The sequence below is a fragment of the Falco rusticolus genome, chromosome 15 (genome assembly GCF_015220075.1).
Source record: "Falco rusticolus isolate bFalRus1 chromosome 15, bFalRus1.pri, whole genome shotgun sequence".
Classification (NCBI taxonomy): domain Eukaryota; kingdom Metazoa; phylum Chordata; class Aves; order Falconiformes; family Falconidae; genus Falco; species Falco rusticolus.
This window is the reverse complement of record NC_051201.1, coordinates 11,817,709-11,878,656: the sequence shown is the minus strand read 5'-3', so window position 1 is coordinate 11,878,656 and position 60,948 is coordinate 11,817,709. Positions and strand designations below refer to the sequence as shown.

Below are 60,948 nucleotides of genomic sequence, written 5' to 3'. Positions count from 1 at the left end.
CATCGAGGACCAAGGAGGGGAGATTTAAAAACCAAAGAGGCTTTGCCTGTACTCGCAGCTGGAGCTGGAGACTGTGTATAGCCACCTGAACTCTAATGCTTTAGGAAAAGACAAATTCCAAACAAGGTTCACCCTTCATTTTTTTATTTTACATCAGTAACTGCTTGTCATTCCGTGCTTGGTACAAAGGGGCTGGAAAGCACACGTGTTACGAGAAATACTTTGATAAAAGCCTCTGAAGATGAAGCATGGGACAGCATGTTTGCTGTTTGTTTGTTCATTTGTTTGCTTTCCTCTCAAAGATGAGTAATTTTATTTAGATTCAGCTCTTCGGCTTGGAGAGGCACATTTGCTTTCACAGCATTAGCTTGTTCACAGAAAGGCAAAGGCAACGGCTCTGTCCTGGGCTGCCCCGTGCACCGCAGCCCCTGCCCGGGCGGTGGTAGTGCTCTTCAGGAGCCACCAGCTCCAGCCCCGTGGCCGAAGGCTGAGTCAGACCTGCGCTTTCAGCAGCGATTGAGGGTGGCTAATGAAATCTTGTCTGCATATTTTTGGATACATTTTTTGTAAAGATGCTTCCAACTCAAATGTATTATTAAATACCCAGTGACTCATCGGTCCTTCTCGGGTTGGATGAAAGCTCTGAACCGATGTGAGTCTCTTTCCCTGACCATGCTGAGATCAAACTCTCCTGATTTATGTACTAATGCAAACTGAAAACAACCCACTCCTTTATCAAGTTTATGAAAGAGCAGCCAGGCCAGCAGCAGCACCTCTGCCTCATTCTCCTTGTGCTTCCCGTCGGTGCCCCCCCAGCTCCTCTTTCCTACTGAGCATTGTCTGGGATCATCTGGGAGAGGGACTATCTTCCCAGCCTCCATTCTGCGCAGCACGTGGCACACTGTCATGATGATCTCTTGCTACATGTCTCAATGCGGTGGTAACGCAGGTAAGAATAATCCAATACATCTTTTATTGACTTCACATTAAGCTGACTTACAGGTGATACTCTTGTTAATACTTGCATTATCTTGTTTCCCCCCTGAAATTCTCTGGATGCTGTATTATTGCTGGCACTAAAAGAATCGACAGCACAGAGTATTTTTCCGCATTACAGCCTCTAACATTTTATGTTACATAAATATAATAGCATATAATACATAGTCATATATAGTATTGCATTGCTTTTAAAGCTTTGTTTGAACTCCTTTCTTTTGGAAACAACTTGCTTTTCCGTATCGAGTATCAGTATTCTTGGCATGCTTGTGTTGTCAGCTGTCTCAAGGTTTTTCTTTTGTTCATTGGGCTTTAAAATACTGCAATTATGTCCCCTTTGGGCCTGTTGCTTCATCTTTTGGAAAAATTGCACTTAACAGGGTTGAGTGCACTGCTAAATCTCATTTAGCATATGAATTTATCTTTCTAGTTCTGTACATTGATTTCTATGGTTAGAAATCGTGCATGTTAGCAACTAATGTAAAGCCTTTAAAAATAATATATGTGATGTGGGGAGCACAGATGAAGCTGTTCCTAAAAATGAAGTAAGACGTTGCAGAACACGTTTGAGGGACTGGTATGTAATTCAAAGATGAGCTCTACTAAATGATTCTGTTCTAAATTCAGCCTTCTGATTTCAGGCCAAATGTTGGTTGTCTTAAAACATGGCAGTGTAATCAGGGAAAATCTGAGCTAAACCCAGTTAAAAACTATGAGGCAATTGGTCCTTTAATTTTGCTTTTGATTTCCTTAAACAATAGACAAGGAAAGCCTTGGTAGCAGTTACAGGATATTATTATTATTATTATTATTATTATTATTATTACTACTACTACTACTACTATTATTATTGCTACCTTTCTCATTACCATACAGACTTGTCTCAAGAGCTGCAAAGTTTCCATGCTGGCTGATTTCCATACCTTAACTATTTAAACAAACAGAAATAAAACCACACCAAAACTTAGCAGTTCTGAAAGCAATCATTATTGCTGGTGCTAGAATACATTTATTTTTCCCACTAGATAATAAAGTTATTGAAAAAATGAATCTGTTAGAAATTATACTACAGAAGGTAGATTTTGAACTATGAAAAATAAGACTCAGCCATGAGAGCCTTTGACTTTGGGTAAGTGTTCAGGTGCTTCTTAGCCAGGATAAATAGGGGAGGTGTGCTGTGAATTTTGAAAAAAAAAAAAAAAAAAAAAAAAAAAAAAAAAAAAAAGGCGAGCTGAATATATATTATTTTAATTAGAAAACTCTATATATTCATAACGTTATTTAAAATGTGGAATCTCTCTTTACGTGTGTGCATATGTACACACAAACCCACACCTTTTTCTTTAGCTAAATATATATTTTTATCTTTTATGATTAATAGCTTTATACAAAGAGAAGAGTGTAAGTTGTGTTTCTTTTTAGTGTCTACCATCTGAAAGTTTGGAGGGAGATGGCTAGATATTTAAAAATACTTCTGAATAATTAATTGTGTTGGAAAGACATGTTCCTTGAACTCGCTCTTGATTTTGAGTCTATTCTTAAATCTTTGTTGACCGTGTGGTACTTGACAAACCAGGAGGTAATGAATCCTTGAGTTTTGTACCAGGGCCTGTAAGACATAGAAAGATACTTCAAAAATCAAATTCACATGGCTGTTACCAAGGCTACTGAACATGATAGTTTTTGTTTTCAAAAGTTCCAAAAGAATAGCAGTGATTCAAATTATTGCTCAGAGCTGTTCTCGCACTTTGCATTTCCAAAAGATTCTTTGGTGTGAAAGTGGCCATATTGCTGCAGCAGCAAATCTCTATATATTAATTAAATACATGAACTCGATTTTTTTTTCCTAGTGGTTGCCACAAATAAAATATGCAAAACACTTTCTGAAGAGCATCTGATGTGATAATGATTTAGGCCTGTTGCTTGGCTGAGCATGGTTGAAATGGGGAATTTGTCTCGGAAGCCATGTGACAGCACCTGACGCTTCAGCAAAAAGGAGACGTGCCGGGCTTTGTTCCCATGTTTCCCTTGAGTTCCCACTGCTGAGCCTGCTGCAAACCCCTCCACATCTCCGTCCTCCCACCGTTGGCACTGGGATTGTGCCCAGCTCCATGCAGGAGTTCCTGGGCGGTGCAATGGGCTCTGTCCCCATCCAGGGCACAGGAACCCGGCCCCACCTTGGCCAGGATACTTCAAAACTGAGATACTTGAGATTTTCATCAATACTTCTGGGCTTGGGTTTTTTCTGTGACACCTACCGATGCCTGAAGGGTCAAGCAGACTGTTGGTTTTGTGCCTTTTACTCTGAGGTCAGCCCAGGCCGGTTTGTGCTCGGGGCGATGCTGGGGCTCGGGCGCACGCAGCGTGCTCCTGAGGGTGAGCGGAGGGGTAAGCCTTTGCAGCGTGACTTTGACACCTCACATGTCACGTGGGGGTTCACCCCACCCAGGGACAGCCACAGGAATGAGTGTCCCAAGGTCTCCGTGCTTTCTCTTGATTTCTCCACTTTGATTTTGCCTCAGGAGCTGCCCTACTTTTGAAATGCCTAAATTTGTATGTCTCTGATGGACCCTCAGGCTGGCTAAAATCAGTATTCCAGAGCTGTCTCTGTGCTGCTTTCCGCTGCTGAGCAAGTATGCTGCCAGAAAAAAACAACCAGCACCTTATTTTATATTTTATTTATTTTCTTTATTTTTTCCTCTTTTTTCCTTTTTTTTTTTATTTATTTTTTTTAAAGTATTTTTTTTAGGGAAAACCTAAAAGCTACAGATGCCATAAAGTGTATAGCTCATTTTATGGGCTTCACTATTGGAGCTCTAAAAACTTTGTGTGTGTGTTTTGTTTTTTTTTTTCCAGAAAAACTTTTTGCAAAAATCAGCATGTAAACAAGAAGCCACTTCAGCCTCAGCGGCTGCGTCGTTATTTCCTCGTGACTGTCTCACTCGCCGGCCGTGGGGAGTGGGCCGAGGGTACCTCCTCCTCCACAACCTCCCCCTGAGGGTAGACCACAAAACACAGCTTCTGGCCCCAGCATGTCATGGACTCTGCGAAGAGCAAACGTGCGGGTGGTTAATAGGGATGCTCCTTCTAGACAAGCACGCGATGCCAGGCCAGGGCGATGCGATGTGTGGATGGATGTGTGCCTTCCCGGCCGGGGCTGCTCGACCCTGCTCACAGCCAGCTGCCCCCTCCAGCCCTGTTCATCTCCAGCTCCGTGATAAAATAGTGCTGGTGAAGCAGGGGCTGGCTCAGATGGGGTAGCTTTAGGGATGGCCATCCACAGCCGTTCCCCTGCCCCTGGCAGGCTCCCCGCAGCCGGCCAAGACCTGCTGGTCAGAGCAAAGGGCTGCACTGTGCTTGTTTGGAAGGACTCGCCTGGAACACAACAATTAAAAGCCAAATGCAACCCAAACATAAAAGACTTATGTGCAGTTTTAATTTTCCATGAGTGGTAATGTAAGGCTTTCACTGTGCCGTGCAGGGCTTGTGTGGCAGGAGCTGCCGGTGGCACAGCAGGAGGAAAGCGAGGCCGGGAGGAGGCAAAGCTCGCGGCCATTTATTAGCCCTTCCCATTTGTGATAGCTCATTTAGCCTTCATGTGTTTAAAGTTACACCCCTGTGTATCTGCTGCGGGACAGGCTGCCGTGAGTGAGCTGCGTGGATGGGGAGTTGCACAGGAGCACAAAAGGAGGCAAGCGTGCCCAGGGGTGAGCAAAGCAGTTGTCCCAGGGCAAGCGCTGTCTGGCTGCCTTGGCCCGCGGCTGCCTGTGGCCGAGTGGTGCTCGGGCTCACGTGGGCAGTTCCCTGGCTGTTGCAGTGCCAACGTGCCAGAGGTTAAGCAGATTCCCACAGCCCCCAGTACAACCAGTGGCCCTGGGAGCACAGCGAGGCACCGCGGCGCTGGCTTACCTATTAGCCTATTTACACACTTTGGTTTATTTCTCCAGTAGACTCCAAGGAAAAACACTGGCACTCCAGTTAAAATGATAATGAGTCCAACTCCACAGACAACAGGCTCGGAGTATAAGCTGAAGATCAGCAGAAATGCCCAAAACGCCAGGTAAGTGATGGGGATGAGGAGGTTCACCTACCAGGAGAGAGCAGAGCAGAGCATGACTGTGCAGAGCAACAGCAGTGGCTGAGTGGTGGCGGGGGGCTGTGGGGGGCTGCAGGCAGCGCTGCGGCTTCAGGGACCCCCTGTGGGTCATTCCCCCCTTCCCTCTACCACTATTGACCTCTCTGCTTCATCCCAGCCAGTTCACAAGGTGTCTGCCTGTGTAGCCCATTTTTACACTAATAGCACTTTGGGATACAGTTTGGGACCTTAAAACATTGCCACGACATAAAAAAATAAACCGTTATTCAAAACGGGAGGATGGAAGGCTTGGTGTGCCCATCCCACCCTTCGCATGCCATTGCAACCACGAGATTTAGCTTTAACATTGTCACCTTGATAGGTCTGAAGATTTTGGGTTTCTTCCAGCGTAACACAATCAGGCCTATAATTGTCACTCCGTAGCAGAGGTAGTTAATAAATGACACGTAGTTGATTAGCGTGTATGTGTCTCCAACAAGCATGATGATAAGAGTGGCCAAACACTGCAAAGAGAGAAGCGTAGCCTTACTTGAGTCATTGCTAGAAAAGGTAGCTTAAAACCAACAAAAGCAAGAAAAAAAACCAATAAAGCAGTTAAACTCCTTTTGTTTATGGCCCCTAACAGGTGTCTGCTGCCTCCCACCGGGGCTGGGGCTGGATGGGGATTTAGGGATATTTGGGACATGCTGAAGCTGGAGGGTGTTTATAAATACACCGGGTGCAGGCAGGGGTGGCTCTGCCGGCTGCGGCCGGTGCAGGCAGGGCCAGGAGGACTGGCAGAGCTCCCCATCACCCCGCTCCACCTGCTTCTGCCTCATGCCTTAGGAGCTATTGAACCCGACCGTGGGGATTTGTGGGGAAAGGATTTCTCGTGGACTTAACATTGCAGTCAGTGCACTGTGTTGGTGCAGGTGCCCTGTCTATTATAAAGAATAAGAGCTTTGCCCTTTCCTCGTGCCGGCCCATGGCTCATCTGCAGATGACTGGCATCATCAATCTTTTGAGCATTACTTGCGTTTGGAAACTGGCAGATGGATGGTGGAAATTTCCATGCTCGTGCCTGCTCGTTTATACTGTATTTCTGCCTAACTCTGTAAATATAGGAGAGCTAGCTTGGGGGCCGGGGGCTGCTCCTTGGGTCCCCCACCCCTGCCTGTCCCCAGGAGCTGAGCTGAGCCCTGCCTGCACCACGTACTGGTCCTGTGAACCTTGTCTGCAGGTGGCCAGAGCCTGAGGGAAACTAAACATCCGCAACCGCCCAGAGGGCACTCAGCACTTCGGTCCGTGTTGCTCCAGGCTCTCTTTTTGCCTGTGTCCTTTTTCCTTAATTAGCTGTTTCAGTAGCAAAGCTTTCTTGGGAGGGAGGGCCTCTGTGCCAGGAATTAAGCACCACTGCAATCAACTGACCCTTTGGTCCCTCCATGCCCCTGTCCAGAGCCTCATAGGCTTGGCAGGGGGATTTCAACACCTTTAGCAGTCTCACCACAAAATGGATTTAAAATAGGACAGTATTTTACATCAGTGCCATATAAGATGCTCCCTGCTTTGCACTGACAGGCACACGGTATGGCACACACAGGCGACGACCCTCTCTTGCCACCATCGGGTTTGCAGCCACCAGCGGGTTTGCAGTGACGCTGCTTGGAATGGTGAGGCTTCATTCGTAGGTGACATTGATGTATCAGATGTGCTCATGCTGTGGGTGTGATCCCCGAGTGGCAGGAGGCTGCAGAGGGACACGTTGCTCCCCCCGGTTGCCTGGCCACGGCCACAGGGCAGGTGGGAGAGCCAGCCGCTCCCCACGGTCTTGCTAAAGCACCCCGGTCTGTTTATTTTACATTTAGCTTGGCCCCTTGATTTTTTGAAAGGATTAGTAAAAATACAGGTCTTGCCGGTGATGTTAAAAAAGGCCTTTCTCCATGTAAAAGAAAGCTTTCTCTGTGCAAAGAGCTAGGTGTGATTCATTGGAAGAGAAAAAGGGACCTGATGTATTAATTAGCTTCGCTGAAAGGTCTGACCTAGTTTGCTATTGTAGCTGCCTGCACTGTATTATTTTTATATTTCTATTTGTTAAGAAATTAATATTTCCTAGCAGCATTTGCTATACCCTGAGCTGCATTAAAACACCTTCAAATGATGAATTGATATGCGGCGTTGGTTCTGTGCTTTGCACTGTAAATCCAGGGGAATGGTTTGAGTGGAGCTGAGGGGCTGGCGTACGCCTGATGGACCGGCCAGCTTGGGTCAGGCAACCCGCTCGTGTCAGGGCTGTTTCACAGTGGAACAGCCCCGAACTCAGCGTGTTATTTCAGCCGATGTATTTTTAAGGGCAAAGGAGTTCTGCTGCTATGGCACGAGCAGAGCACAGCTGCCCGGAGGGAGCCAGCACGGTCCAGCTGCCCACGGCAGGGTAGGCTGAGGCCAGTGCACCCCCAAACCCTGCACCAGCAACATGTGGGATGTCTGTGATGGGGCACGAAGCCCTGGGGATGCTGTAAAGCCTCAGCTAGATGTGTGTTTTGTCATAAAAATGGAATGCACAGGAGGCTTATTTGGTGAAATCTAGTCTGGCTGTGCTGTGCCAGCATTGCTGTTCAGGCCGGGAGAGGTGTTTAAGTGTGCACCGTCCCAGCGCATCTGGGGTCAGACCGATGCTGTTTTGATATCAATGGCAAATCTGCAGCTTTCAAGCTGAGATTTCAAGCAAGTGCCCTTTGGGGATTTCCCTTGCTCAGGCCAAGCAGCTGGGGACGGCAGCTCCAGGAGTAATTTTCCTCTTCAACATGTTCTATGCTCCCGTAAAACCCATCACCTATTCCAGCTTCACTACTGGTAAAAGTGTATGGAGCTCTCTGTTTCAAGTAATACCTTCTGTAACTCATTAGTATCGTGGAAATTTATGCTGTATAAGTGAGAGAAATCTTTCTGCGGGAGCACACCAGCCACCTGGCCAGTCCCAAACCCTCCCGACGCTTGGCCCGTTGACTTCTGACCTTTGCAGTAATGTTAGGAGCACTTTGTCCTCTCCCTGGGACCTGCCGTGTCTCTGGCTTTGGTGGTGGGATCTAAACCAGCCCTGCCCGAGTGGGATTAGCAGTGACCATGGGAATTTCCAAATGCTTGTGGGAAGTAGGCAAAATCAGTCAAAAGAGCTTGTTTTTTCTTGAATGAAGTATCCCTATTTCAAAAGCCAGTCTCTATCTCTGCTGTGAGTACGACAAGAGGTTATGGGTTTAAATTGCAGCTCAAGTTAGGTACAAGGGAAACCCTCCAGGCATCAGGGGTGGTTGGGAGCAGGAGCGGTTATTTCCGAGGCCGAAGGCTGCTCCTCTCCAGGGCTGTTGGAGCTGCTCAGCCAGCACCCACCAGCAGCGTTCCAGGCTGACTCGCTTCTCCTCCTCTGGGGTAAAATGGCCTCTCAAGGACTTTTCCAGCTCTTCTCTCTGTGATTTAGTATTTCTAAAAGCAGGTTACAGGGTGACTGAGCAGAGACGGTAAAACTTACACAGACGAGCAGGGCAGGGATGGGTGTGCAGTGCTTGACGTGGATCATGGCAAGCAAACTCGGCAAATGGCCTTCTCGGGCACCAGAGAAACATAACCTGGAAATAAGAATAGTAAGGCTGAATCCGCTGGGTGTACAACAGCCTCTTCAATATCTAGCCATATAACATCTCTAATCTCAATTGCCCTCATCGGACTTGCTGTGGAAGGGAGCTGTAGCTTATGGGTGCTGGACTGCCACTGAGGGGTTGGCTAGAGGCTACCTGCGTGACCTGGTGCGAGTTATTTAAACCAGACCCTTCGGTATACGAGGCCTTTAATGGCTGGAGTCATCTGTGAAATGACCTGCTCTGAGATGCTGAATTACCTCGGTGGAGGAGGAGGACCAGAATCTGTCCAGTCCCTGTCTGCTGGCCAGCATTCCCTCCTTACCCAGGGTGGGACGAATGCTGTGGAGGTATTGTGGTGCTCAGCCGTACACAGCCAAGGCATAACCCCCCTCACAGATAATATTTCCAGTGTCAAAAGGGGGTTGGATAAGGTTTAACGTGCCTGAAGATTTCGCTTTTAAGTGCATAACCTGTTACATATGCACTCAGATTTGTTGCGTCTCATTATTCTCATGAAAGTGCTGAGATAAATAACTTTCCCAAGGTACTTAAGACTTGAGTAATTCCCTCAAAAAAATTTATAACTTTTTAATTAAGTTCAGAGAGGTCAATTCATAGAAATAGACTTTATAGACTACAATATAATGGACTTTACAGATCCTGGCCCCACTGTCAGCAGTATGCATGCAAAGCATCTTGCCTGAAAAGAGTTATTCCAGCAGGGGAATGGAAATGTCTGTAACTGGGAACAGCACCAGGCCCTAAAACTCTTCTTTGAGTGAGGCAGTTTAGCTTGTAGCTACTGGAACTTTATTGCTGTAAAGTCGTGTTTGGCTCTTACTGTGAGTTATTCCACATCTGCAGACACTTTCGGTGTTTTGCAAGATATTCCACGACTCCGTATTACATTTGCTGATTCAAAACAGAGCAATTCATAACCGAATGTATCCAACACACCCAACAAAACGACCTCATGCTCTACAACATCCAAAACGTCTAGCCAGCATTTCTTTAGCAAATTAAATTAAAACAGCCCCTCCCCAAATTAGATAACGTTCATAAAATTGTACTCCATCTAACCTTGATGAGGTAAAAAGGTATCCATTTATTCCTCCAAATGTAGATAGGGCCACTGAGACTGGCATAACCCAGGAAAAATAGCCCAGTAACTTTTCACCAAATGTCTAAAGCAACAGAAGGCAGAGAAACTGAAATACACTGCAAAGCACAGAACCGAAATCAAAGTGTATTTTAGACATCCAGGGAATGGTTTACTTACTACCGCCACAGCGTTGGAGGACAAGAGCTCTTGGGGTGACATGGCAGTGAAATATGCAATGTTGGTGAACGTATACACAAATGTCACCAATGGGATGGATATGAATATGGCACGAGGTAGGTTCCTAATAAAAGAATTAGGAGGGTAGATAAGAAATTACAGTCATGCACAGCGAGACCAGAACAACCGTGTACGGCCCGGGGTGGGGTGGGGTGTCACCCAGCTGGGTGGGCTCAGCAGCAGTTTCTGTGGAGGGGAGCAGCGCTTCCACTGGCCCTCTGGCCAGCTGCAGGTCGGAGAAGGCTAAAAGTGCTACAAGATGCCACGTCTGCAGGGGAGTCCCTGGGACACAAACGCCACGTGCTCCGTGTGGGCTGTTGATTGGGATTGAGGCAGCATGTTGCTAAAAACCCCAATAGCCGTTTCTCAAAAGCCCTATGTACAGGCACCAGTGGTGGAATAAAATGCCTTGTTTTGCTTTACCTTCACCTGCTCTGAAAAGGAATGGGATCTTGTCATTCAGGTGGCTGCCTTGGCCCGTCCCATGCTGTAAACCTGCTCTGGTCATAAAACACCATGGCAACTTACAGCAGTACAGATGGACTTGACTCCCATCCAGAGATCCTCTTAGTGGTGGACACCAGAACTGTTCTCTAGCTAGCACAATCATGCATTTTTCTCTGTGTGTCAGATTTGGAAAAAAGTTCTGAAAAAAAATGTATTTAACCTTTGTGATTTTGAAAAGGTTTAGCAAAAATGGGAAGTGTTTCTGATTATCCAATTATTTTTTTATATTTTAGTTTCCCCTCAGAGACTGCAAAAATAGTAATAATCAAAAAGGCCATTCACTATTTTTTTTTTTTCTTTATTTCTCAACTAAGGCCATGTTTGCCTTATTTAAGTCCTAACTTTGCATTGTTCAGCTTTGAGATTATGGTGGTCCATTAAAATATTAGTGCTTTATTAAGGGAACACGTTTCTTTCATCCTGCCAAGATCTCTGGGCATGCACTTTGCCACTCATTAGTGTGAAGGCATGTGCAGAGCCTCTCGTAGGGCTGCAGCTTTAATTCATTCCCATTCAGGCTGTGTAATAGCTTAAATGTCTCCTTGTTTAATTGCTGTGTGCATTGGATGCACAGAAATAACTAATGCTCCAAGAGCTCCTCTTGGCATTTGCCATTCCACTTCATCAGCTCAGAAATGTTGAAACATTTGACCTTTGATTTGCTAAACTAAAATTCGCTTTCCCTCCAGTTTTCCCAGCCTGCTCACAACAAATCACTTCCAAGTCCCTTCCCGTACCCAGGACCAGCAGCGACCCGACGCTGGTTGCCCTGGTGGGCAGGGGCGGGGAGCGCTGCCTTCATCATGCAACGACTTCCTCATCTTCTCTTTCAGGTGTCTGTGGAAGACCCCCTTTGGGTGAAAAAGCAAAACAACTTCCAGCATAATTCAACGCTTCTCCTATAGAATTGATTGTCCCTATAGATACTTGTGTGGCATCTCATCAATTGTTAACTTTCTGCTATAGAAGCACTGTATGACTGAGTAGTGCCATGAAGAGACTAATTTGTCTATAGGCTGGTTTGATTCACTTAATGCCTTGTGCAATATGTTTTTAATGTCAGTGTTCCTTTAACTTGCCTGTTATCTGTTCTAAACAAACAACCTCTCCCTCCTTTAGGAAGACTGGCCCCACAGACATGGAAATACATTGCTGCAGCTTCTTAAATGAGTAATATTACCAGATGGCTCCAATGTCTCAGCACTTCAAGAAAATGCGGATGGCATGGAAATGGATACTTGCCTGCAGGGATCAACCAGTTCTTCTGTTACATAGTTCAAGAAGTTCCAGCCACTGAACGCAAATGACCCTTGAAGAAAAGCTAACGCTAAATGCCCCACGGATGGAGTCATCCAAAAATCGAATGCGTTGCTTGGTGTCAGCTCTTTGTAGTTTCCTGCACAGAGAGTGCAAGCAAGAGGTTAAGCCACCCCTACCTAACAGACGCAGGAAAATAGGTAAACTTTTTTTATTCTTTATTCCTTATTGGATTTGGGACTTCATGCTCTTCGTGTCACCATGGGCTGGCATTGCGCTTGCAGTGCTTTCTGCAGGGTGGTGTCCCGGAGAGGCAGCTCAGGCTGTATGCATGGGCATCCCTCACTGCCGTCTGTGCCGTGGCACCGGTGTCACTGCTGGGACCTGGGGGACCCTCCCCAACCTGAACTGTCTGAGGGTGGCTCGTTGGCAGGGTAAATTCCTACCTGTTCTTAATGCAGTTTTCTTTTACAAGAGTTTGGTGGTGGTTAGTAGAAATACTGAAAAATAAAATGTCTGTGAGGCTGGAAGATTTGTCAGTATTGTGGGACTGTTACCACTGAGAAAATTTCTGCTCTCAGTAAATGTCATATTTCATCTTCCTTTACCTGACTCATCATATACACAATAAAAACATTGTGAGCCTTTTGTGTTTTCTGCTTTCCATCAAGTTGGTGAATCAATGAGACTTTTTTTGGCCTATTTTTAATCATATAAGGGACTTTTTGTAGGCAATTGGTCTAGTGCCTAAAATGAAGCAGGTGTCTTCCTGCCCTGGGCAAGGCATCACTTACTCATTTCACACCCAGAGCACATCAAATTTAAGGTACAACAGATCAAAAAATTTCAAGCAGATTAAGAAATTTCAGTTACTATTCTGAAACATCCTCAGCTGCCCTCCTTTATTCTATCAAAACCGACAAGGCAGGCCGGAGAGGAACTTGTTTAAGGGGATGCAGCTGATTTCTCCGCTGTGCCCTCCTTTCCACAGCTGTGTGAATACACAGCCCCGCAGCTCGGCTAAACCCAGCACTCCTTCATGCTTGTTTGTAAGGAGGAAACAGTGCTATCAGTGGGAAAAATCAAGACTATCAGCAGTACCATACCCTTGTTAGAGCTGTCTCACAGAGTACCTTTAAAGATCTGTATGAAGCCCACAATAATGATAAGGGTCAGAGCTAAGAGTTTTCCTGCTGTAAATATATCCTGAATGCGTGTTGCCCATCGAACGCTGGAGCTGTTCACCCAGGTCAGGAGGACTGGAGAGCAAAAGACTGAATTCAGTGAAATGAAATCATGCGTATTGCAGAACACACAGTCAAAGCATTGAAAAACACAGACCGACGTGCACATTCCTGCAGGGAACTCTAGCATGGCTGGGAGCGAGGGTGAGGAGGACTGTTGCCTTTCCCTAGGAGACTACCAGCTGCAGGGGAATCCCTGGCAGCCAACAGCCTTCCCCCCTCGGGCACTGCTGGTCGGGGCTCCCCCAGCAATAATAACTGTGTCCCAGTAGTGCTACATGTGTGGGGATTGCTGCTTCCTCGAGGACGTCGCGAATGCCTTCAGTCCCCATAGCTCTCGTTTGCTTTTGCTGGCTCCGTAAGTTATTAATGCAGAGCCGGTGGCGTGCTGCGCTTCCTACACGCTCACATTTGTGAATGTAAAAGACTGGAAAGGTCTGTGGTGGTGGTGGGTAACGTGCTGGTGGGTCGCCTGTGTCGTGTGCCTGTGGCTCTGCAGGGAGCGCAGCGCTGCCCCATCCCACCAGTTCACCTGCCACCACTTTCCCTGGGACCTGCAGGGATTTGGGTGCTGCGCCCCGCTCCAGCCCACTCTGCCGGCTGCGGGCAAGTGGGAAGGGACTGAGTATCCCTCACAGACACAGTGCCTGTCCTGAGACCTCCCCGCTTGCCTTTCGGGTTGTGGCCGTGAGCCAAGCCTGGTTGGAGTAGCCCCTCGAGTGGTCCCATGTAAAACCGAGGCAAGCTTTGTGTGCGCACAAGGAGCAAATACTCACGTAAACACACCATGGAGAGGATCCTGGAGGCATTATAGGGGGGGATACAGTTAGGGAAGACAGGCTGCAGGACATAGTTTGAGAAGGTCAGCGCGATGACGGCCAGACTGGTTGGGTACATGATAAGCACTGCGCTCCACAGCAGTAGAAACCTGAAAAGCCAAGAAAAAGCACAAGAAAGCAGCGCTGGGGGTGTGCTGGAGGACGTACCGCACGCTCAGCTGTGCAGTGCTCTGGGATGGCTCCCAAGGCATTGAGCACCTCTGTCCTGGTCACACCTGACAGTAACCTACTTGTGCCTCTCCTCATCCCTTTTCCCATGTTCCCAGCACACTCTGGATTTTAAATTAAACATTTTTAAGCAAAGCACAGTTTAGGGACATATGGAAGAGTGAGGATTATGCCCGGTGGGCATGCTTTGATTTAGCTCTGTATGTCACAGTGAAAGCATCTCTGTTGCTCCTGGGTTGGTACCTTACCACAGCAGACAGCAGTCCCTACGTTGAAGGCATCTCTGAGGGGTTTCAGCAGGGCAACCAGCTCTGGGCCAGCTGTGCTCTTGGGGCTGCTACTGGCTCCCTGCTGGTCACTGGGGGGTTTCTTGTCACCTTTTGGGTTGGCTCTGCACCCGGGGCCAGGGCAGCTCAGTGCTGCAGCCTTCTGTGATGGCTCAGCTGGCTGCCTGCCTCCAGCTGCCACTGGAGGTGATTGCCACAAATGAGGTACCTTTGCAAATACAAACTGCGAGATGTTTTGATTTCTCACTCTGGGAAAAGGGAAAAAAATACTTATCTTACAAAAGCTGCAGTGGATCTGGTTAGTGTTGTAAAATACTTGAAGCATTATTTTCATAGCAAGAAGTAGTCATTGCAAGAAAGTGAAATCCTTCTTGCCATGTGCATGCACACACAGATACATGCACACACATTCATTCATTCATATACATGCACAAATGTAACATGCAGGGATGCACAGCACAAATGAGGATTGGAAATGGATGTTTCCAAGTAAGACCGTATAATTTCTATATTATGTGGGTTGCTCTCTTAAAAGCTGCTCCCTCCCAGCATGCTGCCTGCTGCCAGCCCCTTAAATCCAGCACCAGCTAGGGAAGCCCCTCCCGGTGCTGGTAACCAGGAGGGAGGGAGTGCTGCTTGCTGGGTGCTCCTTGGGACCAGGTGGTGAGTGTCTCTCAGTCCTATCCTCCACACCTTGTTTCTGAGAAGTATGGGGCAATCTGACACTTCCTTTTTCCTATTAACAACCAGAGAGTTATTTTGGTAAATTGGCATGATGCAAGAGCTGGTTCCCAAATAGCGCTGTTGTTTTTGACTCGGGCATTTTCTTCCCTTCTCTTTATTTTGTTGTGTGCCTTTTTTCCCCGATTTCTAACGCTTTTTGTTGTGGTCCACAGCAGTTTCCCCCAGTAATCACTTCGTGCTATTTGGTGCTGTGGGTGGCACACCCGGTTTGGGGCAGCTGTGCAGACTCTGCCTGCTGGGTGAGTTAACCCAGCTGGTCCCCGCTGAAGACTAAATCTGACTTACAGACTGCAACGATGAGATGATTTTCTGACAGGGTTAGGAGGCTGGGGGTGCACAGTGAGGTCAAGTTCAACACCCATTGCCCCTGTGGGAGCCCCAGCTGTGTCGGCCAGCAGTGCTGCTGCCAGGTGGCAGGGCTCAGCGGGGCCATGGGGTTTGGTGCAGAGCCCACCAGCCCTTCCCGGTCACATTCATCTTAGCCGGTACGATTTATGGAGGCTGACCACTGTGCTCAGGTAAAAACGTTCCGTGGGGAGAATGACTCTGAAAACAGTATTTCTGGCAAAACTGGCCCTTGCTTCTATGTTGTGGTGTGGAGCGTGTTACAGTCGGTGTTGGGTAGGATGCAGTTTAATGAGAATGTGAATAATTTAATAGATTTCTGACAGTCAATTTGTTTCACGCTGGATTGAAATACACACAGGACTGATAACGCCAATTAAAGTAAATGCAAAATTTTCGCAGAGGGTGACAAAGTTGCACTGTCAAATGGTAAGTTCAAACGAGATGGCATTAAAAGAAGAAGGAAGCTTGCTAAGATGTAGACCCACTTTTATCTTGCTTTTCCAGGTAAGTTTTAACCAAAGCCTGGCTCTGAGAAAAAGATGTCCATGCTGGTCACTCGGATCACATTCATGTCCCTGAACTGCTGGGGTCGGGGCTGCACTGTTGAGCACTTGCTTTGCTCTCGCAGTGCTGCCGGCAGCTGCTGGGGCAGGATCGGGAGCCAGAGGATGAACAGGGATGGCTGTTCTGGAGCTCAGTTTCTCATGGGGGAAGTGGTGTTTGCTGTGGCTGGCAGGCAGGAATTAATCCTAACGTGATTACCCAATGCTCTGAGTCTTCTAGGAAGTCTTTGCTTTTAAAGCACCTCCTTTTATCATCTGTTGTGTAGGAAGAGTTAAGAGCACAATTTCCTTAGCAAAGAACAACCGTTCCAGATCAGCTATAATTAATTTAGGCGACACAGGGCTGAAATCTCCTGCAGACATCACGGAGTTAGATGCCCTCGCTATGGCAGTGCACAGTTTGACAAGTCGCAGTGGAGCAGGAGGGCTGGGGGTGCGCTGGCTGCCCCAAGCAGTGGAGGGAATGTCACCAGCGCTGGGAGCCCAACGTCCAGCCTGAAGCAGGGAGATGCCATTGTGGCACCCCTGGAGTTACTTTGCCCTGCTCTTCAAATGGACAGCAGGGGAATTACTGCCCCGAGGGCTGAGCTGTGGCACTGAGGGTGCCAGGAGCTGAACCCTATTTGATCATCTTTCACAGTTACTCAGTAATTTACAGCGCTGCAAGAGCCTGAGAAGTTAAATCTTCTCTTGTTGCTGACTAAGAATCCATCAGACCTTTAGAAACAGGCTTGAGACAGCTGAATGTAGATAAAAAAGGAAGATCTAGCTGCTCTTGTGATTCCCCCCCTCCCTTAGGTTATGTCTTGTCTTCTTTTCTGAACACTGGAGTTTGCATGGGAGATCTGAGCTCCTGCATATGCTGATGGCGAAGAGGCTGGTAAAATAACCTCCCAGCCTGTATTCTGAGCAAACCATGCTGGTGTGTAACAGGTGTCAATAGCTGCTAGCTGGATGGCCTCTGCTGGTGGGGTTTTTCTGTTGCTGAGTCTGATCCAAAGTCCATTGAAGTTAATGTCTATCCTCCCATCGATGTGCATGTGCATTAGATTCCACATCCCCCCCCCTCCCCCCCCCGCCCGCCTTCATGTTAGAAACATGCTGGAATAAGTGACAGTCTGTGGTGGCACATGCTGCTTTTGGGAAGGTGTGGATTCATGTGGAAGTGCTGGTCATCCTGGGGCCAAAACTGAGATTTTTGCGGATACCTTTGCATACTAATTTCCTCACCTGTGGAAAGAAATGAACAGCATGGTTTGATCTGGGTCTCTAATAGTCTAATGGTCTTGGTGAAATTGGTTCTCAAACATGTATTTGGGGTGTGCCTGTACTCCCAAGAGGCTCTCACGTTGGATATAAAATATCATGGAGTCAAAGCAGCCTGTGAAAATAGAAAATTAGAGTGTACCCTACTTTTGTCATTAACAAAAGAAAACAGTTTGAAATAGATGCTGCAGTACAGATCACCTTATCCCAGGAAAAGCTGAGCTGGTTTAAGAAAGTTGGAGCTAGTTTGAATGTTGTTAATGTTATCCTACCTTGCTGAAACAATTGCTGCCTTTGGAACCTCAGATTATTGTAGCAACAACAAAAAGGAAACATTCAAGTACATTTGAAGCATGTTTTACTTGCAGTTTGGAGTGACACTTATCAAAGCTTTGGCTTCATGCTCTCTGCTGATTTCAATACTATAGATTTTTAGTAAGGATGTATGTCCGGTCATCAGTCACTGCTGGTGAAGCAGCTGTGTTGCAACATTATTGCTGAACATTCCAAAAGAAGTTGTATTTATCAGAAATAAACTAGTGGGCTGAATGTATTGCCTTCTGCAAGAATAAGTATTAAGCCTATTATTTATTATTTTGGCCAATGTTGTTTTTATGACCTGTACAGACATGCAAGCCCATATGCGTGTGAGATGAGCTGTGCTCGGACGGCTCCAGCAGCACGGGATGTGATGCATTCCAACAGTTAGTGTACTCTATACAAATGCTATTTAAAACCAAGCTGATTTCTAAATGAGGATGAAAGCAGGAGGTCTGCTCTCTTAGTACCAGACCAGAGTGCAGTGCCACAGGAGCCCTGCCTGGCCGGAGCTGCCAGGCAGTGTCCCTTCTGCAGGGTCATCTGCTGAGTTTTGCCATCACCGCTGCCCTCAGCAGCATCGCATGCACTGCCCTGCAGCTGTCCTCAGCCTTGGAGCGGGGCCGCTGCTCTGCAGCCAGAGCTTCTGCCAGCTCAGGACACAGCCCTGTCCTGCCTCTCTCTTTTATTCCATCCACCTTCTTACAGCACACCTAGCAGTGTTACAATTTATTATTTTTTATTTATTTACGCAACCAACTACCAATACTGCTAGACACAGAAGCTGGGGCACGTAGTGCTCCAGTGGCTGTTATGAACAAATAGTACTTCTCTGTTCCTATGCAGGAAAACATAATAAACAGGGAGGATTTGGGGGCTAGGGAAAAGGTAACAGAAGTGAAGAGGAGATCTCATGGCCTGGATGGGTACAGCACGTGCTCCTGTAATAAACCTCTTCATATGAACAGACCAAAGCATCCAGATTTGCCATCGGGAAAATTCTTTGGCAGGTGCGCTAAAGCCTTGTGTGCTGAATTTGATGTTCTTTGCTGTAGAAGGATTAAATCAGAAGAGAAAACTGAATTTTTGGAGGAGCAGTGTTCTTTTCCTCAGGGGAGGCGCAGTGCCAGCTCCTGCCAGGCCCCTTTCAGCTCAGAGCCCCACGTGCCAGGGGCCAGCAGGGGAATGGGAACTTCCAAAGGGGAAAACTGAAGGTGCTTGCGAGGGTTCCCTAAAGCTGCAGGCTCAGCGAAGTGCAGCAGGGTGCATTCCCAGCCTGGATTTACTGGAAAACATGACTGAGCCCCCCTTTTTACACCAAAACCTACCCAGAGACTTCTTGCCTAAGGCAACCCTTTGTCATACTTAGAACACTGTTTATTTCCTTTGTGAGAAAATGTGAAGTCTCTTTGCAAAGCAAGAATAGGAGCAGTGCTTCCCTTTAGGTGACAAGGTTGCTTTTTTGATATTGCCTGTACATCGCAAGCCCGGACACCAAACAAGCTGCTGCCAGCGCAGGGAGCTCCCTGCCTGGGGGGTGGGAGCGCTGTGTGTGCCCCGGTAAGTGGTGGGCAGCGATCAGTCAATGGGCGCGTGGTTTGCTGCAGCGACCGCGTAGCCCGGTGCTGCTGATGCCGTGCGAATTCCCTGAACACAGCAGAGTGAGCTGAGGAACAGCTAAAGCCGGGTTTAGTTGTACTTGATTTCTAATTACTTTCTTTCTCTCCCCTAGAAAGCATAATTCTTTTGGTTTTGTGAAACTGGCGGTTTCTGGCCTCCCTCACAGTGATATTCCTGAGATAGCACTTGTGACTGCTTGTGCAGTTTTATGCTTTTTCATTTTCATGGTCTGTGCTTGCAGACCCTCTTCCCAGGACTAGGCGATGGGGGAAGCTGCTGCCTGCCTGCCGCAGCACCCCAGGAGGGCAGGGGCTTTGCTGTGCGGCTCCTGCCCCCGTAAGAGAGCAAACCTCGGTGAAGACAAGTGGAGATTTTGGTTAACCAAGCCAATGCTGTTGTCACCTCAATCCGTGCTACCACGCCAGTGTAATTCTCTATGCAAAGTGGGACAGTGTTCAGAGGAGCAGTTCCTCTGACTGAAGAAACAGGGACTTCCATGAGAACTAGTACAAGCAACGGCTTAATTCTGACAAGCATCAGAAAACGACCTTGTCACCTAGTGTGCATTCAGATGCTGGCTGTGCCCTGTGCCTGGGTGGCACGAAGCTGAGGCAGGCAGGAGCAAGAGGACAGCCCATGGGACAGGGTGACAGCCTGTCCATGTTACACCTGTGCTGGTTGACTCTAGCTCAGCAGCCAGCTCAACTGCTATGAGCTCCTTTTCCACCTCAAATGAGAAGGAATATGCTTTTCTTTTTTTTTTTTCCTCCTTCTTGTTCTAATTTGTAGTTATGGTGCCTATTTTTCACAAATAAAACAGCAACATGTGGCATGGCCTCTTTACTTGCAAATGAGTGAGCTGGCCAGAAAGTCTCATTGCTTCTCTAGTAAGCTGTGAGTACAGACTGAAGGTTTAATTTTTCTTGTAGAATACACAAAAAAGTACATAGTCAAATAGAAATTATGACCTCTTCTCACTTGTCCCTTCCTCCCTTAGCCACACTACTCTGTTAGTGGTATTTGCAAAGAGAAATCACTCCCAGAGCTAGCATTTCCCCCTCCTTGTATTTACAATGCTTGTTACTCTGTGCAGTTGCAGTAAACGAAGCAGTGCTGCAAGCAGCTTTGGTTTACAGTAAGTAGCTCCAGCCCGGCTGCCCTGACAGGTGAAGCTCCTCAGTGCAAGGTACTGATCAGGGCTGGCACACGGGAATGTTACTTGGACACAGCATCGTTTGCAGCATTGTTCTTTCCTGCCACAGACCCCACTGAGTCAGAGGGGGAAGGGAAAGCAGCCGTCGCCTTCTCTCGGAAGGCAGCACCGGGAGCTCTGCGTAGGGGCGATTTGGTATTTCTAATGAGAACAGAAAGAATGATTTTGCAAAAGCATTTTATTGACAAATGTTCCCTGTCTCTTCCAAGTCAGGTATCTTTTTCACACAAAATACTTCATGTGAATGTGTTTTCAAATTACTTTATAGAGATAGGGTACTTACCCAGCTAACCCACCAAAAATCTCTGTGACGTAGGAATAATCCCCTCCCGACTTGGGGATAGTGACTCCCAGTTCAGCGTAACATAGCGAGCCAAGGGCAGCCACCCCGCCGCCAAGCACCCAAATAATGAGAGCGAGTCCCACCGAGCCGGCGTGCTCCAAAACTCCTTTTGGCGAAATAAAGATCCCAGAACCGATGATATTACCTGGAAAGGACAAAAGGTTTGCAGTGAGGTAAAAGTGGGAAACATACTTTTTCTTTTCTTTTTTTAATTAAAAAACCTAGGCAAACTCACCCACAGACCCCACCCAACCCCTCTCTTCCAGGTTTTGCATGATTGTGTTTTATCTGATCATGCCCTGGGCAAAGCCTTGCCACTTTCTTGCAGCCCAGGATGGTAAGCCCATGCTCAGCTCTGCTGAGACACGGTGAGACTCAGGAAAGCATCTGCGTTCGCAGCTAGTGGTTTTGTGGTGTGAGCTCACACAGCTTGCATGACTGTCTCCTGTGACCTGCCGTGCCCAAGTATTTCATCAAAAGGACTTCTCAGAAGCAACTTTGTAATGAAGATTTTTCATCTCCTCCTGCGAGGAATCTAAACAAGTTAAGGCCCATCTTCAAGGGGGCTGGGAGGTCAAAAAAGATGATGTAGAATTAGCTGTAATGTGGGGGCCAAGGGGTACTCTTGCCACCAGGGGAGATCATTGATTGTGCTTCAAAAAATCATCTCAAAGTCTGAAATATAGAAACCCATTAACATTTTATATTTGCAATAACTGTGCCACTTAGTCATCACCCATAGATTTTAAAGGGAGATTGTGGGGTGACTGAAATATTGGACAATGAGGACTTTGTCCTGCTAATTTTGTTTGTTTAGCACGTGAGCCAAGGCAGTTCTGGGTGTAGAAAGGGTGCAGCTGGGATGGACAGCCACCAGGACCAAAAGCACTTTCTATGGATTAAAAAAAAAAAAAAAAAATCCAATGAGGGATGTAGATGTTATCAGAACTAGATCATACCAGAATAACAGTAAAATTAAATATAACTATCTCTTAGCTGAACTGGCACAGGGAGCCCTAAGCACTGCTACAGCATCAATCACGGCAGCTTGTGCTGAAGGAACAGGCTTTGATGCCGCTGAGTGGCACAGTATCATTCACAGCGCTAATAGATTTGTTCCAGGTCTTCCCTACTGGGAAGCTACATGGCTGGAGTGGAGTGGTGAAATCCTTCAAGAAGATAGATGAGGAGTTAACATATTGCTAAAGCATACTTAATACTTGATAAAATTTATGGGGCTTTTTGATCACGGTTTCTCCTGCTGGCTGAAGTGTTCAACATATTTAAAACAAACAAGCTTTTCTGGAAGACTGCTTGTGTCCTGTTCAAGAACTGTAACAAATCTTGAATTTAAGCTGAAAAGAAAATACCTGCCTTAGGAGTTTAAAAACTGTCTTGACAGTCTTTGGTACTGCTGTGCGCTGCAGTTGGAACAGTTATGCTCATGCATATGGAAGACGGCCTTAAGTTAGAAAGGACCCTTAAAAATGATCCACTACCTGCCAGCATAGATACCTGTGTATCTCTATTTTTTGCAGATCAATATACCTCAAAATACTGCAATTTTGGGAGGAGGTATTAGCCAGTGGTATTTTGGGGAGCATGCTGAACTTCGGACATACTGCTTCTCACCACAATAGAACTGTAGGGTTTAATTGCCTCTTTGGGATGGGACAATATTCCTCTTCGTCAACCCCAGTACTGAACAAACAGGAATCGTCTGAAGACAGAATAACATGTACATGCATCTCCTGGCTCCCCTCATTCCGTCTTCTCCTGCTCAGTGCTCTCTTGCACCTTAGCTCAGGTTTGCCGTTTTTGGCAGCAAACAGCAGATGCGTTACCCATCCTTTAGCAAGCTCTTGGCAAGAGCTTCCACCCCCGTGCTTTGTGTCACCTTTTCATTCCATGAGTACATGGAGAAAGGATAAAATCCGAACACAGCATGGCATCCCCTGAACTGGTAACAGATGAGCGATGTAGCAGATCTCCAAGCTGATGTGCAACATCACGGGGTGGTGCCTCTGCAGAGGTAGGCTGTGTGGGGCTGATGGGGTGACCCCCGAGCACCGCTGCGGCTTTTGCACTGGCGAGGGGGTGAGCTGCCTGCACCGGGCTTCCTGCACCTGCGCAGCCGCTTCGCTGTGATGGGCAGAACCGCCGGTGGGCTGGAAAGGGTGGTGAAATGGGGAGATAAGCAGCAGCAGCACCGTGGGAAGCAGTGTGATGGGGCCATGCTGTGATGGACCCGAGGAAGAGAGAGACTAGTCCCGGTGAGGCGTAACTGCAGAGATAAGGTGGTGGCGGCCGTCTGGCGCGGCAGTGATAAAGTGCAGTCTAAATGCACAGACAGGTAGTTGATGATGTTTTTTAAATGCTTGCACTTGGCAGCGTCAAAGCCCCGAATCTCTGTGCTTCGGGTTTCTGCCTGTAGGAAAGGGCATTGCTCATCCCCAGCTGCCCGGGTGATGGGCATCAAGGGGCAGCGGGACTTACTCAGACCCGGACTGCTGTAGGGAGGAGGTGTCCGTGGCGCTGCACGGCTTGGAGCGATGCCCTCCTGTTACGGCAAGGCTGCCATACGTGCCAGTGTGCGCTGAGCTGGAAAGAGCCAGTACTTTGTTTAAGGGGAATGCTTTCTGGGTGCAGCTACCTGACAGAGCAGGACAAGAAGGAACCAGCAGCCTTCTGGATGGTTATTTCACACAAACATTCACAGATTATTTTTGTTAAATTAAGTAGTTAATCATATTTTCAAAAATCTGATGTCCTTCATGAACGAATATACGATAACACAAAATTCTCTTCCAAACTCATTATGGATTTCCTATTATTTTGCTCTTGCAACATGTGCAAAAGCCCTACCAGCAGGAGTGGAAGTGCTACACCCCTTCCGACAACAAAATGTTCTGATGGAAACCTGCCATGAATGTGGTAAATGTGTCTGGGAAGTGCCTTTGCTTCACTTGGCGTAGGGCATGTTTAAAAATAGATATGGTGGAGATGCTGAAATGATCCAGGAGAATGAGATGTCAGAAACTGCCTGACGAGAAGCAGAGTTTTCAGGAGGTCTCATGTTCCTTAGTGAAAGTTCTTAGGCCAGAAGTCTTAGCAGTAAGGCAGGCACTTCACCTACAAAAAAGTATTTCAAAGCAAGCCTCTGTCAGCAGGAACTAGAGGGAATTTGGTGAGCAGCCCTGGGGCAAGAAAGGAATTGGCTGTGCAGTTCAGGGAGACTGTCATTCCTGTGCTCGCTGTCCCGAGGATAATTTCAGCTTTACTAGTGCTGCTACTCCTGACACTCACTGCACTTATTTTTTCTTTTAAGATGTGAAGAGCTGGAGAAAACTAATGAATTCTTGTAAATCGGCCACTTTCTGTGCTCCTCTGTGGCCTCTACTACAGTTTCTTGCTACAAAATTACCCCTTTGAACCAAAAGGAGACTAATGTTTGCATTTTGTATGTACATGCCACAGACATCTCTTAGGACTATAATACAGAATAGGCTGTCTAGAAATATATATATATATATATATATATATATATATATGTATTCCTGTTGGTAATATTGCAGCCTTACCCCTGCCTGGCAGGTATGAGCCAGTTACTGGAAGCTGTAAACAACAAACCAGTACTAAGTGATCACAGTAAAAGGCACCTCATCTAAAAATGCTAAATTTGAAGCTTCCTCCAGATCAAGCCTAAGGAAGTACTGATGCAGTCGCACGGCACAGTGGCTTGGGTAAGGCAGATACACACTTGTGTTGTGGTGCCGTGCACCCCAAGCCCACCACAAATGCTCGATGCCTTATGCCAGCCACAAAAGTGGAGGACAGAGAGAGGTGGAGACACAGGAAACAAGGCAAGTGAAGTGGTCCAAGCAGGGGAGAGTGGGATGATGAGCCTGAGTTTGTCTGTCTGCTGGCCCAAGCCTGCTCCCTTGGCATATTAAAATGTTTATGCCAGTAATTAAAAAAAAAAAAAAAAAAAAAAAATGTTTCTCAGCACACCAATGAGCCTTGGAAAGATAACCTGCAAAAATACTTACCTCTGGAACAAAATTCTCTTTCCACTCCAGTCAGTTGAGAGTTTGTGAAAGACATATTTGAGAGACTAGAATTTGACGAATTCTGTGAATTTATTTATTTATTTGCTTATTCACAATAACAATGGTCTGCGATGGGGCAAGGGGAAAGGTAGACTTCATAGCTATGCCCGCTTAATGTTAGAGAAAAACATTTTTGTTCTTAACTTGGAGAAACTGGCTCATAAAATTGTTCAAGAGCTGCTCGTTGGTGTGAAAAGGTGACCCTGGCAAGGACTGCCAGAGCCAGCAAGACCTTGGGCGATCTGCTCCCACACTCCCTAAGACCCCGGGTGCTCCCGCTGAGCTGCACAGCACTGCTGGATGTGTTACTTGACCGGAGAGGTGAAAAGACACAGCCATTTCTTTCTTTTTTTTTTTTTCAAATTCTTTTCTCCTCACCCACCCCTGTTTTTCTAGGATGTAGAAATCACTCTCAATAAATTAAAAAAAAAATTAAATACAACGACACTGAATGAGATCTTAGAAGTTATATATTGCAGGCTATTTTACCTGCCTTCTGTGTTTTGTAATTATTTTTTTTTAAGGCTTCATGGCTTAGATTTTGAGAATTTTCTAAAATAACTCACGAGGGTTAGGAACATAATTTTTTAACAAAAGCTGAGGCAGCCTTTTGTTAAATGTAATGGAGTAATACCACTTCAAGAGTTATTGTGAAAGGGGGAAAAAAGGCAACAAACACCTAGATATAAAAGATGACAAAATAACATGCTGTATATGGGAAAGTGCATACTGCGGCAACTGACTATGGTGAGACAATAGGATGCAGGTAATAAAAGAAAAAAATCCTGTAATATAGGAATTCATGTTTTTTAAAAAAAATTTTAAACACTGAACAAATCTTTTCCCAGCTGTACTCTGCATGCAGTGCTATAACCTGCTGCTGGGGAGTTTTATCCAAGACGAGCTGCGCTGTCCTCTGGGAGCCTGCCCTGGTTTCCCAATGCTTACAGCCCAAACGGCCGGGGCGGCTGTGACCCAGCGCGCTTGCGGTGCCACCGACCCGCTGGAGGTTGGACAAACCCACAACAGCTCTTGTAACACGGCAGCAAACAGGGTGTGAAGCGAGCCCAGCCTCTCCTATCAGCCACGCTCCATCCCCACGGACTCTGCGGCAGCGGGTCCCACAGCAGGGTTTTGCCTAAGAGGATGCCAGAACCCCCGTCCTTTCCAATTTCCGGTCCTTCATCTAATTACGTTTGGGATCTTTCGTGTTTGTAGTTTTTGGCGCTCAGACCTGGCCCTGGGATGGGTTTCCCAGAGCAGTCGCTCACACACGGTGTGCGGTTTTGTGCATAGGTCAGCACCTCGTGTAGAGCTAAACCATTCGGGCAGCGTGGTACCGACCCGCTGGTCAGGGCATGAGGCTTTGCCCAGAAATCCAGGGTTTCCAGTTCGCCTCTGGCTTTTGAACTGTGAGAGGGCGTTTGGGGTCAGGTTTTGACATTTTTCAATGTAACTACGGGAGCTGAAGCTCGTATTTTAAACAAAAGCTGAATTCTCATTACAAAACCCTATGAATTGCACTTTGAAGGAAAACACTAAATATCACCGCGCTTGTGAGAAAATAAAGTGACCTGGTAATAATTTGCGTATTCACTTAGCGTGCAAAATCCTTAGGGCATCTTTTATTTATCTGCAGCACAAAATCCACACGGACTGTAAAAATAATGGATCTTGCCGCCTGCTGAAAGTATTTAGTTCTTCAGGAATGGCCTTACTGACTGTATTTAAGAGAACATATTTCTGATAAAACTAAGCAATTTCCTGTGTGGTTAGCAAAGAAAAATATCACTCATGCCTTTTTACTGCTTGTGCATTTCTTTAAAGATCTGTTGCACGTCTGAAATTCTGAATGGGTCTGTAATATGAACTAGAAATTTGTCTAAGCAGCTCTTAGCCTTACAAAGTGAAATATTAACAACAAAGAAATTCTGCACCTTTTTTTTTGTTTTTGTTTTGACCACAGTCAGGTAAATCACTTTGTGACTAGATGTTCAGTGAAGGATTACAGCGGGCAACATTCCTAAAGAACTGTTGGTGAGCAAAAATCCTGCCAGGCTCTTGCTTTCATTAAGTGCTGTTTATTATCCTCAGAAGATGGTACTCCGAAGCTCAAAGCGGGTCACGTAGCACGGGGTGACACGTTGCAGGTAAAGATGGGGGGAGATGAGATGTTTGAAGGCAGGCAGCGCTGGCAGAGGGAAAGCCTGTGTTACCTGGGTGTCCTGCTTCCTTCAGCACCATTGCAGAGGTGCGTCCCACGTTTATTGAATCAGAGTAGGAACAGTAAGACAGAAGTCAAACGCAGTAGTCTGTATCGTCAAGGATTGTATCCCTAACTGTATATTGGGTGTTCGCTGCTACAGTCGTAACAGATGGTCTGAGTATGTCTCTGAGAATCTCAGCTACGAAAGGCAAGTCCAGCATCCTTTCTTAGTGCCGATGTGGGGAATGTAAGCCATTACTTGCCGCTTTTTTATGAAGCTGTAGAAAACGAGATTGTTGGTGGTTTTGTTTTTGTTTTTTGTTGTTTGTTTTTTTTTTTAAATGATGCGTTGGGGATACCAGCTTGGTTTGTTACAGCTTTCTTTTGCTATACTGGTATACTGTATCCTCAACAGCAGATAACAGACAGTTTTCACTGATAGCTGTGAACAGAAGAATAATCAAAAGTCTGCCCATCCTCTCAGGACTCCCACATGTCAGTAGACATTGTTCAGGCCAACAGGATGACAGTCCGTGTCACTGCTCAAAACAGCTCTCTTATAAACAAATGCTGGAGTTTTGCATACTGCCTGGGAATTGATAAATAAATAAATAAATCTTAATTGAATGTGAAATATCTCAAAAATCTCAAAAATGAAAGATTTGAGATTACTGTTTAACAACAACAAAAAAGCTTAGTCAAAAGGAACCGTGCTTTACAATTTGTTTACATCTAAATTAAATATGAGGTGGATTGCATCAATAATCTGAATCATATAGGTTGGAAAAGATGTTTGAGACCATCAAGTCCAACCATTAAATGGCGATGATGTAACTCATTGTGGATATTTATTTATATATTTATTTAGCAGAAAACTGCTAAACTGAGGGGCCTCCAGTCCAGCTAATTGTCAGTTACTAATTTGCTCTCAGGAGTTAAGCACTCCTAATTGAGGAAATTAGTGACTGATTTTGATTGCCACTGCCTGTTGGTGAGCCCAGGGCATGACACACCTACAAAACCAGCCAAGAAGTCCCATGCATAGCTCATCGCTTTGGTGCTAACCAGAAAACTTGTGGCAGCACAGGCAGTCCCAAGGGCTCTATTTATTTACAATAAATAAACTTGTCACCTTCTGCCCTAGCTGACCTCCGGCTCTGCCCTGAGCCATGCACCCACAGCGCCAGCAACGTGACGGCTGCTTGCACAAAAGCAATGCCGTGCACTTAATGGGATGGATGGGCACAAAGTGCTGCTCAGCCTTTGCCCGGCTCCTCTCCAGCTTATTAACAGAAGTGTAGCATTTAATACAACAGATTAGAAGTGCACACACACACACACACCCCCAAATACAAAGAGAAAATGATGTTCTGAATCGACAAAGCAGTCAGGCCAAAAAATTACTAAACTATAGGGACTCTGCTGAATTAAAACCAGCAAACTCTCTAAGTGAGTTTTCTTAAGTTCTAGTCAAGCATGAATTTAGGCTGTGTGGCAGTGTTTTAGATATTTCACGCAATGGCCTTGAATTTCTTTGCTTTTAAATAGCATTCAGAAAACTTTTAATGAAGAAAGGATGAGGAATAAAAGAATCTATAGAGCTTGGCATTAAAATAATAGCCATTTAACTTCATATGTGAGTAAAAAATGAAAGTACTGTACCAGTGGAAAATGAATTATGGCTCTTCAGCTAATAAGCTTGCAAAAGTAAAACTGAGAAATGGCTATAAAAGTAACAGTGATAATTTAATGTCTATGGGGATTGGTGTTTAACAAAATTCTTAAAATCTGACTTCAGTTCAAATATTTATGTTAAAATTCCTAGCAAGTAAGAACATGACCAGTCATTATAAACTGCAGTTCCAGCATTCCAAGCGGATTTTGCTGGGTTAAGAATTTATAATCTGATTACGCTACACCCAGCTTTTACGTAGCCTGATTTTAAAAATCTTTAGATACTGACAAAAGTAATTTCTGTAACTTGTCATAGATTTATAAAGAAGATATTTGCCTTTTGAGCACTAAAACACAGGTGTAGTTCATGAGGACTTGAAGAACCAAGTTTTTCTAACAAGGTTTGGGCAGAACAGAAAACTGAGTAAAGGAAATATTTCAGGTGTAACCTCACCGATGCTACCTGCTGTGGTAGCACGGAGGGTGTGATAGTTTTAGTACCAGGGTTCGGTTTTGCTATTGCATGCGGTGCTATGGAGATTTGCCAGTCATTTTAATATTTTTATATTTATATTTCAATATTTATATAGTAAAATGTAGTACCTACACATTACAATGAGCCGCAGCATCCCCAGAAGGATGCTTGCCGTTTATCGTATTGCCTTTTCCCGGGTGGAATAGTTACTAAGCCAGGCTCAAATGCCTGCGCAACTGCCTCACTCGAGGAAAACAAACCCAACGGCGTTACGGACCGGCAGGAGCCGGGGGCGGGCAGCCCCTGCCGGGCCCGCGGGGTGGCGCCCCCTGCGGGGCACGGCAGGGCACGGCACGGCGCGGCTCGGCCCCCGCTCAGTGGCCGGGCCAGGCGGAGCCGAGCAGCGCCGCCCGCTGGGACCCGCCGGGGACCCAACGCGCCTCGGCCGTGGCTGAGCGGGAGCTGCGGGGCGCAGTCTGCTCTCCCCCTGCCCCTGGGGGCTTTGCCGCTTTCCCCGGTGCCACCGGCATCCGCCTGTTGGCAAGACGATGGCGTGTAGCTTTCCCTGACAGACAAGCACCTCTGCTTTCTTGTCTTCGGTGTTTTAAGAAAGTGTAAGACCGATTACCCTGCAAAGGGCACCGATGAGCGGAACTAGCAAACCGATACTACTTGTACGTGACGGCTGCTTTCAGGGGTGCTAGACAGCTGGGCTGCAATTAAATGAATTTAATTGCAGCTGGGCTGCAATTAATGAAAGATTCACCATCTGGAGAAGAGCAATCAAACCAAATTTGTGAGAACTGCTATCCTCAGTCTTCCCCGGGCCTTTAATATACCTGGAGCTATTTGAATAGCTCTTTAAAAGTAGTAAGCTGCACTTTTAGCTCTGGCTTAAGGCGTAAACTGTTGGTTTGGAATCACTTTCCACCAGCAGCGGAAAGCAGCGCTGCAAAACCTGCACGGTGCATTTACGGGGCTGCAGTACCCTGCTGTTCGGCTGAAGCCTGCTGTGGCAAATACAAGGCTGAACATGCTCAGACCATTGGGAGCCCAGCCTCCACCAAGGCACCCAACAGCTTAAAACCAGAGAACGTGCCCGTTTAAAATTCCTGCCTTTCTGAAAGGGGATGCTCTTTTACCTTCTTTTTTGTAAAATTAGTAATAATATGTCAATTGCTTTTCTTCTCCAGCAGAAGGCTCACCAAGAGAAATTTCATCAAGAAAACTTTTAAGCCACTGGTTTGCTAACATGATCATCACAAAATAACCCGCTGGTTGAATAGCATTCAAAGGAGGTTAAGATAGCAGGTGCTGACTGTACTTGTAGGAAGAGCACACTGGTATGGTAAAGACCTCTAGGCTGTGGGATATTATCACCATAGTGCTTAGAGTCAAATGCAAATGCTTCCTTAACCAAAACCAGCACTGGGAACTCTGATCCCATTCTGTGGCTTGCAAGCATCACGCTCTCCTGAGCACACACGTGGGCATATACTGGGTACGACAGATTAATTGACAAATCTGCGCGTTCGGAATTGCAGAGCCCAGCTGGGCACCTGGAAGGAGACATGGCTGTCCCCACCCGTCATTGCTGGTCCTCACCTGTGGAATGCCTCTCCACGCTAGAGGCCAAACATTTAGATGATGTCTGCAGAGGCCAGACTGGCACTAAGGTCGATAAAAGTCCAGGAGATGCTGGGGATCAGGCCTTTTAGGAACATGTAAATAATAAAGGAGAAGACGGACGTCTGCTGGTGCGTGGTTTTATTCTGTTTTATTTGCGTAATGCTGCTGCAATGTGTTTATATCAAAGGAGAAGTTAAAGCCTGTATGATAGGATTTTTGTTGTTGTTCTAAATTGAGAACTCCTTTTATTCTGCTAATCCTTTCACCGGCTGCAGGCTCTGTCTGCTCTTTTCAGGCACACAGTCCGCTGCTTTATTTCCTGCTCCTCTGTTCTGACTCTTGTACTTGGTCTGATTTCTCTACTTCCTTAACTTCTGACTTGTTCTCCTCTTCTCTTGCCAGTGTTGGGATACGTGGGCTGCATTTCATTAGCATGGAGTGCAAACCTCAGCCTTCCGTGCCTTTCACTATACGCTGCAACTATAAGGCAGAAATATTCGGAAAAGCCTTCTTCTCCTAGGGCCTAGATGGCATTTTCCTTGGAATATTCTCCAAGGAGTAACACTGAGCGAGCTCCAGCACAATGCCACACTGAAAGCAGCCAGTGCGGCAGTAGGGCTGTGTTCGGGCAGGGATTGCTACCAGCCACCTTTGCTGAGCTTCACATTGCACCTTCCTTTTCCTGCCTTCCCTGACATCAGGGACCTCGAGCAGGGTTTACGGCAGGGCAGTGCTGTCAGGTGAAGATGAAAGGGTCCCAACAGAGAGGTGTGAAGCAGTCCTTTCTGGTGGTTCCCACTGCATCACCAGTGGCAGTGGTGCAGGAGGCTGTGTGGAACAGGGGCTCCAACCACCCCCTTGGCTGTGGCCCTTTGGCATATAAAGGGGCTGCTGTGACCCTCGAAGCACAGCACTCCTGGGGTGGTAGAGAAGGCTTCAACCTTTCCACTAGTTTTCAAAGAGAAACTGAAATCCCAGCCTACCTTGCTGCTGCCAGAGGGACGTGGAGGAGACCCCTCTAATGCTCCTAAAATGCCTAGGCTGCCCTGGTTAGTGCAGCACTGCACATTGCTCTCTATAAATAGTGCAACTTTATGCTGTATTAGCCCTTGTTATCTGTCCAGCATCTGTTTTTTGTGCTCTCTGGACCGTAATATCCTGACTTGGAATTTTACCTCTGAACAGCAGAAATGTGTCATTAAATCCCCTGATGGAGAAATTGGCAGTTCCTAATGCCCTGCTCTGCATGCACGCAGGAGGAGGTGAGGGTCTTCTCTAAGACACTGCATGACTGATTATGACCAGACAAATCCTGATTTTAAGGAAAGCAACTGATAGCAGAGCAAGGTTCCCCCTGTAGTGATTTAAGAGGCAGATGCCAGCCCACGCAGCTGATTTAGTGTTTGTCCCTTGGCTGAGAAATCCCACAGGTGACAGCTGTGCCTCTGGGATGGCTCTCATGGTGCCCTCTGCACCTACAATGATTTTCATTATTTATCAAGAAGGAAAGCAATTACAAAATGCTGCTGTCAAGCTCACCAACTGAGCTTTAGCAACAGCCAAGGAGTTCAGCTGTGTTGGGGAGTGCTGTGGGTCAGACAAGGACAGGACAACAGACGCAGCTTTTTGCCAGCCCAGGCTCTTCAGCTGTACTCATGCCAATGGCAGGGACCCTCGCACCATCTTTGAAGCATAATTTGTTTTGTGGAAAATGCTGTGGTGTTTTTTTTTTTTATTTTCTTTTTTTTTCTCCCCCTAGCTCTATTCTTGCTTCCTGTGACTGAGCACAGCAAACATTACTTGAAGAGTCTGGAAAATTTAGCAGCAACTTGCCCAGTGGGAAAGCCTCTTCCTGTCCGTTCCTGAAAGCTGTCAGTCCTCATGGTAGTATCACCACTTGCCTAATTAGAAAGATGAAATAAAATAGCAGTATGCAATTCCAGAAGTTATGCAGTACGCTACTACAGGTGCACAGAAAGATCTTTTTTGTTAGCTGAGTCTAGGCTCTAGCAGAAGAACCCAGCCTGGAAGCTGGCATCACCTCTCTGACCCCCACCCTGTTCCGCAGCCACTGCGGCACCTCCCTGCTTACCTTGCACAGCATCACTCTGCAGTTTTTTGCTGGGAAAAATGTTCCTCCTTGCAAACTAAAAGCTTCGTTTGGATGCGTTGGTGACCTTTCAACCCTCAGCTGTGACTACCAAGAACCCATGTGTGTTCCATGTTTGCCCCAGGGCTGTGCAACAGCAAAGGGACACAGGGACAAAGACTCATGGGGCAGCATTACAGGAGTGAGCAGGTCTGGAGAAAAGACACAGCTTGAACTGATCTGCTTGACTGTAAATAAGGTGAAATTAATTTCTTAATTAAGGAGCATTAATTCCTGCTCTTGCCTCTGATCTTCTCTCAGATTATTGGAGTTTATGCCTTCTGCTCTGACCCCACAAAGATGGGTCCTGCAAAAATGTGCTCAAACTTAGGTCAGTTGGTGGATTTTTGGACCATGCTTCTGTAGATTCTGCAAACCTGTGACATTATAACCTGAAGGGGTATAATGGGAATTTAAGTATGTTAAACTTTTAAGGTAAAGCTCTGTCTTCAATATTGTTCTGAACAGTAAAGGGGTTAAACACAGTGCCTTCCTGAATTGAAATTCCAGGCAATAAATATTTAAAACAAAGCAATATGAAAATAGCAGTAACAAGCTAACCAAATACACTAACTGCTGTGTTACAGCTCGGGTTACATGATTGGAAGAAAGACTGATAAAGAATTGCCTGGGATCTTACACAAACCTTAGTTTGGATGCAGATGTAAACAAGACATGAGCTCTTCAGTAAAGTTTGTTGTTCTTGCAGGTTTCATACCTCCTTGATCAGAAATCATTCCAGCTCTCAAGCTTACGTTCTTTTGGTTGTAAATCTCTGTTAGCAAATTCTGGTGTAGTTAATTTTACCTCTATCAGTATGGTATCATTACATCTCCGAATGGCTTTCTGTCTTGTTTTAGCGAAGAATACAAAGATAGGCTTATGTTTCACTATGGTCAATGAACAAGTGGAATTTTAAAGCAAAAAAAAAAAAAAAAAAAAAGGTATTTATGCTTCCTGGGCTGTGCACAACTATTACATAACAATATTTTATTTAAAGCTTGCACTTAATTTTAAGTGCACTTTGGTAACTAGCTCAGCCTGAGTTTAAATGAGATTTACAAATACCTATGAGCTTAGTATATGCTTCTTAAAATTCTGTGTTGTGTTCCAGTTAGAATACCAGTGCTGACTTATATCTTGACTTTGAAATATTTTATTTATTTTTAAATAATACATTTTGATAATTTTACCAACAAGAACTAGAAACTTCTTGATTTCCAAAACAAATGGCAGCTTTTCTTGAAGCTCTTAAATAACTATGAGCTGGGAATTTAAGGAAAATGCCAGACCTGTTGTTACACGATCTCAAGAGTTAGCAGTATTACGGTGTAGTTTTCTTTTGTGCATATGAGTCCTGTATTACCAAATACCACAACTAGGTCTTGAAATTAAGTATCTTCAGAATTAGTATACTTCATGTTACTCACTGACGTCTTGATATATCGGGTCTGTCTAAGCAGTTGACCACCTGTAGAAAAACTTAGTCAAAAAAAGTCACTCCTTCCCTCTGGATGGAAAAACTTATTTACAGAATGTTTTGAGTATGCAGAAACATGGCATTAAATTAGCTAATCCTGCAAAATACAGATTAATAGAGACCTTAACAACCCTGCCATCACAATGTGTAGGACCCTGGTTAAAATGTGCTGTTATAGTTCTGGCACAGACTGGAGATGTTTGATTTGTCTTGTGTTTCTTCCTTCCTAGTTTCCTAAAGAGATAGACCTCTGCTTGAAGTAGGTCCTCTAGAATTGCCACTTTCCAGAAATTTTGTAATTGTTTTGTTTTTTTTAGTTCTGGTGCTTTTGAGTAGCTAAATCTCAGCCAAGAAGTCCTCAGACCATTTCAGAAGGCCACAAAGGGAAATGTAGGGATTTCAATAGATGGTGTATTCATTCAGAGACTTCAGGGAAGTTCTGCGAGTTGGTGGCTGGAAGTGAATTTGCTCCTTTTGGCCCTTGTGTGCCACTTTCCCCATCTCTAAAAGTGAGAGGACAATCCCTACCTGCTGCAAAGGGCAGCTGGGTTGCTGGAGCAGCTCCTGTATCCTGACCATGTTTGGTCAACAAATGTCTTCATTGTTAGATTTGTGGTAAAAGGAGTGCACGAGACTGGCCCTATAACTTTAATTAATGGGAACAAATTAACACTTGTCACCATTGCTCTCTGCTGTGAGGTGCAACCTGAACATAGTATGGTCCGTTCTGACCCAACTTCACTGCAGTATGACTGCCAGCCTCGCTCAGGTATGTGGGTAATAAAGGATTAATGTGCTTTGTACCTAGCTGATTTGATTTAATTTAGGCCCTGATCCTATGAGCAAATGAAGTCCTCTACTCTCCTTGACCTCAGCAGGGAGTGGGGGGACTAGGGACCTGTTAAGAAAAGTGTCTTTAATCTTCCATTGGAGCCTCAGTGCACGAAGGGAAGCTATTCCTTCTGCACACACTTGTAAAATGTACAGGATTTGAGTAGCTTTTGTAATAGTCTGCTTAAATCTTAATGCGTTGCTAGGGAACTGGCTGTGTCCACGACCAAGAAACATGTAGACGTTGTGTCCTACTGGTCTCTGGCAGAGTTTACCGTAAGAAATGGCTTTATTGCAACAAGATCTACTAGCAGTAGTACAGAAAAGCAGTTCGTCAGCTTTTTTTTAATTACAAATATTTTAATTCTATCATACAAATAGAAATCCCTTCCAAGCCGAAGGCTAGGCATGTGAGGACACCACCCAGAATCAAATACTTTCCCCCCTTATTCTTTAAAATATTGATTCAGCTATTTTTTAATTTACTTGAGTCTAAGTACAGTGTTTGGAAGCTTAACACGCTTGGATACTTTCTGCTCTCTTGTACTAACTAATGCTATTACTATTTTAAAGACACAACAAGAGCTGATTATTTGTGTTTCCAAAGTGTATGTCTTTTCAGGTTTTCAGACCATATTTAAGAGCCTCAGAAATGGTGAAACGTTTGTGTTTATGGAGTCCTAAACTGCCATTTCTGATATGGTTTCATCTCCCTTTCATGGACATCAGAACTGTCTGCATTGTTTTAAATGAATGATAAAACAAGGCTTGAAATTAGCAAAGAAATAAGCCTGCTATCAAACCAGGACAAAATCTAGGCAGAGAAAAAAAAAAAAAGTCATGGGGAAATGGAAATGAAATATAGTCTGAGATTACTTCCCTAAAAACAAGCAAGCAAACCCTGTTCTATCAAGCTCTCAGGAGAGCTGCTGAAGAATTTTGAAATAATCCAGGGAAGGAACTCAACCCCTCATTTTCATTCTTCTCGGTCCATTCCTTGCAACTCCCTAAGAAAAACTGATCCCTTGGGTGTTTTCTACAAAGGGATGAATTTTTATGATATAAAAGCACATAGCTTAAAGCTGTAAGTCCTCATATTCCTTGGCAGTCATTATCTTCAGGTTTACGGAGAAGCACATATTGATCCTTTCCAACACATGGGTTGGCAGGGAGGCAAGGCACACTCACTCTTCTGGATTCATCAGCCTTCCTCGTGGGACCTGAGCAGAAGCGATCTCACAGCACAATATGAGGCTGTTAAAAACCCATTGTATGTGACACACACTAATAGTTTTTTTTCTCCTTGTCTCATGGTGGTTGCACAAAGTAACAGCAAAAAGATGGAAGACACTTAGGAACTACAACAGACTAGCCAACTAACGATGCTTTTTCTTGTCAGACCTATAGCTTATTACATCATGCACATGTATTCAAGTGCAATGACCTTTTCGCAAAACTGTTTGAGTTCTAGAGAAGGCGTTGCAGTAATCAGAGCTCAACTTCTGTCCTCCACTGTCTGAATGCAACTCTATACTCAGAGAGCAACTCTTTCTAGCCTGACTGCTCGCCTCTGTGTGATTATCTGACCCAGAGTTAATGTAACATAATTAACAAGTCTTGTTGTCCAGTGATGATTGTCAGTGATTGTTGTCCAGTAATTATATCATAATTAACATGAGTTGTCCAGTGTCACAGGTGAAGTAGAGGTTTTGTGATGGGCAGCCTTGTGACATTCATTGTCATAGATCAAATAATATTGTGGATTTTAGTTCTCTGGCCCAGTGTATTCCGTAGAATGAGATTCTTCCTTAATTTGATTTTTCCAGGCTTTTGTGACTCCACATAAGGTCTTTATATTGTTCAAACATAATTTCTGCCGTATATTAAATTAAGATGTTTGGCCAGATCTAGATTATGTGGCTTCATGTAGCTGATGAAAGAGCTATTGTTTTATTCACAGAAAAACTGCTACTCATCCAGATCACTGACCTGTTTCTTGGTGTTAGAAGTAACCTCTCTGAAGTTGCACTGATTTTTAATGCTATGTTTTACACTATTGATCCTGAAGCCCATGTTCGAAGTGTGATTATAACAGTATTCAAGGAACCGATAAAAATTTCAACTTAATTTTCAGATACAGAAAGATTTTATTTTTCTGTAAGTTTTGGTACTGTGCTAAAGAAAGTGGTAAATGAATCGGAGCAATTCAGCTGTGGGGGTTATTCCATTACTCAATGATACAGAAATTCCTCAAGCTTAAACATCACCAATATATTCCCCTCCACCTTTCTTTCTCTGAGATCCAGTGGAATTTGTCTCTCTTGTCTGAAAGAGATGATGAACCATGTCCAGAAGCAAGAATTTAATTGGCTCAACCCCAATAGACTGGGCCATTCATTACCCTGAAATCAGAAAAACTATCTACAAGTTCCTGAAGATGGGAGAAATTTGTAGGAAACCACTCCTCTAAATCTTGCTTTTTAGCCCTGACTTGTAGAGGCCAGTGCCAGAAGAATACATCAGGAGAATAAACTAATACTGCATAAGGAGATTTTGTGGAGGCTGGCATGTGAAGAAATGTATTTACCATTATATATGGCTTTCCCCTCCAGGAGAACAGGGCTTGCATATTTCCTATGCTTCCTCACAATACAGGGAAGGATACAGGCATTTAAAAAGGAATTAGGATGCTGAGATGCTCGGTCTATGCTGGATTGCTGGCTCCCTGCTCTTCGCTGTGGAACATCTGCTAAAGAACTCATTGGGAGACTTCTGGGTTTTTCAGGACCAGCAGAAAAAACAATACTGTTAGGATGTTTTATATTTGGGGCACTTCGGTACTGACAAATGCCTTCTCATTTCATCATGCTGCAACCAAGATGACAAAAAAAGTGTGGCAGCTATTAGAAACTCCCCCCCACAGCCCAACAAAAAACGGGGTCTTGAAAGGAAAAGTTTGGCACACAAAAAGCTCTCAACACAAAAAAGCTAAATCTCTACCAAACCATTTCTGCTTGTTGTGAGCCTGCCAAAGCAGAACAGACTTTCTCAACAGAAAAGGCTACATTATGCTAGAAGGAAATGAGCTGCAAGGCACAGGAAAAGGGAACGCGAGTGGAGATTTATGGCACTGCTGAAAGCAGGCACTGTACTGCCAGATGAGGAGTAAGACACTACCAAAGGATGCTACCTTTGTTTTTTCATCTATCAAGGAAGAAGAGTTTCTGTTGCAGGGTATCTAAACTACTGGCATGCATTGCAGAAAGCCCATCACTTCAGCCTTCTGATCAGTCATTGCATCCCAATCAGAATTTTCTACTTTTGCAGAAGGTAAGAAGGAAAAGAACCCCCACCAATTAGCAAAACCCACCCAAACCAAAACCACTGGTCAACAAATACCTGGTAGTTAATAACCTGGAAACAGAATTATGTTACAGATGTTGATAGTTTTGCTAAGTATCACTGACTTTATAAAGTACAAATTGAGGTTTTTTGCAAAGATCTTCTTTATGCCCTATTACTGTTTCTGAAGATCATATGGGAACAATTTGTTCATGTTGACATTTTTTACTTTGTTTTTTTTGCTGCTGTTTTGGCTTTTGTTCTTGTACATGAGGGACTTCACATGCTGAATTCGCCTGGATACAGACTGCAGCAGAAAGGCACATCTGTGGACAAACAAAACCATTTTCTATGTCCAGAAAGACTCAATTAAGAAAAATATGACATTAAGGCCTTTTTTTTTTTTTTTTTTTTTTTTTCCTGCCAGGAATTTCTAATTAGAGTTCCTTTTTGCTGCCCTCCGTAAATTCAGCCTCAGAGGTAAGCTGCTAGCCCAGAGAAGCTGCAGGAACTCCCTGGATTTTTACCAAGCTTAATTTGAACTTTGCCATGGTTTTTACTTGCAAGTGTTATTTTCAGCTGCCTAAACTCAGATGAAAGGCTACCCCAAACAATTCTGATAGACAATTGTATGTTGGAACAGCCTTGAGGAACATGAGAACATGGCATCACCCCTAAAACATATCACACCATATATGTAACTTGCACGATGCATTTTGGATGGGCATCCCTAGGTTTCTTCCCTTCAAAATGTAGGGTCTGATCTTCCTCAGTAGTTATGTGCCTCTTTTTCATACTAGGTATCATGCCAAATTATGGACACCTATCAGTTTTTAATGTACATATGGAACCTGGACATGTAACTTTCAGTAGTTTTGAATCTGAGCCTAAGCCTCTAGACCCTATGGGGAAAAAAAACCTCCAAAAGTGCCTCAAAGGTGTCTTTGTGGTTTCCCACTAGTAAGGAAGATGTGCCATTTATCTTGAACAAAAGTTGACTGCTGCCTTTATTTAACCATCATTTGCATTTATAAGAAGACAAAATGTTGAATTACATTTCTCTACAGTCCAGAGCTAGATCCTGAACTATTGCCCTGAAAAAACCCCGATCATGCATGTGTAAATACTTTTGTGTGTTATGACAGCAAGTGCCATATGGAACTGAATGCTCAAAATATTAGTTAACAAGGAGGGTAACAGAGATAGGGAAGACTCTTTTTAGAAACACTTTTTTTTTTTTTGAGAGAGAGAGAGCGAGCTGCTGAAGTAATCTGTATTACTCTCACAAGTCAGTGAACAAAAGTGTGTCCTGAAACTTCAGCTAGCTATAACAGTGAAATGCTCTCACACAGATTCAGAGAGGGAGAAGATTCTTGCTGCAACACCACTGTTTTCTGTGACCCTGGCCAGGATCACAGAAATCAGAAGAAATCACCTAGAGATGCGGGTGTTTTCTTTCCATCTTCCTCATATATCTTTCTGCTGCAGTCTTGTAACTTGGGTACTACACAAGTGAAGTCCATTGGGCCTGACTAGACATGATCTCCTAATGATTTGATACATTACTTGACAAAGAGATGGATCTGATCGGTGCCAGGTGATTCCATGACCAATAACCAGTCTCCTTAAGCAACAGTGTCATATGAAATCAGACAGGATTCATCAAGCAGCTGGCATTAATACCTAGCTATTTCTACCTAGCTATTTCCACTTAAGTTCTTGTATGTTATGGAAAATATGAGTACGAACACTATTCTCAGTTCCATCTGTTTTCCTTCCCCAGTGTTATACTAGCAGCTTGCAGAATCCTGTAATAGGTTTCTGTCTTTAAAGACTGTCTGTGGGATTTAGGGCGTGTTAGAATGGCGAGAAGCATAACAGCAAGGAGAGAGCAAACGGACATGCAGGAAGGCTGGTAAATAGTTTTCTGTTAATGGCAAGGAGGAAAAATCACCTCCAGTGCGATTATACTTCTGAACTCAGTGCTATCTCAGAGCGCTGCCCTGGAAATGATATTTATGGAAATGAGAACTTCCCTGTAGATGCATATGCAATTTTTAGTAAATAAGTACAATGCCAGGCAGATATAATGACAACCAAGGAAACTTATTTGGTTATTCCCTTGATGGTTTATCATGATGTAGACAGCAATTTGCACTACATACCGTGAAAACCCTGACATAAGGAAGTGTGTCCAATGTAATGGGGCTTTTCAGCTTCTACGCATTCCGCTGAGACCATCCATAAGGTGTCTGACTGACATCAGCTATGGAAGAAAGCAAGTATGTGCTGTTTTCTGGGCGATATGGAGAAGATAAATTCCAGAAAGCTACTTTCAGAAATAGCAATAACTGAACATACTGCTCGTTGGTCTGCTGAACAGAGTTTTGGTATTATCACTGGACTTGAACTGGGAACCAATTTATAAGGTTTCTCAGACCCAGCTTGTCTGTGAGTAGAATAAGCACTCCAAGCATTTTTTAAGCAATGCCAAGTCAGCTGATGCAGATAATTTGACCACCTGTGCTAAATAAGATAAGTTGTATTTACTTTTAGCTGACATATTTCATTGTGGCTCAATTTGTAGGTCTTGTAATGGGTATTACATAGCCTGACGTAAAATCATTCAGTGTATACAACAGATTTTACCACGATGTGAGTAAGACTCTATGGCTACTTTCATGCAGTTTTACAAGCCACATAAACAAATATTTTAAGAGGTGTTTAACTGTTTCTTTTATATAAAGCTACTTGAGCTGTATTAAACAGTTAAACATCTCTTGCCAAATGTCTTATACATGCATTTTATGTATACAGGTAAATGTATACTTCTAATGTAAGAATGGTGAATTTTGTTCCTCAGATCAAAAGAACCAGGCTGGCACCAGACGTTAATCAGGCTGCTGTTTCGAATTCTTGTACTTTTCTAAAGAACACTGGAATGTGGTAGAAACTACACAGAGCCAAGTCATGGAGCTTCTTACTCAGTTTTTCATCTACACAGGTACAACTCTCATTGAAGGCACTGAATAAGAGTTTCTTCTCTATATGGCTCATATGCCTTTGCTCATAGAAAAGATACACGTGCAATAATCTTAATTATATGTGTAGCTCCACAAATGAGATACAAAGCCAGCTATGTAGAAAGTGCATAAAATAACTGTCGAATTAAATACAGCATAGATTTTGGTGTCTGCAAAATAAATTCTTAATCAGGTTTAAAGCAATCATATTGTATCTGTAAGTTATTACCTACTAGATAATAAAGCACATATGTTGCTACTTTTTAAGCTGTATCACTTCATCTGAGTATTGGCAAGCTTAATTTGCAGTGTATTGAGTACATTAGAAGATTATTGATAGCTGGAGCCCGTGAGAGATTTGTTTTTGCTGTACATAACCACATTTGAGACAGAGTGGTTTGGGTACTCCTACAGCAAGTCTCTGGCACTTCCCAAAATTCTGTGGCAGAGATGAATTGCCAGGAAGATTTATTACTGCTACTGAACACTGTCTTCAGTTTCACAGTCATTAAGTAGCAGTCCCTTTTTAGCATCAAAATGTTTTTTTGTATTTACATTAGGATACTCCAAAGAGGTGTCTTCTGCCTCTTCATGAAACAACCTTTGGAAACGGCTTTCTTCTCTGACTAGGCTTGTTTGTACGCAAATTTAAAAAAGTTAAATAATGAAGTAATGAGGGATAGGCTTAAGTGTTGTGAAAGCTAGGTTGCCGGGAGAAATCAGGAAACTGTCCTACGGGGTGGATATTGGACAGGTATATTAGATTGCTAATTTGATGTACTTTGTTCTGCTATTTTTTCTGCTGTTTTTTATTTGATGAACTGCTATTTCTTAGGGCAAAGCCTTTCAAGCCTCTACCAAGAGAGGATAAAAATTTGAAAGGATGAGTTTTGTGATCATATTAAGATGGCATAGCAATTTATTATGTTGACAAGTATCTCGGTTGTAAAATTAGTAAGAAAATAGTCCTGTAATTCAGAACATGGAAAGAAGATGGGAAAGGAACACTTGCTTTACAGGGAATTAGCACAGGCTACGGGAGCTGCAGGGCGGCTGGCAGGATGAGGGCTGCCTCCTCCTCCTGTACCAGTCACTGCGCCCCAAACTAGTGAGCACCTTGCGTTCACCGGGCAGGCTGAGCACCTCCTTAGCTCTAACAGCCAGAAGCCTGTAAAGTTCAAGCTGGATGAAGTCGTATATCTGCATCTAGAGGTCATTTTTATTTCCTCAGATGCAACTGTGAAATTTCAGGGACTATGAAATACTGAGAGACCCTGACATTACTGGAATACTTGTCAAATATACCGGATAATGGTGCCCCACCTCCAAGCCTTCTCTTTCACCTCATTTCATTGTGCTAAGGAGCACTCAGAAAACAACCTGATTCCATCCCCCGAGTTGCAAATCATAAAATGCTTTATTTTAACCAAGCAGAATTAGTGTATAGAAGGCAACCGTGAGCTTATTAATCACATATTTATAGGCTCATATTTACAGTATTTTCCAAATACTCTGTCGAGTAGGAAACATCCTCTTTCTGTTACTAATTACTGTAAGATTATAATTGTCTATATCCATCCTGCAGCTGATTATTGTAGAGCAGGTCAGCTAAAACAGAGCATTTGGTGTATCACTGCATCAAACTTCTATTTGATAATGCAAAAAATATCCTCTTGCATTTTCTGTACCTGCAGCACTTTTATACGCTATTTGAATAAAGATAACCTACAAAAACATTTAAAGAAAAGTAAAGTGCATAATCTTTTTTTAGCTCCATGCAGCGCAAGAAAGGTTTTTTTCAAAGGCATTTTCTTTTTTCTTGGTGTTCTCAAGCAATATGACTTTGCCATGGGATGCATCAGAGTTTGATGTCTAAACCCTTGAAGAGAAAAGTGTTTCCCTTCCCCACTCAGAAATAGGAAAACTGTTACGATGGCTAACATGAAAGTCCTGGTCTGTCATCAGTTCAAAAGGCTATGACACTGGCTGCACCCATTTTTCCCCGACATCCAAGAATTTGGAAAGTCTTCCCAGTGTTAAATTTTATCATATAGAAAAATTGTGAGCTAATTGGTTGTCTAATACGAATTCAGATCAAGCAGTTTAGTTTTTTTGCTAGAAGAGATTCCTCTTATTTAACTCCAGTAATGGTTTGCAAGCCAATCTGGTGTAATGCAATTTACAGTGTCCTCTGATTCTAGGCTGTCAAGTTTTATGTAGTGACATGTACAAAGCTATACTATACTCTTACTATCTCTTTGTCACTGGGGACTCTGTGATATATAATGTAATTTCACACACCTACACACAAATCAGACCCCAAAATAGGATCCTAGGGTTGTTTTTCCAACTTCTTTTATCAAAATACAGGGGAATTTGCAGCAGAAATTTTAGGCTTTATTTGGCAATGCAGATAACCACCTCTAATACTTAAATCTCTTGACAGTACTAGACTTAATCATAAATATCAATATTTTTCCCTACTCAAATGTCTTTGGTAGATGAGAGGCTGTTTCACAAGATTTTGTGTAAGCATTATTATACAGGTATTGTGCTTGCAACATGTTGCAAATGAGTCAGGTTGATGAAAGGTTGACTGAGAAGGGATCTGGGAGAGCAGAGTAGCAGTCTTGAGATACAATTACCCAATTATCTAATACCAGCACTAGCAAATGACATAGATGCCATAAATTTTCCCTATGGCCAGCAGCAACTCAGGTGATACCTAACCCTGGAGGTGCCTTACAGCACAGTATCTTGCCAAATACTCACAAGTACCCCACTCTCATGCAAGGTCATCTGTGCTCCACCGAGATCCACGAACCAGATTTTCCCCCTTAAATACGCCAAAAGGATTCAACTGCAGTTATAGCTGCCCCTTACATTTAGTATTTCAGTATGGGAACGGAATGAAATATCTTCCTTTTGTATAACAGCCTTGCTCACGATGCAAGAGATCCTGTTCAATGGCACTGAAATTTCTCTCTTGTGTTTTTGGTTTTGTGGGGTTTTTTTGCAAGATCCTATCCACTTAAATGGGGCATAAAGGAATACAGGGCTAACAGCGAACAGCGTAAGATTGTAGTAGGATAGTATGATAACCTATAGGAAGTATGCAGTAAAGTCTTCTTCCTCAAGCATGGGGACATCACTCACGCAGATGCAACGGGCTATCCCCGCCAACTCTGCTACCACACAGCATGCTGCTGCCGCTGCTCCTGCCGTGCCCACCATGCCCACTGCCACCTCCCCGTGCCCCAGGCCTGGCCCCAGCTGTCACTGCGAGCCATTCCAGCACCTCACCATTCCAGCACCTCACGGTGGGGAAGGTGGGGGCTGGGCCTCCCCCCGGGGTTCTGAGACTCACTGAGTTTGTACAGGCTGCTTGTATTTGGCTAGGACACATTTCCCTCCCTGGACTTGCCCCAGCTCCCGTAGACTGAACACCACACTGGGCCAGAGCCCGCTGCGGGAAGGTGCTGAGCACAGCCTTGCCCTCATTTCTCAGTTTTGACTGTTACGGGATAAGCAGGCTCAGCCCCACTGGCTGGCAGCTCAGAAACACAAACCAGAGGGTCTGTTGGAAAAGGCACCGACCGGCAGCAGCTCTGCCAGCTCCCGGCAGGTGCGGGAAGCGGGACAGTGCCCTGCTGCTGGTGCCATGCTGCTGGTGCGTGTGCTGCCGGTGCCCTGCTACCGGTTCCCGCGCTGCCGTGGTGCCCTGCTGCCGGTGCCCTGCTGCCAGCATCCGTGCTGCCGTGCTGCTGTGTTGCCTTGCTGCCGGTGCCCTGCTGCCCTGCTGCCGGTGCCCTGCTGCCAGCTCCCGCCGCCCCGGGCCGTTCGGTGGCTTTCTGCAAGCCCAAGCTGCCAAGCTGCAAGCCAATCTCAGCTAAAAGAATCAACTTTTGGTTTAGCCTTAGCAATAAAAGGGCACGAGCCCGAACAGCGCGAAAGGCCATCAGGGGACCGCTTTAGCAAATCTCCCGATGCTGCGTTCAGCCCAGCGGCTGCGCGGGGGGGCTTTACCCGTGTTTTGTTGCCCCCCCCAAGCAGGACCGTGCCCCACAGGCACGTCCCGACCACCGCCCCCCGCGCCCCGCCAGCCGGGACGCGTCGTCCCGTGCCACATCTCCCGGTAGCGGTACCGGACGATGGGCTGGCGCCCCGGTACACCTGCCCGCGGGTGCCGTGCCTCGCCACACCGCCGCTCCTCGCCGGCCGGCGGGCCCCGAGCCCCCGCCTCAGCGCGGGGCTCAGCCGAGCGGGACGGGCTGGCAGCGCTGCCCGTGGGCGAGCAGCGGCGAGACGCGCTGTCCCGCGGGGGCACCGGGCGGCGGCCCTTACCGATGATGATGGCACAGGCGCTGACCAGCCCGATCTCCTTCTTCAGCGCCACCCGCTCGGGGCCGCCGGGCGCGCCGCGCTGCTCCCCGCCGGCCATCGCTGCCCGCGCCGCTCTGCCCCGCCGCACGCCGCCTCGCGCATGCGCCGCCCCCGGCCGGGGGCGTGGAGGGGGGGCGTGTGTCCGCGCGGTGGGCGCGCGCCGGCGGCGGGAAGGCGCTGAGGGCTGTCGCCGCCTCTCTGAGACGAGGCACCTGCGGGCAGCGGGCGGACGGTCTCCCGGCCCCCGCTCTGGGGTCCCTCTCAGGGTGGCAGCGCCCGAGAGGGCTACGACAGTCACCTCTGAGAAACCTGTAAACGTGTCCCCCGAAGTGCGGGGGGAAACAGCCGCAGTAACGCCGGCGTTTGGCTTGGTAAGTGCCAAGGTCAAACCACCGCTTTGGTTATTTGGCTTGTGGGACAGCGGGGTTCGCCCCTGCGCCCAGGTAGCCCGGCGTGCCCGCAGCTCCTCTGGGATGACTTTGGTGACCAACCAACCTAACTCCTGCCCCGCCCCCCCCCCCCCGTAAATCTTTTCAGTGGTGGCCCGCCTATTGTGCTTTATAACTTATGGTAGTGCAGTAATTTATAGGAAAAAAACATTTTATTGCTTGTAATCGGTATTCACAATATGCGGCCAGCCAAGCGTAGTTAAAATCAACAAGGTGATGCCCAAGTACTGACTGCTTGGTTTCTGCCTTTTCTTGTAAATTTCTCCCCCTTCCCCCTTTGTTTCAAACCTCTCTGAAAGGAGTGGAAACCCCCCAGTCTGTCTGTGCACCAGTTGGTGCTGAGGTGCTTGCGGCTGAGGGCATCCCCCCCCCCCCCCCTCCTCCCCTGCCCCCCAGCCCTCCCAGCGCCTTGCTGCAGCTGGAGTCATCTGTTGTCAAGGTTAAGGAAATAATAAATATTTCCTTTCCTCACACGGGATGGAGCACAAATATTGGGATCCTGCATTGCAGCAAGAACATAGGAATAACAAGGTAAATGTAAGGAAATAATGTCATAGTAACTCACAGAACTTTTGCTCTGAACAAACTGCCTTTGTAAGAGTGGCAAGGGATGATGTGTCCTTTACTCTCGGGTGAAATCAGAAAGTTAAATCATAGCTTGGGAACCTGAGCTCTTCCCTCAAGCTGTAACAGCCAAGGGTTTATTGATGGAAATCCCTGGTTCATTCCTTGTTCACAAGTCAAGATGAACACCTTCCTGAGAGCAGTTCTGCAGAGAGGTTCCCCCATGTGGGTGACCTATTCTGAAAGTGCATAGGTCAGAAACTTTTCATAGGAAGATTACATGGTATCTGGGAGGTGCAGGAAGAGGAGATGGTGTGCATCAGTGGGGCAACCAGCACGGTAATGGTATTTGGATGTGGTGTGGTGGTATCAATGAGAGAAGGAAGGTCTGGTTCTTCACCTCAGTGAGGGAAGGTGAGAAGTTTCTGTGGTGATGTCAGTCTCATATTCTTTGGCTTTAGAGTGAAAAGTATGACCTGAAGACTGGAACGTCACTTGAAGAAATCAGTGGACTATTCTTACAAAGCTGGTAATTGTAAGTGATTTTACTTTATAAAGCTGCTTTATATTGCTGCTGTTATAGAAAGGCTTATTGATTTTCAGAGGCTGAGACTTGTTTCCTAAACTGATCTATCACTCTGTGGAATTGTTGTTTCTAAATGAGCTGCCTCACTACTTCTAAAATGTCCTTTTGTTGAATTACTAAGTACTTTTTATAAGAAAGCATTTTACAAGAAGAGTCACTTTCTGAACTATGTAAACTGTACTATTATTCTGCTTTTAAAGACGGGGAAACGTGAAGGCTAGAAATTAAGTTTGAGATGTTCAAAAGTAACCTGATGCTTTAAGTGTTTCTTCTACATGATTTAAATGATTGCTTCAGAGCTATGTTTTCCACTGGTAGCAACTCAAGTAATTTCTAGTAGCTCTGAAAGTCTCTGCATGCTAGTCTTACATGGGCATTATGATTTACTCTGTGAAAGTTGTCTGTGACAGCCTATTTCTTTTGTAAAAGCTGAAAAATAGATTGAATTTCATCCAAAAAGTACAAAAATCAAGAAATATGGGAACAAATGGTGTTGCTAACTGTGTTACTAACTGTATTGCTGAGTTCTAAGAACCTAATGAAGTTTAGGATCAATTAAGCTTTACAGAACAACCACACAATCTGTTAAATGAATGACCACTTAGAAGGGTAATGCTGTACTTGGTTTCTTTCGCTGTGGTAGGAATGTTGGTTTGCTCTGGAATATGTGTGTAATCTTTGTGGCATTGTGTGGAAGATAAAAATCCCAGTCAGCCCTCTTATGCTGATTAGTGAGGAACAGTGCATGCTGACTGTGGGATGAGGAAAAAGAATACTAGAATTCAGGTAACTCTAATAAGCTGGTTCAACTCAACTGTGCAGTAGCTGCAGGAATTTTGTTTATTTTTTTTAACATTCTGGCCAGTTTAGGAGGCTTTGCCAGGGCAAATGCAAAGTATCCGTACATTTGTGCACTGCCTGCTGATATAAATACTTTGTTCTCTAATTGTTCCTCCTTGCTGAAAGCCATGAGGCACAACTGGGTGACTTTACCAATATGTTTTCAAGTATTTTGCTGGTAATAAGAGAGGAAAAACTCAACAGAAAAGCACCAGAAAACTCTCCTTAGGAAAGGGAGCCAACAAACCATTAAAACTAAGAGTGGCAGAGGAACCTTTAAGAGCATTCAGTCTTTCTATCCAGTTCCATGTCAGGTGCATTTTGAACAAGGCTGAAACAACAGAGCTGGCACAGGAGAAAAATGGGGTGAAATCTCAGCCTTGTCCTAACAAAACCTTTTGCAGCAGAGAAGTTAATGAACTGGCACATCTGATTTTGTCTCAGCAAGGCCAGGATGTTGTCTATTACACCTTAGAGTTTCAGCACCTGATCCTGTTTTGTAAGTTTCATCCTTGAGGGGCAGCATCTGTGCCTTTGCCTTTGTGTGGGGCTGTTCCCAGGAGGAATAGACAGCCTTTGCAGCTGGGCAGCTGTGCTTCCCTGGGCCACGATAAAGGCATCTGATAGGGGAGACACAACCGTTGGCTGCTCACCCAAGTTAGGGATTTTACAAATGTCCATTTGAAAGGACCTGTACCCTTGCACTGGGAGATGAAGATACAGGTATGTGATTGCCTTTTTCTTAAGATGTATAGCATTATTTTGGTAGGTGCTTATCTGTGGTATCTCTGCCAGAATATACTTTGTAGGCAGGCAATAAGCTTGTAAGCAGTTTAGCCTAGTTACCAGGTAGTGTGGGTGATAAACAGGGTGGGAAAATAGGGTTGGGTGCAGCTGTGTTGGTGATGGAGGAGGATGGTGACTGTATAGCAGCAGTGCAGTCTCTCACTGCCGCATGAGACTGAGTACATGGTGTAAGGGATAATGGTCATGGGCAAGGGGATACAGCCAGGAAATCTGTGCTGGTAACTTGGTTTAGGACTGTAGTTGTGGACCCCGGTAGAGTAATTCTTTTTTTTCATTTGTCCTTGGAAAGAGGGTAAATTCTTCTCGTAAATCCATATAAAGAACATTGATTTATTGATTCTTTTCACAGTGTGTACATAATAAATGACTTTGCCTTTCAAAGTTTTAAGTGTTTTACTATTGCTGAAGGAGTAAGCAGGTGGCTGTTTACATGAGCTTTTGATATGCTCACATCCATAGCAAAACACAGGAGTGTAAAATAGCATTGGGCCAGAAACCTGTTGGAAAAGACAGCAGTGACAAAGGTTGCCCACATTAACTGCCAAAAATGCTGCTTTCCACCCCCCCACCTCCCCCTTTTTTTCTTTTTAGGCTGAGTGCCTGCCTGCTTCACTGTGTTTTTTGCATGAGGGTGAAAAGAGGACTTTTGTCTTTCTGTGGTAGTGGTGGTTGCTTATTTAAGTTGTATATTCTGTCCTATTGTTAATATAGTTCCAAAATGAGCAAGTCAGAGGGCATGTACATTCTAATTAGTAGTTATCTGAGACAGCTTTCAGAGCAAAGACTTCTTTTAGGTTGTTTTGGATCTGAACATACTGTATCTACTTGAATGACGAAATGTTAGTAAGCAAAAAAGCCAAAGTTCTTTGTAGGAAGGCAATTGCTGCATAGCAACTGCACAGAGAGGATGCAATGAAGCTTGCATGGGTTCTCTTCTGTTGCTATTTTTGTCCTCATTTTCTCTGTGTTCTGAAATGTACAGAAATTACTGAAGTTGTTGGAGCCAGTTATTTCATTCATTGCTACTTATGCTCTAAAAAAAAAAAACCCACAAAAAACAAGCAGTGCAGTTTGGAGTTTCTATTTGGGAAGAAATAATAAAGGGAATTTAATATGCCATTTATGAAGGGATGCTGTGACTGAGTTTTCAAATTAATATGGTCTTTAATGTGTGTGAAGTCTACAGGAACAGAGCAAGGTTAAAGAAATATAAAGACTCTCTATGAAAGTAGATGTTTTTTCCAGTCTTACTCCATTTTTGTATCCATCTAAAAAAATTTCTATCATCTTAAAAAATAACCAACCCTACGAACCCAAAACATACTATAGTTGTTAAAGCATAATTCAACTTTGAATGTAATGGGGTTACCACAAACAACAACTGGGAAATAGTTACTTGGAAGGATAAAATATTTTGTAGTGTATCTTTAAATAAAAGAGTAGGCTGACTGGTTTAGCAAAAGGAAATTTGGGAGTAATAAGATTGTAAAGTAATTCTTAACTGCTAATAAACTTGAGAGTAAGGTTTTGCCATGTTGATTAGTGTCTGTGGAAAGCCTGTTATATCCATACAAAATATGGGAGACTCTGGTCTGAAATGTCCTTCTGGATGTGCCCTGCGCCAAGTCCATGCTTGACCGATTTAGCCAGCGGACTTGAGACTGTGGGACTACTGTTATCCTATGCTTTGTCATCTTTCTGTAGTAGGACAGAAACTTGCAGGGCATTAGGGTTAAGAGCAAGAATACAAGCAGGAAGAAGGCCCATTTACTGGGAGGTGACATCAGTGGGAGGGAACCATCTGACGCCTTTCTACTTTATGTGAATGAGTCCCAACAGGCAACCCTAGATGTAGCCAGGTGCAGGTGGATCAGTTACTTGTTGAAAGCATCCCATTCTCCATCACCTTGCTCTAGCACGTTCAACCTCTATCACATTCAGCCTCTATATGATTAAGGTGGAAAAAACATGGTGTTCTTTTTATTTCTGGTAATATGATATTGCACCTCTGTGTTTTCAGAAAGCTGTAGTTGAGGAAGCTGCATTAGTATGTGACTCCCCAGTACCTAAACAAGAGAATGGGGGACGTACATTTGAAAAGGGAAGGCAGAATCTATTCCTTTAGTCCAATAAAGGAGGAAATAGTCCAGAGTGGCTTTTTTTGGCTAGCTACTCTTCTCTGCAATAATGGCAACAGGGAAGAGATTCTTCCAAGTGTGGAGCAGTTCTAGAATAGGTCAAAGAAGGTAATTAGCTTGTGCAAACTAGCTAAACATCTGAACCAGGTAAAAGTAATTTCTGATTAAATATTACACCAATAACTTAATTTATGTTTCTATCATCCTCCTTCATTATTTAAAAATCTTATTCACACAAATATAATTTATAAACAATGTTCTTTAATGTTTGTACCTTGCCAAATGGTAATGTGAGAGCTGAATGTGTGAACCAGTGTCTAGCAACAGGTATGAAGATCCTTCATGGCCTCCACTGCCTTACCTTAGCAAAGCACTGCTCTCCAGAACAATTTAAACATGGTGTGCCAAGGGGTAAGTGGAGTTGTTCCTCACTGATCCATAAGAGTTAGTGTGGGTGCTGGGAACACAAGGCTATACACAGAAATGCAGCAACCATCTTTAACCAAAAACGTTCTGTGACATGCAGTAAAGCAGTGGGAATACAATAAAACATTCGATTGTCTCTTCCTCTTACTTCAAGTTTTTGGGAAGACTCGCTTTCATGTCATTAAGGGGCGGGAATGTAACCAAGAGCTGGAGTTAGTAGATCTTCAGGCTTACAACATTGGCTTCTGAGTGGGCTGCATTTTAAGAGTATGTTCCATGCTTGCTGAGTGGGGACCTGGATGAGAAAATTGGAAAAGCAGGCTGAGAACCAGGTCTTCTGCGAAGCTTTCTGATCTAAGTTATTTCAGACAATGAAGTCTGTCTTCTGAATTCTGTAATGTGTTGCATTCATTAGGCATTGGGAAGAGCCTTAGTAGGTAAGGCTGACTGTTCGGGCTGACTGGTGCCACTCTTTCATGGCCCTCTGCAAGATCTGGGAGCTTTAATCCCACGATTTAGGAAGGTCAGGAGATGCTTCAGGCAGCATCACTGTGTTTTGAGCTCCTCTAGAAGGAATGTGGGTCTTGTACACAGCAGAAGCTTGCCTAGTGTCAATAACTCCCTCCACAGCCTCTATAAAGGACGGTATTTTGCCAATGTACAGAGAAGTCAGGGCCAGATACTTCACTGCACTTACAGCTCCCTTTAAACAGCAGGCTTTTATCTGTAGGTTCTGGTCACCAGAATTTTAGCTGTCTTTTAGATAAATTATTCATCAGGTATGAACTGTTGGACATAGAGTTTTTACAGATAGGTAAATTTCCCATTATAGGAAGTGGGCCATTGTATGTTCAAATTGTATCACCTCTTCAAAGATGTTTCATGACAGCTCATAAGTAGATGAGTGTTAAGTCGATTATGTAAAGAGCTATCTGCAGGTTGTTGATGAGTGAGGTTTCTGGAGCCAGGGTTATTAAAAGAACCTAGTTTCAGTTAATCACTGGAACAATTGGTGTGTTATCACCACTGTAACAACTAAAAAGCTTTTCTTAAATCACCACTCTAAACCTTTGTTGTGATTAACATAATTCTATTTTTTCTTCTTCAGTGCTCACTGGGAAACTGTCTCTTATTTTTTCTATACTATGCTTTGGTTTATCAGTTTGCTAGAACACTTATTTTACTTTCCTTGCTTATAGATTACGAACACCCCTGTTTTATTAAATTTTTTTCTCCTCAAAGGACGGGCTTTCAAAACCCTGTTCTTATTGCTGTCATCAGGACTGTATTCAACTTCTGCAGATGGTGACTTATGTTGGACATAATATTGAAGTTAATGCATTACAAGTGCTAACTGGTTTAGAATAGCACCTCTATTTCTTACAAGGGACATTTCTCCCAGCTTGGGAATTTTTTTTTGTGTGTGACACTGTTGTGCTGTTGACCTAGGCTTTTAGCTTGAGGTTCACCATAACCTGTTTCACATCCTTTTCAGAATCCCTCTGCATTGCTGCCTACCCCATCCTTCCCTATTCTGCATCTCTGTGCTAGATCCCTTCTTTCTTCTTGCACCGCTTGTTCAGCTGAATATCAGCGTTCTGACTTTACCAGTCAGCTGAGATCATCCTGAATTTTATTCCTCAGTTTTGCATTTGCAATTGCTTTCAGCTTGGTGTACCCATGAATCCTTAGTCTCTGGTCACTCAAAATGAATAATATTGATCCCTGGATAGATTCCAGGGGACCCATCCTGAGATTTCTTTCTGTTTTGTCAGTGCATTGTGAATAATTACCTCAAAAGGAACAGTTGTTTTGTTTGGGGTTTTTTGAGACAGTTACACAGGTAACATTACAGTTGTTACTTGGGTCTTATTTTGTGTTATCTTGCTTAATATCATGACACTTTGGTCAGAGTTAAAAGCTCTAGTTTAAAGAAAATTAGTTCAAATCTACCACTTCCTTTTTTTTCTACTGAAACAAGTTCCCTATCGGACACGAAAACCACGACTGGAATCATCCCTCGTTTCTGTGACCACTTGTCATCCTCCGAAAAGCTCGGTAGGTGGCACTCTGTACCTGTAGCTCAGTATTTAAAGTAACGCCATCACAATTGTCTCCTGTGCCGATTATTTTAAGTACTTATTTCTCAAAGTTTGGCTTCTAATCTTAAGATTGAAGTTACCATAGTAGGAAAAGTATTTTTGAGGTGGCTTTGGGTTCACGTTGTCATTAAAAAAAATATCTGTCATTAAAAAAAATATCTGTTAATCTTTCAGCATATATTTGCACAGCACAATTTTATATAGTATGCTGTCAAGGGAGTGAGCCACCTCTGTGAGGGTGGCTGGAACATATTCCGGTGTTGGTTGTGCAATACACTTCTGTATCCATGCCTGCTGCATGAAGAAGCACAATAGGAAGAACACTGGACCAGGGATCATTCTGCTTTGTGTTCTCCCAGTCTGAGCATGGCCGAATTGTAGTTTAGATAAAGGGATGGAGGTCGTTCTCAGATCAGGCTAGTCTTTGTCACCATGATCCATAGGTCATAGAAGATGTATAGTCTATTTTAAAGACTCCAAGTAACGTTAGTTCTGCTAATGTCATTAGCTCTGGAATTCTGTTTCTGATTTTAAGTTGTCTGAAACTGTACCTGCTGCTTCATTTTGAGAACATCATGTGGCTGCAGTTGGCATCAGCTGTCTATGCTCTTGCTGAGTGCTCTGTAAGCTCCTGCAATGGTTGGGGAATGGAGCCTGGACCCTGTTTTCCCTGGGGGCCCAAGACATGGCTGTGTGGCTGTGTCAGTGTTCTGTGGGCCTGCACTCAAGACGCTAGGGTAGAGCAGCTCCCTGCTTGTAGGGGGTAAGTCAGCTGCCAGAGGAAATCTCCAGGCTGCTAGTCCAAAGATTTACCACTGAGACACAATGGAGCAGACTGCCACCTCTTGCCTTTTTGAATACTCTCTTCTTGATAATTGATTGTGTCAAGGCAAAATCTAGTGGTGTTTAACCTAATCTTTCTTGGCTTTGCCTTCAAAGGGACTAATTCTTAGGATGCCAGTTAGCTCCATTAATCCGGGATTTTGGAGCTCCCTCTCAACTCTTCCTGACCTGTGAGCACTCCCGAGTCTTCCAGGACAAAATAAAACAAGTTAGCTGAGCCACCTGGCAGTGGTTTGAACTGACTTGTTTGACTTTGCCCTAGAACTGACTAGAAGTGCTTACACAGCCAGTTACTAGATCTCAGCTGGAAGGTGTTAACCAACAGCTGAGAAACAGAAACGAACAGCTTTGTAAATGGCCTGTGAACTGTATGCCCTGGGTGAGAGGCTTTACGTTAGCCTGTTGGCTTTCCCTGGAAGAGACGAGGTGTGCTCCTATGGCCTCTTCCAGTGGAGGGATGCTGTAAGAAGCTGTCACATCTCAGCTCCTAGCTAGTGTATTCCCTGCAAAGGTGTGTTCCCTGCCTGTGCAGCACAGATGGGATTGATGTGCCTGAAAGTCTCCAATGAAGCTACACAATGTGCTTCATAGGGGTACTGTGAGTAGCTCAGGGTGAAGACTCTGTTGCACAACCTTATTTTGTTGTGTACTTTGGAGAATGGGGAAGCCAGTTTGTACTCTAGGTTGTCTAGCAGTCTTTGAAATACAAAAAAGCTTTTTTTCCCCTTTCCTATTAGTAACCTGGCATATCTATTGTGTCATGGAACAGTAAGGAAATGATAACGCTTCTTATCCATACAATATTATATTTTTTGAGAAGAATAACAAAGTTGGAACATGCATCATGCTCTTCACTTATGTATTGGTGAATATTTGCACAGAGAACCAGAAATAAAAGATTATTCTGTTATCCAGGAGCTCATCTATGTGCGAGATGAAAAGCTGACTTACAGACAGAAATGTATATTTTGTTTAAGTGCATTGTACTTAGAGTTCATACACATCCCCTCCAGTGCTTACTTATTAAAAGTTCAGAGAAACTACACTGTAAACCCGCTGGAATAATTTTTATTAAATAATTTTCTCTGGTAAACAGGGAAAACAGAGCTGCAAGGAGGTTAAAATCTGGGCTTGGCTTCCCCACTAATGACAAACTCAGGCCCCAAAATTTGCTGAGACAGAGATGACAGGCTCTCGCAAGTACATCGGGTCATCCACCCACCCCTCCTTTCTGGTTGCTGCAGGGTACAGGTGCATTCAGACAGAAAGGACTGGGTTGCTTTTCAGCTTTGCTTACACAGAAGGCAGAGCAAGACGGAGGTGTGGGTCCCCCTCAAGTGCACTAGACCAGCACCACCAATCCATTTGTTTCCCGCACTGCTTGAAAAATAGGGACTGTAAGAGTACTGCAGCACTAATGGTGGTTTTCCTTCAGTACTGGGTGGCCATTTACAATCTGCCAGCCTTGGATGGTTCCCAGTCAAAACAATTTGTGTTTGAAGAAAAGCTGCATGGGAGCAGGGATGCTACATGGCTAGGCAGGATTGCCAGTGAGCCCATTCAGTCACATCTGCTATGTGCGCCAGCCCAGGAAACAGTGAATGATGCTCAGACACTGGCACTTATAGTGATCTTGGACAAATTCCTTACCTCTCTGCACTTTCTTGCCTATCTCTAAAACAGATGTTTCCCTCCCATTGCAATATGCCTGGAGACTTGTAGTCTTATGTATTGTATTATCCTTTGGTATTATCACTGGTGGGCTTTTTCAAGTGGAGGAGGAACAAGATGCCTTTTCTTTATGTTAAGTTTTGACAGGGGTAGGGGGTTTGCTGCACAGTGTGTCATCCCTAACATTTTTTGATGATAGCATCAGATTTTTCTCCTACTTGCCCTTTTCCCTAGAAGGGAGTTAGTCTCTTTGGGTGTTGCCTGACAAAATTCAGGAGGTGGGTGGGTGCAGTGAGACTTTCTGGCTGCACCTCTCTGTAGGGTTACAGAGAGTGCAGAGGGCCCTCAATCCAAACAGGGAGCAGCCTGCACAAATGCAAGTAGAAGCAGAAGTTTCTCCAAGGCAGCATGTTTCTTCTTTCTGGAGCAATTTGCCAATAGAGAAGGAGATTATGTTGGAAAGCAGCTGGGCTGTTGCTGTGTGTGTGCATTTGGCCAATCATCCTTCATGTGAACACATTGACCTCTTGGAAAGATGCAGTTCAAGCCAGGTGTTGGTATTCACTTGCTGTCTGCACATCACAATAAGGAAATGCAAGGGGAAATTGTAAGCTAGTGAAAGGTTGTGTCTCTAACAGAGAGGAGGACCAGAATCTAGAGCTCATTCTTTACTTGAAACCTCACTGATCTCTCTTCCAGTAGTATTTTGTATGTTCACACAACAAATGTTGCTGCAGGATGCCTTTGTGTCTCACAGCTCACCGTAACTTCAATGGCTTCTTTCTGCCTCCCTTCGGTACTCTGTCCAATGGCCTTTCTTGACCCTCCACATATGTGCTTACATGTCTCCTGACCATCTTCATCCTCTCTTCAGACTTGGAAGATGTGGACAGACAGACATAGCATGACTGCAAACCCCCATTTTCTTGGAAAATCTTGCTCAGAAGAGCAAAATGTCCAACTGCAGCCATCTCTACAGTACTGAGGCGCAGACGTCCAGCACTACATGGTGCATAGTGCTGAAAATGGTCATCTGCTAGACTTTGTATCACCTGTGGAGCTACAGAACAGACTGTTCAGCAAGTGCTCTTAATGAAATGTGCTTAAGTGCTTTGTTGAACTGGAACCACAGTCAGCCTGTGGCACATCTAGTATTTTCAGCTGAAAAGTCTCAAATTGTTGAGTCAAGTCCTGTAGTGTTTCAGGAATAGCTCAGGGAGCTGCTGACAGCTCAGACAAATTGGTGTTTTTCTACCTGAGTTGTTGGCCATTCAAGCTGAGCTCAAAGCAAATCTTTGGTGCTGTGGGGAAGTCAGTGACAAATCAAAGAATCTTGTTTAACTTGGCTATGGCTGAATGCCGCACTTCCTTGTGAGGCTCGGTATACTCCTCTGATTCACAAACAACATCTGCTTCTCTTCGCTGACAATTCCTAAGATGACCTGTTGAAGGAGAAGGAGCAAGCATAATTTTCTGAAATACTGGTGATTCTCACTGGAGCAATTGCAGGTGTGTACAGAAGGCCAAGGCCAAAGCCAAGTGTCCTGGATGAACACCTGCATGCTGCCATGGCTGAATAAACCTGCTTTACCTATTTCTCTTTATTTACCCAGCACTGATTGCTGATGGCACCATGTTGTACATGGATTTCAGTGTGCTCAGCCTCCTAAAGTCTAAAGGGCATTGTTAAATACTCTGCAAGGACTAAGAAGCAACACGTATGTAGATGTTCTTTATGGTCTCTGATGTTAAGTACTGCCCATGCTTAACAACATCTTAAGCTTAGCACTTTCACTTCTGCTGGTCTCTAGTCACAGTATTGCCTATCTTCATATACACATCTCCTGTCTGTTCCTCCCAGTGTACCACCACTTCTCAGGCACATTTTACCTTATGTGGGCAAAGCATATGTGGACCTGGGCTGTAGTTTTGTTTGACTAGGGGCTTCCTGTAAATGGCAACCAGAGGGCCTAGCCCACCCCTGTGGCACAAGCTTTTAAAGTCCCATTATTGCTCTGAATCACACCTTCGTCTCCACACCCTGAGTCATATATTAAAATAAAACTGTGGGAAATAATAAAACACAGTTATATGAATGTGTTTTTTATTATAAGAGTTCTTAAATTTTTTTTTATTACTGCTTTGAGGCCAACTCATCATCTTTTGTTATGTTCATTACAAAAGACTTTGCTCCAATCCCTGTTAACTTGAAGGGAAAGGAACGCAGTGCACAGGGAGAAGAGGAGTTCCTTGCTGGCATCCATTCCCTTGTCCTCAGCATGCCTCACAGTCTTTACCACAGCTGCTCTACAAGAGCCCTCTGGGGTAGGTGGTGTTACAGGGAAGGTTGACCAGGCAAGTTTGCAGAAGGCGACTCAGAAGAGGGGGTCAGACCGAGTTCTCTTTGTCTCATACCTAGCACTGTAGCTCATGGCCTTTGTTGTGCCAGGTACTCCCGATATGACCTCCTGTCCTCTGTCAGGCAAATATGAAACATTTTTCAGCTTCACTGATGTCATGTCTGCTTTATCCCTGGCAGTGTGAGAAGTCTTTCTCAGTCACAAAGAGTTAGAAGATGAGATTGGAGGGAGGTTGCAGAAGGGAAAGAAAGTAGGACATGGAAGTTTGTTTATATTAGCTAATGAGAAAAGTAGATTGCTATAATCAGTAAGACCATGTTTTTGTTTAAATATTTAGGCTCTGTAGATTGGGGAATGGGTGGAGCCCTTTTCTTCCTAAGGCTTTGTAAATTTAAGTGTCTGTATCTTGACTGAAGCTTGGGAGATTTCTTTTCACCTTCACTTTTAGATCATACTTGTTGACCACACCAGTACTAGGACTCCTTACTTAAAAAACAGCACATCATCCATGCCATTTTCTCTCTTGCCCTAAAAAGTAGGTGAATGTCCAGAAGTAGAGTCTTGGACGAATGTTCCACAGGAGTCTGGCATCATGCCAAAATAATTCCTCTGTGCACCTTGGGCTACAGTTTCCAAGCCCTTTTTTCTTTTTTTTTTTTTCTTTTCTCCTTTTGTGTGTCTGTTTTCTCAGATAGTAGCACAAGCCTTAGCCTGTGCTCTGGGAGTAGTCTGATACTCCTCTATTGCAGGGTATGCTACTTTCTGCCATCCCTGTCACATGCTTATCTAGGTCATCCAAATTTTTTTTGGCTTTCAGAAGAGCAGATGCTTCTGGGACTACAGCCTGAAGCTCTGATGGAGCAGGTGAGTCAGAAGTTGGCTTCCAACTTAGTCTATGGGGAGAGGGTGCTAAAGTCTTCATTACAGATTTGCTGTAGCTTTTTTCTGAACCTGCTTATAGAGGCATTACTCGAAAAGGTGTTAATTTTTTTATGATGTAGGCTTTTGATTATCTAAAATTCTGCTGCCACCGAACTTAGAGTTCATGGGGCACCCAGCAACTGTCTGGTGTTGAGGACTTGTGGTGGTGAATGACTTCCCAGTAGTTGTCTTAGATATCTACTTTTGTCTGTTTCTGGACATGTATTAAATAGTTCCCCATCATCAGAAATGTGTTAAATGTTCCATGACTGACCGTCCACAAATCATTTAAATAGCATTCTTCTGCTTTATTGAATGTTTTTTGTGACATGTATTATTCTCTGCTTAATAAACCATACAGGATCTAAAATTGTGGCAAGTCCACTTGATCTCTGTGGATGGCATGTATTTTGAAATGATTTTTACCTGTAGACTCATTAAATCATGAGACATTTCCTGCTTCAGTGCTGGGAAATAAATAGATGTTCCTGTCAGGTAATCAAAAAACCAACAGACCAAGAAACTGGCTCTTGAAAGACACAACAGATCAACAGGATAGCCCCGTGTGGACCAAATGCCTGGGAACTGGGAATCATCTGAAAACATATCTAATGTATACAACAGTTGAAGCCTCTGGGCACAGCTGTGAAATCCCTGCAGGTATTTTATTCCCTGTTCCTCAGTAATATAGGTGACTTTTGTAAGGCTAACGCCTGGAGAGCTCCCATGGAAATGAGAACTAATGATAGGTAGAAGTAAAGGTGGGAGAAGCATGTCACAAAGACCTCACAAAAGCTCCTAATTTGTGAGATCTAGCATATACTATTGAGGATATTGAATAATGGATTTGCTTACTGTACAAATATAAAGCTCGTTACGGGCACCTTTCACTAACTGTGGTGTTCTGAAACTGTTCATCCAAGCTCTAATGTCCACCCTTTTTGGTGCTGATTTATTGTACTAGAATATATTACCAAACTGAAATACTGTTACAGAATACAAACTGGCTGCTTCACTCTTTCTGTTTCTGTGGTTTGTCAGAGCTTCTGCATTTCTGAAAAGAAAGAAAGGGAAGAAAATGATAGCTTTGAACCTGGGTGTTTCCCCACAGGGTAGCTGTTCATGGTCCTTTTGGTTTTGTGAGTAATCAGCCTGGTTCTGGGCACTCAGTATCTAAC

At 44.6% G+C, this 60,948-nt stretch overlaps 1 protein-coding gene across 3 annotated transcripts; it reads right to left on the bottom strand.

Moving 5' to 3' along the window:
• Nucleotides 1-3,740: 3,740 nt before the first annotated feature.
• Nucleotides 3,741-46,151, bottom strand: SLC7A10 (solute carrier family 7 member 10). 3 transcript variants are annotated; one of them, XM_037409532.1, is made up of 11 exons: nt 46,025-46,151; nt 20,703-20,907; nt 13,830-13,981; nt 12,943-13,068; nt 11,795-11,948; nt 9,986-10,109; nt 9,787-9,890; nt 8,598-8,694; nt 5,446-5,595; nt 4,906-5,083; nt 3,741-4,040 (listed from the first exon to the last, which is right to left on the bottom strand). In XM_037409532.1, the coding sequence occupies exons 1-11, from the start codon at nt 46,119-46,121 to the stop codon at nt 3,916-3,918; spliced, it is 1,512 nt and encodes a 503-aa protein (XP_037265429.1). In that variant the 5' UTR covers nt 46,122-46,151; the 3' UTR covers nt 3,741-3,915. The 3 variants fall into 3 exon arrangements, with proteins under 3 accessions (XP_037265429.1, XP_037265431.1, XP_037265430.1); XM_037409534.1 differs by lacking the exon at nt 46,025-46,151 and adding an exon at nt 17,233-17,383 and having other exon boundaries at nt 20,703-20,814; XM_037409533.1 differs by lacking the exon at nt 12,943-13,068.
• Between the last annotated feature and the right edge of the window lie 14,797 nt (nt 46,152-60,948).

Bases quoted from the DNA above. Each gene is read 5' to 3' on its own strand.
- SLC7A10 (XM_037409532.1), bottom strand. From the start codon at position 46,121: ATGGCCGGCGGGGAGCAGCGCGGCGCGCCCGGCGGCCCCGAGCGGGTG. The intron at 5,596-8,597 runs GTAAGTTTTACC...CTCTCTTTGCAG, and splicing joins TCCCTGCCCTGCTCGTCTGT to TGTTTGGCCACTCTTATCAT. The intron at 5,084-5,445 runs GTGACAATGTTA...CTCTCCTGGTAG, and splicing joins AAATCTTCAGACCTATCAAG to GTGAACCTCCTCATCCCCAT.